Raw genomic sequence first — 67,783 nt, forward strand, 5'->3', positions numbered from 1 at the left:
TTCTTCAAAGATTTAAAGTTCTTGTCATACAAGTCTTCCACTTGTTTGGTTAGAGTTATTCCAAAATATTTTATGGTATTTGTGGCTATTGTGTAGGGTGTTTTTTCTCTAATTTCTTCCCCAGCCTTTTTATCATCTGTGTACAGGAGGACCACTGATTTTTTTTTAGTTAATCTTGTATCCTGCTACATTACTGGAAGTGTTTATGAGTTGTAGAAGTTCCTTGATAGAATTTTTGGGATCGCTTATGTAAACTATCATATCATTAGCAAACAGTGAGAATTTGACTTCTTCTTTTTCAATTTGTATCCTCTTGATCTCCTTTTGGTGTCTTATTGTTCTAGCTAGGACCTCAAGAACTATATAACCTTGTCTTGTTCCTTATTTCAGTGGAATCACTGGGAGTTTCTCTCCATTTAGTTTGATGTTGGCTGTTGGCTTGCTGTATATTGCCTTAATTATGTTTAGGTATGTTCCCTAAATATATCCCTGCTCTCTCCAAAACCTTTATCATGAAGGGATGTTGTATTTTGTCAAAAGCATTTTTGGCATCTAATGAGATGATCATGTGGTTTTTATTTTTCAGCTTGTTTATGTGGTGGATTACGTTGACAGATTTTTATATGTTGAACCATCCCTGAATCTCTGGGATGAAGCCCACTTGATCATGGTGGTTGATGGTTCTGATGTGTTCTTAGATTCGATTTGCCAGTATTTTATTTAGTATTTTTGCACCAATGTCCATGAGTGAGATTGGTCTGTTATTCTCTTTCTTAGTAATGTCTTTCTGTGGTTTGGGTATCAGGGTAATTGTAGCTTCATAAAAAGAGTTTGGCAATGTTCCTTCTGTTTCTATTGTGTGGAATAATTTGAGGAGTATTAGTATTAGTTCTTCTTTGAAAGTCTTGTAGAATTCTGAGCTGAAACCTGGGCTTTTTTTGGTTGGGAGACTTTTGATGACTGTTTCTATTTCTTCAGTAGTTATAGGTCTGCTTAATTTGCTTATCTGGTTTTAATTTAATTTTGGTAGATGATATTTATCCACTAAGTTGTCCATTTCCTTTAAGTTTTCCAATTTTGTGAAGTACAGGTTTTTGAAATATGACCTGATGATTCTCTGTATTTCCTCCGTGTCTGTTGTTATGTCCCCCTTTTCATTTCTGATTTTGTTAATTTGGATATTCTCTCTCTGCCTTTTGGTTAGTTTCGATAAAGGTTTGTCTATTTTTTTGATTTTCTCGAAGAACCAACTCTTTGTCTCATAGATTCTTTGTATTTTTTCTATTTGTTTCTATTTAGTTAATTTCAGCTCTCACTTTGATTATTTCCTGCCTTCTAGTTCTCTTAGGTGAGTTTGCTTCTTTTTGTTGTAAAGTTTTCAAATGTACTGTTAATTCACTAGTGTGGGATTTTTCCATCTTTTTATGTAGGCATTCAGTGCTATGAACTTTCCTCTTAATACTGCTTTCATTGTGTCCCATAAATTTGGGTATGTTGTGTGGTCATTTTCATTGAATTTTAGGAAGTCTTTAATTTCTCCTTTTATTTCTTTCTTGACCCATTGATGATTCAGGTGATCATTGTTTAATTTCCATGTATTTGTGGGTTTTCTGGAATTAGTATTGCTGTTGACTTCTAGTTTTAAACCACATTGATCTGATAAGGTACATTGGGTTATTCCAATTTTTTTTGCATTTGTTGAATTTTGTTTTGTTACTGAGTATGTGGCCAATTTTTGAGAAGGTTCTATGAGGTTCTGAGAAGAAGGTATATTTTTTTCTGTTTGGATGGAATATTCTATAGATGTCTGATAAGTCCATTTGAATCATAACCTCTGTTAGTTCTCTTATTTATCTGTTCATTTTTTGTTTGATTGACCTGTCCAGTGGTGAGAGGGGAGTGTTGAAGTCTCCCACTATTAGTGTGTGGGCTTTAATGTATGATTTAAGCTTTAGAAGTGTTTCTTTGACATATGAGGGTTCCCTTGTATTTAGGACATAGATGTTCAGTATTGAAATTTCCTCTTGATGGATTTTTCCTGTGACTAATATGAAATGACCTTCTTTGTCTCTTTTGATTGATTTTAGCTTGAAGTCTATTTTGTTAGATATTAGGATAGCTACACCCGCTTGTTTCTTAGGTCCATTTGATTGATATATTTTTTTCCCAACCCTTTACTCTGAGACAATATCTGTCTTTGAAGTTGAGATGTGTTTCTTGTAGGCAGAAGAAGGATGGATTTTGTTTTTGTACCCAATCTGTTAGCCTGTGCTTTTTTTTAGGTGAATTGATTCCATTTACATTAAGGGATATTAATTACCAGTGATTGCTATCTCCTGTTAATTTAGTTTTCATTGTTGGTGATGTTAATTTGTGTGTTTTTTCCTTCTTTGGGATTTGCTGTTATGAGACCATTAAATATCTGTGTTTTTGTTGGTATAGCCACTTCCTTGGGTTAGAGTTTTCCTTCTAGTATTTTGTGTAGGGCTGGGTTTGTGGTTAGATATTGGTGAAATCTAGATTTGTTATGTAATGTCTTGTTTTGTCCTTCTATGGTGATTGAGAGTTTTATTGGTCATAGTAGTTTGGGCTGGCATCCATGGTCTCTTAATGTCTGCATAATGCTTGACCACGACCTTCTGGCTTTCATTGTCTCCAATGAGAAGTCAGGTGTAATTCTGATAGGTCTACCTTTATATGTTACCTGGCCTTTTTCCTTTTCAGCTCTTAATATTTTTTCTTTACTCTGTATGTTTAGTATTTTGATTATTATGTGACAAGAGGGTTTTTTTTCTTTTGTATCCTGTCTATTTGGTGTTATGTAAGCTTCTTGTATCTTCATAGGCATATCTTTCTTTAGGTAGGGCAAGTTTTCTTCTATGATTTTGTTAAATATATTTTCTGTGCCTTTGAGTTGAACTTCTCCTTCTTCTGTACCTATTATTCTTAGGTTTGGCCTTTTCATGGTGTCACATATTTCCTGAATATTTTGGGTTAAGCTTTTGTTAGATTTAATGTTTTCTTTAACTGATGAGTCTATTTCCTCTATTGTATCTTCAGCGCTTGAGATTCTCTCCTCCATCTCTTGTATTCTGCTGTTCATGCTTTTGTTTGTGGTTCCTGATCATTTTCTCATGATTTCTGTTTCTATAATTCCCTCATCTTGTGTTTTCTTTATTGTCTCTATTTCAGTTTTCAAGTCCTGAATAGTTTCTTTCATATGTTTCATTTCTTTTTCTTGGTTTTCTTTAAGTGATTTGCTGATGTCTTCCAATTTTTTGTTTGTCTTTTCCTCCATTTCTTTAAGGGAATTTCTCATTTCCTCTTTAAGAGTTTCAAATATTCTCTCTAAGTTATTTTTTAGGTCGAGGGTGCCTTTTCTTAAAGTGACAGCCTGAGTCAGTTTCCAGAAGCCAAGTATGTCACTGAGATGGTGCAGCCAGCCCGGGGCCCCTAGGGAGCAGAGTTCTTACTGAACTACTTGTGCCGGTTGCCACTGTCCCTTGAAGACATCTCTTCTGCTTTCTCCATCAGACTAAGCGCTGCCTGGGCGTCTTGGGAGCACCTCAGATCCCCATCCAGGCTTGGACCCTTGCTCAGCCCTCTCCAGGTAGCCAGTGCAGTCGTGGTGGATGGGCTGGGGACCGGGAGATGTCATGAGTTTCCGGTCCTCACTTTCAGCCTCCCCAGGCCTGCTTGTCACCCTGCCGAGTCAGCAGGCAGCTGGGAGGATTGCAACGTTGCAACACATGTGTGTGATAGAGTATACATAAAATTCACTCCTCTGTCTTTAGGCGTACACTTACATTGTTACGTAGCCATCACCCCCCTCTATTTCCAGAACTTTCTCATCCTCCACCACAGTTTCTGTACCCATTAGATAATAATTCCATGTTCTCTCCTCTCCCGGCCCCTGGCAACTTCATTCCCATCTTCTGTCTCTAGAACATTCACTAACTTGAGCAATGCAGTATTTGTCTGTTATGTTATAGAGCAAGTGTGCCAGCACTGTATCTGTCTCATTAATGTCCACTCCTCTGTTGATAGGCGCAGGGCTCTGTCCTCTGGTGACTGAATGCTACTGCTATGGATGTGATTTAGAAGTGTCTGTTTGGAGCCTTTTGGCCTCCATCCCTCTAGGTTATAAACCAGGAGAGGGACTACTGCCCTATTTCCTAGCCCTGCCCTGGCTTCTTGAGGAATCCTCTGTCTCCTGCATGGCTCCATTTTATATCCCACTAATGATGCACGGGGCTCACATTTCACAGGGCTTGCATGTCATGGGGCTCCCGTTTCTGCACACCCTCCTCAACAGTTTTTAGCCCTGTTTTTTTCATTAGTAGCCATCATAAAGGTGGGAGCTCAGTAATTGTTCCGTGTGTATGCAGTATAGTCACGTGTTTGTCGACACATGTCCAGGAGCAGGACATGGGGACGCTGTGTAGTCTCCCCCTTTCGCTTCCCACTTTATTCCCCTGAGACAGGATCCCTTGCAGCTAAACTGGCTGGCCAGCAAATGCCGTCAGTCCTCTGTCTCTCCTCCAGCCAGTGCTGGGATTGGATGCATGCCCACACCTGGTTCAAGTGCTGTAGTTCTCACCATCTGAGCCATCTCCCCAGCCCTCGCTGGTTTTGACTTACGTTTTACTAATGGCTTAGCAGAGTTGTTTGTTTGTTTGTTTTTCATTTGTTTATTGGCCACCAGCATGTCTTCACTGAAATGTTTCTATCCAAGTCCTTTGCCCATTTTCCTAATTGATTGTTTTATTTTGGAGGAGACTATGCCATTGTCAGAATTCTCTACATGTTCTGGATATTAATCCTTTATAAGTGAGTCTCAAATATTTTTCTCGCATTCCCTGGTGGTCTTTTTTTCATTTCTTTGCACAGCATTTTTTGGTGCTCACAAAATCAAGTCCATCTGTCTCAGTTAGGGTTTCTATTGCTGCATAAAAACACCATGACCAGCCGGGCAATGGTGGCGCACGACTTTAATCCCAGCACTCGGGAGGCAGAGGCAGGTGGATCTCTATGAGTTCAAGACCAGCCTGGTCTACGGAGCTAGTTCCAGGACAGGCTCCAAAGCCACAGAGAAACCCTGTCTCGAAAAACCAAAAAAAAAAAAAAAAAAAAAAACACCATGACCAAAAAGCAAGTTGGGGAGAAAGGGATTTATTTGGCTTACACTTTCATGTTGCTGTTCATCACCAAAGGAAGTTAGGATCAAAACTCAAACAGTGCCGGAACCTGGAGGCAGGAGCTGATGCAGAGGCCATGGAGGGGTGCTGCTTACTGGCTTGTTCCCCTTGGCTTGCCCAGGACCACCAGCTCAGGGATGGACCACCCACCATGGCTTGGGCCCTCCCCCGTTGATCACTAATTGAGAAAACACCTTATGCCTTGATCTCATGGAGGCATTTCCTCAGCTGAGGCTCCTTCCTCTCTGATGACTCTAGCTTGTGTCAAGTTGTCCAGTACAGCGTCTTCCCTATTTCCCCCATTTTCTTTTCTAAGACAGGGTCTTACTATCTTGCCCATGCTGGCCTCAAACTCGCCATCCAACAAAGTGCACCACTGTGCCTAGCTTCTAATTCAGGAAAGCACTGCCTGAGCCACAGACATTGTCACCTAGGTCTTCTTCTAGGCCTGTGGAGTTCCTTCCCACTGTGGCACTCTTTGGCACAGGACTTCTTGTACATGGTATACAATAGGCACTTAATTCATATTTGCGGGTGTGAACACCCTTAGGGGTGCAGGACCCTTGTGCCACCTAACACGGAAAGTTTCCTTGCCACCTCTCTAGCCAGACTCTGAGCTCCAAGGACTACACATTCCTGTCTCAGTCACTGAGAAGATACCTTGGGTCTGGGGCTCTACACTGCTGTGGACACATGTCCTCAGGTCTAGATCTGAAGAAACGGGTGAAGCCAAGAAGAAGGAAAACATAGAGGCTTCTCTGCTGTGGCCTCAGGACTCGCTCCAGAGGGAAAGATGGAGATTTGCGCAGCGTCCTGAAGGCTGCGTAAGATTTCGGCAGGCAAAGATCATTTATGATGGGGGTTGAGTTGGGCAGCTAGGGTGCCAGTGAGGAGGCGAGCCTGGGCCCAGAGTGAGTCTGTGACGTGCAGGGAAAGGGGACGGCATGTGTGGTAAGGAATGGAGGTCTTTCAACTCTCATGAGTGATGAGGAGCCACAGAGGTCTTTGAGAGGAATAACTTTTCTTTCTTTTCTTTTCTTTTCTTTTCTTTTCTTTTCTTTTCTTTTCTTTTCTTTTCTTTCCTTTCCTTTCCTTTCCTCTTTCTTTCTTTCTTTCTTTCTTTCTTTCTTTCTTTCTTTCTTTCTTTCTTTCTTTCTTTCGGTTTTTTGAGACAGGGTTTCTCTGTAGCTTTGAAGCCTGTCCTGGAACTAGCTCTTGTAGACCAGGCTGGCCTTGAACTCACAGAAATCCACCTGCCTCTGCCTCCCGAGTGCTGGGATTAAAGGTATGCGCCACCACCACCCGGCTTGAGAGGAATGAATTTTTCAAAGCCAGTTATCAGGAGGCCAAAGAAGCATTCTATGAGTCTGAGAGCATCCTGAGCTATGGGGTTGAGAACTTTATCTACAAACAAGCAAGCAGCCTCAGCATTTTGGGAAGTTCAGTAAGATACATTCTGACCTGTAGCTGGTAAGACGGGAGGTAGGAGACAAATCCTCAAGTAAGTCCACTGTGCTTTCTGGGTTCACTGGAATGCGTCACTGGGTCTGTGAACTCTTGGTTTGGGTAATAGGGAGGGGCCAGGGAGAAGTAAAAAAAGAGAGGCAACTGTTCTCCTGCCTTGAGGCTGAGTCCTCAGGGGGTGGAGTCAAGGAACACAGAAGACTTTCTGGGACACTGCCACCAAGTGAGGGCATTTCTAGTCACTCCCTGCACCAGGAACTCAGGCTTCTGGCTCCCTGCTGGTGGCTGCCCCAGGAGTCCATAGGAACCCTGCCTTCCTTGTTGGGTTGGCCCACATAGCAGGTGAGATAAAACCTGCAGCCTCTGGGACCAAAGTGTCCCCAGGGTGTTCCTAAGAGGCTTCTGGGTGCCCGCCCAGCTGGTCACACTGCTCTCTTAGGTACCCGAGTTCAGCTGAGGACTGGTGATGTGTGTCCTCTTCCCACTGCTCCTACTGGCCTCTGTCTTCTCAGCAGGTAAGTTGCACAGATCTAGTGACAAGGTCTGGCTTCTGGGGACCCGGCACAGCAGCCAGATATGGCTGAGCACATCCCATTCCTGGGGGACTGAGAGGTCCTTGCTGGGGGTGCACTGTCTGGAGCACCCCTTCTTGGGCAGGTGACAGGGCTCTGAAGTACATTCAGGCCCTCTCTTCTGTTCTTCTCCTACCTGCCTCCAGGCCAGACCACTTGGGGTGTCTCCAGTCCCAAGGATGTGCAGGGCTTGAAGGGGTCTTGCCTGCTCATCCCCTGCATCTTCAGCTTCCCGGCCAGTGTAGAGGTGCCCGATGGCATCACAGCCATCTGGTACTACGACTACTCAGGCAAGCGACAGGTGGTGAGCCACTCGAGGGACCCCACCCAGGTGGATGAGCGCTTCAGGGGCCGCACTGAGCTGATGGGGAACATGGATCACAAGGTGTGCGACCTGTTACTCAAAGACCTGAAGCTTGAGGACTCCGGCAACTACAACTTCCGCTTTGAGATCAGTGATGTCAACCGCTGGTCAGATGTCAGAGGCACCAAGGTCACCGTGACAAGTGAGGAGGCTGAGGACTGACCACTCTCGGGGACTCCCAGGCTACTGTGCCACCCTGGCCTTTGGCTTGGACCTTACCGAGGTCTTCAGCCTCAGCTCCTGCTCTGGTCTTGGCTTAACACTGTTTCTCTCTGTAACATTGTGGGGCTGGTGATCACCAAAAATTCTCCTTCCCTTGAGGCCCCCCTGACCAAGCTCACCCTTTTTTTGGGGTTCTGGGTGATGTAGCCTAGCCCTGAGAATTCCTGTCTTTGTTCTCAGAGGACCCCAGCGCTCCCACTATTAAGGCCCCAAAGGAGCTACGTGAGGGCATGGAGGCGAACTTCAACTGTTCTACGCCCTACCTGTGCCTACAGAAGAAGGCCAGCCTGTGGTGGGAAGGCCAGGACCCTTCTCATTCTGTGACCTTCAGTCACCAGAGTCTTGAGCCCACTGGCGTCAGTCACCAGGAGACCCTGCATATACCCCTATCCTGGCAGGACCACGGCCGAGCCCTACGCTGTCGGTTCTCACTGGCCAAGCTCAGCAGTCAGAAAGAGATCTACCTCCAAGTGCAGCGTGAGTGTGTCCCAGCCCTGTCATGGAACACTATTTCTGTGGCTCCCTCTGGGTCCTAACAGCCCATGCCTATCATCCCCGTACCAGGGAGGCAGAGACGCATGGATCTCTGGGGTGTGCTGGCCAGACAGCTAGCCTACCTGGCAAGTTCTAGGTCAATGAAAGACTCTGCATGAAGAAGTAAGGTAGACAGCACCAGGAGGGCAGCATTCAAGGCTGACCTCTGGCCTCCATATGTGTGCATATGCGTGCACCCCATATCTGTGACCACCACACGCACATGCATGCACACATGATGGGGGTGGCAGGATTCTTAGCCCCTTGCTTATAAATTTTTCTGAGAACCAATGTTGGCTGTCTTTGACCCCCTGAAATGAAGTGGCTATTCCCTTTCTGATAGCTACTACAAGTCACCAAGGCAAGTAGAGCGCTCATGACCTGATCTATGTCAATCATCCCCACACAGAATGTGGAGAAAGTTAGAACACATAGGCCACTGATAGCCACACAGTGGCAGCCACTGATGGCCTCACATAGGCCAAGTCCACTTTCTCAGAGTCTCATTGGAAAAGGAGGGAGGCTGGAGTGTGTTAGAGGTGGGGGGAACAGATGGCCCTGGGCTTCCGGTCTCCCTTAGAGCAGAAGTATGCCGAACACCCCGCCGTTCTCACGTGCCGCACCTGACATCCCATCATGCTTTGCAGATGCCCCCAAAGGTGTGGAGATCCTCCTCAGCTCCTCAGGAAAGAATATCCTTCCAGGGGATCTAGTTACACTGACCTGTCAAGTGAACAGCAGCTATCCTGACGTCAGTTCTGTGCTGTGGACCAAGGATGGAGTGAGCCTCCCAGCCGGTGGCCGTGTGCTGCGGCTCTCCTCGGCAGCCTGGAATGATTCTGGGGTCTACACCTGCCAAGCAACAAATGATGTGGGCTCTATGGTTTCACCCCCAGTCAGCCTTCATGTTTTTAGTAAGTTCTGGCTGAGGCTGGATCTAGCTAGAGAGCTGAGGGGACCTGGTGATAGATAGGACAGTACCAGAGGCTTGCATACCCATGACAATGCCTTCTCACAGGGGACAAGTCAGGAGGGCCCTGGGAATGAGTGACTGGAGGAGGCTCTTCCTGTATGGGGTGGGGGTGGGTGTCAGTATAACATGTAGAGGTTGAAGCTGACCAATAGCCAGAACTCTAAGGGTGCGTTCCATGCCGTTTGCAGTGATAGAGATCAAGAGGAGCCCAGCGGGGCCCGTCTTGGAAAACGAGACAGTGACACTGGACTGTACCAGCCCCAAAGAGGCACCCCAGGAGCTCCACTACAGCTGGTACAAAAACAACATTCTCCTGGAAGATGCCCACTCTCCCACCTTGCACCTGCCTGCCGTCACCAGGGCCAATACCGGCTTCTATTTCTGTGAGGTGCAGAACACCCAGGGCCGTGAGCGCTCTGGCCCCGTGAGTGTGGTGGTCAGATGTACGTGGCCAAGCTGTGGGGCAGCAGACATCATCGGAGGAGGTCCAAAGGGTGGATGGAGTTCCTGCAAGAAACCTGGGGTCCCTGACATAGTATCATCACCCTTGACCCAGATGTGGACTAGGCAGCCAAATGGGGATAAGCCTGTGCCTAGCTCTGCATCCCTACACACGTCTCCTCCTATGTTTACAAGCGTTTTATTTAGAAAAGAGTTCAACCTCATGAAAAGTTGTAGGAAACATTCAACATATACCTTTAGTCTAGAGTCTCTGCCTGTTGACCTCATGTTGCAGGCACTGTACCCTGTCTCTGCATGTGCACCTGGCTTGTACTGTTTATCCCATACACATACATGTGCACATATGTGCATATACATACATATATCATTATCCCTCTGTACACATGTACACATGTTACTTACATACCTTCCTACAGGTGCACCTAGAATTAGGATAGGGCTATACCACAAAGAACTTTCCTCGCACCTTTAACCCCAGAACTCAGAATGCAGAGGCGAGTGGATATCTATGAGTTCTGAGCTAGCCAGGTTTGCAGAGTGAGATCCTGTCACAAAAAGAAAAAAAAATCAAAGTTGAAGAGGCATCCGCTACATCCAGGTTCCAAAGGCCTGAGTTTAGTTCAGTCAGCTGGAAACATGTGTGCATCAGCCTCATGCTAGCCTCGCTTGGGTCAAGCCAGTTAACACACGCCTAGCTCACAATTAAGTGCCAACTAGCCCGTGAAGTCACCGAATGCCAGCATCCGAAGCCTGCTGATAGCACAATACACCAGAATGCCAGTGGCTCTCTTAGGCTGGGCACAGTATATGGCTGACCATCCAGTAGCATGAGAGAGGGTCACGCTGTAATCCACTAGCCTAGGCAAAGGACAACGCTCAAAGCACAGTTTATACTGACTTTCACAGCACCATAAAGGTGAAAAATCCTGAGTGGAGCAATAGTAAGTGGACAATCGTCTGTATGTATGTGCCTGCAGTTTTGCGTGTGTAAGGTCTGTTTACGCCACACCTAGTCAGGGCGCATTTCCCAAGATTCCCCTGAACATGACCCTTATGCCAGAACCACACCAGAAACTGGGCTGCTGGTTCTAGACTTTATGGGCAGTCCTTGACCCTTCCCCATCCTTCTTGGAGGCTACCCCTCAGTTTTTAATTGCCTGAGATGTGTTTGACTGGGAAGGCCACAGGTGTCTCACTCACTGGGAGACACTAAGGGCCAGTTTGTACATGTTGCATTAATGGTCCCTTTGATCGCTTGGCGAAGGCTACCCTCTGCCTGGACTGTTCCAGCTTTCTCATCTTTAAAATGAGACACTGGCCAGGCATGACAGTACACCACTGTAATTTAGCCTGGGGAGGCTGCTGAGGCAGAGGGATCACCAGTTTGGGACCAGCCTGGTTACAAAGTGAGAACCTAATTTGGAGCCCTGACCTCCATTTGCAGTGTGGGCATGAGGGCTAACCAGGCTAACAGATTTGCCCATCCAGAAGGTAAAGTATATTCAGAAGTGCTCAAGAGGGTCTGAGACCATTCTGTTCCAGGGCTCTGTGGGGGCAGAGGGAACGCATAGGCTACCACAGGGGATTCAGGAAGTGATCTGTCTGAGAATGACAAGCCACCTCTGGTTCCCACACAGATCCACCCCTTGCTCCAGTCTTGACTACTTTCCTGGAGACACAGGCCGGGCTCGTGGGCATCTTCCACTGCTCTGTGGTCAGTGAGCCCCTGGCCACACTGGTGCTCTCACACGGAGGCCTCACGCTGGCCTCCAGCTCTGGAGAAAATGACCTCAGTCCTCGCTTCAGCATGTCCTCCGCCCCCAACTCCCTGCGCCTAGAGATCCGAGACCTGCAGCCGGCTGACAGTGGGGACTACGCATGTGCAGCCACCAACTCCCTTGGAAGTGCAACTTCCAGCCTGCACTTCCATGCTAACGGTAATGTGGGCACGCACTGCAGGGAGGACCAGTGGAGGGTGTTCAAGGAGAGACCAAACTCTCGAGCTAGGTCCCACGGAAGATCTGGTCTCGTATAGTCACTCCAGCCTTAGAGATTTCTGGAAGAGAAGGCAAAAAAGGGAAACGTAGTTGATCAAATTATTTCTCTCCCATATCTCTGACTCTGTACTTGGAGGATCTTTTATAGACATCCATTTATTTTTTATTTCTTTAGCTTTGGGGTCAGGATCTTTGTTAGGCATTAGATGTGGGAGATAGAGAAGTAGAATTCACCAGTTGTTGGAGCACACATTGTTCGTTCTTCCTTCCAAGGCCCTGGGAGGCATAGCTGATCCTTCAAGCCAGATTTTTGCTGTTTTTTCTCCCCACCACATCTGGTTATGCAGTACTGGGGACTGAGCCCTGGCCTTCAGCCACGCTAGGCAAGTGCTTTGTCAACTGAGCTACGTTCCTAGCCCTCAGTCCAGGTGCCATAAGCCTGTCTTGAGGTAACCCTGGCTTCAGTACATTTGAACTGATATCTGAGGCCACAAAGCCCACCTCGGCGTGTGAAGAGAGATGTCCAGAGGGCTTCCTGCAGAGCTGCACCAAGGGCCAGGGCTCTCACAGCTTACCCAAGCCTATTCTCTGTCCCCCTCCTCCAGTGGCTCGGCTCCTCATCAGTCCTTCAGCACAGGTGGTGGAAGGGCAGGCCGTGACTCTGAGCTGCAGGAGCGGCCTGAGCCCAGCATCTGACGCTCGCTTCTCCTGGTACCTGAACGGAGCGCTACTTCTCCAGGGATCCAGCAGCGACCTTCTGCTTCCTGCAGCCTCCAGCACAGATGCTGGCTCCTACTACTGTGTGGCACAGACTGGCCCCAGCACCAGCGGCCCCTCCCAGCCCGCCGTCCTCACTGTGCTTTGTGAGTTGTCTGGCCACCACCCACGATGTGAGATTATCCCACTGGAACCCCAACAGCCACACCCTTTCATAGTCTCCTGACCCTAGGTCCACATCAGAGAATGTTCATAGGCCTCTCCACAATGGACCCTATCAACCTGGGCTGGAAGTTGGGGGGGACGAGGCAGATCTTAGATCCCTAAGTTCTGACGTCCAGACCCAGCCTTTGCTCCTAAAATATACCATGGCTCTAGGTCCCAGCTTGTCCCACCCTCAGGAATCAGATATCACCTTTTCCAAAAAGATGTGCATGTGTCCCACAGACTGACCAGCTCCTCTGTGACCCCCAAGATTGATGCTCCATATGAACCCCAGGGTCACACTTTAGGGCCTCCCCCAGCGGGTGCATGAGATTATGTGGGAGACTGGTCTGCTAGCTGTCTTTTGGCCACGTGTTTTGAGAAATCTCTAGAACGGAACCATTTTTTAGCACTCGCTTAGCATGTACAAGGCCCTGAGTTCAACTCTAGAATCACTTAGTGACTCCTCTGGCTGCTGCACAAGACAACACAAAGAAGGGGAGGGCTTTTTCTGACTTCCAGCTTGAGCGTGGAGGCAGCCGTTCTGCAGTCAGGAAGCAGAGGAAGGCAGAGGTTGATGCTCAGTTCTCTCTCTCTCTCTCTCTCTCTCTCTCTCTCTCTCTCTCTCTCTCTCTCTCTCTGGTTTTTCGAGACAGGGTTTCTCTGTGGCTTTGGAGCCTGTCCNTCTCTCTCTCTCTCTCTCTCTCTCTCTCTCTCTCTCTCTCTCTCTCTCTCTGGTTTTTCGAGACAGGGTTTCTCTGTGGCTTTGGAGCCTGTCCTGGAACCAGCTCTTGCAGACCAGGCTGGCCTCAGACTCACAGAGATCCGCCTGCCTCTGCCTCCCGAGTGCCGGGATTCAAGGCGTGTGCCACCACTGCCCGGCACTTTCTCCTTTTTATTCAGGCTGGGACCCTGGCTGATGGAAGGATGCCACCCGCCTTTAAGGTGGATCATAACACCTCAATTAATTTAACCTAGAAACCCCACACCGTGCCCATGGGTTCATCTTCTCGATGGTTCTAGAGCCATCAAGTCAACACCCTTCAACATCAAAACTGCCGAAACAGCAGCGAAGCTAGGGAGGCCGTCTTAGGTGTTATCCAGTATGTCGGGGTCTAGGCTGGGGAAGGAATGGAGGTGAGATGAACTCTGAGGTATTGTCTAGCGACAGGAGTGGGTGTAGACAGCAGTGTCGTGGGGACTTATCTGAGGGTATTCTGCTTCAGAGGTAGATGGGACATGTGGGGTGGCTGATAACACAACACCTTGATCCCAGCTGGAAAATGGCTCCCCTTCTGGGAAGACTCAGTTCAGCGGTAGATGAGGAGCACAGATGAATGCCAATGCCGTCTGGGAACCCTTGAGCTGTGCCCACTCTACATAGCTATGTGTGATTGCTTGGTGTGCTTCTTGGGGCCTAGCCAGGCTAAAGTAGACCTGGGGCCCTCACCTAGCCATGAAGTGAGTGCCGATTGCTCTTCCACTCCACAGACCCCCCAAGAAAGCCCACATTCACTGCCAGGCTGGATTTGGATACCTCTGGTGTTGGGGCTAGCCGGCGTGGCCTCCTCGTGTGCCACGTAGACAGCGACCCCCCAGCTCATCTGCAGCTTCTCCACAAGGGCCACGTTGTGGCCACTTCTCTTCCATCGGGGTGTGGGAGCTGCTCCTCACGCACAAAGGTCCGTAGAGCCTCCAACTCACTACGTGTGGAGATCCAGAACCCAGTATTCGAGGACGAGGGCATGTACCTGTGCGAGGCCAGCAACACCCTGGGCAACTCCTCTGCCTCAGCCACCTTCAATGCTAAGGGTAAGGAGCAGAGGAGGACTGAGGGAGCCATAACCTGAGCTCACACTACCCCCGCATTGAGCAAACTGACCGGGCAAAACGACCTCTGTCTACAATGGCCGGAAGCAGAGGGAGCTTCAGTGTCCTTCTACATCCTGGAACTTCGAGGCTCACCCCTTTTCCATGACCCTCTACGCCCCCACATCTTATTGGCTTTCCTCTCCACCCTTCCCTATTTAAGGTTGGAAAGCGAGCCTGGGTCAGGGTGGGCTTTAAGTGAGGCTAACCAGAGAGAGGCCTGTCCCCAGCAAGTCTCTCTGCCTATCCTCCAGCCACTGTCCTGGTCATCTCGCCGGCGGACACACTGCGTGAGGGCACAGAGGCCAACCTAACTTGCAATGTGAGCCAGGAAGTTTCTGTCAGCCCTGCCAACTTCTCCTGGTTCCGGAATGGGGTGCTGTGGACCGAGGGACCACTGGAGACTATAAGGCTGCAGCCCGTGGCCAGAACCGATGCTGCCATCTACGCCTGCCGCCTCCTCACTGAGGACGGGGCTCTGCTCTCAGCTCCTGTGGTCCTAAGTGTGCTGTGTGGGTGATAACGGAGGGCATCACAGCTTGGAGGGCAGAAGGGTCGGGCTGTGTGCTAAAGGGCAAAGACTGTGAAGGGGCCTGAAGAATGGAGGAGCCTAGAGGGCAAAGGGACCTGGGGGGTGGAGGGACCTGGGGGGTGGAGGGACCTGGAGGGTGGAGGGATGGGGGGGCGGTTAGGGTTGGGCTTGGGACCTGAGGAGATAAAGGCCAGCTTGGAATGACCAGATGGGCTATGGAGTATGTCCAAGAGGACAGAGCACAGAGTGATAGCTAGAATGTAGTGAGGTTGGCTAGAATTGCCTGAGTAGCTACCCCGATTCCTGTTCATGCAGATGCCCCGGACCCTCCAAAGCTGTCAGCTCTCCTGGATGTGAGTCAGGGCCACATGGCTGTGTTTATCTGCACTGTGGACAGCCGTCCCCTGGCTCACCTGTCTCTATTCCGTGAGGAGCATCTCCTGGCCACCACCTTGGAACCCCAGCGTCCCTCCCATGGCAGAATCCAGGCCAAGGCCACAGCCAACTCCCTGCAGCTAGAGATTCAAGAACTAGGTCTTGAGGACTCTGGAAACTACCACTGCAAGGCCACCAATGCTCTCGGATCAGCCAACAGTTCACTCTTCTTCCAGGTCAGAGGTGAGTGTCAGCCCTCTGACCTCGGGTGAACCCTGAGATCCAGAACTGCTCCAGCCAGACACCATACTGTGAGTTCCATGCAGACGTGTGCAGGCTGGAGGCTTCACAAGGTCTCCCTTGGTGTTCACTATTCCCACCTGCACTAACTGCAGTGCCTGTAAGGTAACCGCACAGGTGGCTTGTTTCGGCTGGAGCCTACCCGCCCGCCCTCCCTCCCTCCCTCCCTCCCTCCCTCCCTCCCTCCCTCCCTTACTNTCCCTTTGGTTTTTCTTCCAGTTTCCCTCCTTTTTCACTTTTCCTTCCTTCCTCAGCTTCCTCAGGGCTAAGATTACAGATGTGAGCTACCATGCCCAGCTGGCTAGAGAGTTTTCTAATGCAGCTTATTTTGTAATGTAATTTTGCTTCACTTAAACATTTTCATATAAAATCCAGTAATGCATGTTATACATATGACTATATATATATTATACAAATAATATATTTATCTTCTTTATTCACATATGTATAAACACATATGCATATACTATATATGCACATGTGTGTGATATATGCATTTATGTTGCATATATGTATGCACATATGCATATATACTCTCCATAGAAAGTCTCCTGTATATTCATATATATTACACATATATATTCTTCATAGAAAGTCTCCTGTATATTCATATATATTACATATATGTATACATATATACACATATATATTCTTTATAGAAAGTCTCCTAGAACAGGTATCCAAAGTAGCAAGCCCCTGTAAGTCAGATATTTCAGGAGGCAGAGGCAAGGAGAGAGCAAATTTAAAGTCAGCCTGGGGTGCATATGTCTCAAGAAAACAATATAAAAAGTCCATAAAATATAACAGGAAAAAGGAAAGGTGATACCCATAAGGCCCGGGCCAAGGAGACACACGTCCTTCTCTCAGAATGTGAAGTGGTGATAGTTGGGACGTTTGTTTTGATTCTACCTCTTTTTTTTTTTAAGGTGCATGTCACCACTGCACAGCTTTTTTAAAAAATATTTTATTTGCTATGTACAGTGTTCTGCCTGCATGTATGCCTGCATATTAGAAGAGGGCACCAGATCTCATCATAGATGGTTGTGAGCCACTATGTGATTGCTGGGAATTGAACGCAGGACCTCTGGAAGGGCAGCCAGTGCTCTTGATCTCTGAGCCACCTCTCCAGCCCCCTAACTTATTCATCCATATGTTAGGCAGAGACTGAGGATCATGGGAGATCCTGAAGTAGCTGCCCTGCTGACCGTGGGCTAGTTTAACCCTGGCCTTGGCTTCCGTCACGGCTCTAGTGTCTCTCCTCCTCACCGTCTGACCCCTGATTCCTCTGTGCCCACTCCCCACTCTCTGGGCTGTCAGGACCTACATCGTGGGTGAAGGACTTGGCCAGAGAAGGGTGGGAAAAACCAGCTGTTGTCAACCTTCCCTTCAAGCCCTGGGCTACTCCTGGGGAATGCAGCTGACAAACAGTTCAGTGGCCCCGCATGAGCCACCCCTCCTCAGGCAGCGCTTTGTGGTCAAACCATCCTTTCTTAGGGCCAACACATGTAGGTGCTGTGCCAGGTCCTGGCTGTAGAGCATATCAACTCCATTCTGCCGCGGCTCACCTGCCACAGGTGAGAATGATCGACAGAACAAAACCCAAAATTCAAATGCAGCTTATGGTTAATCTCCACCCTCAGGAGGCTGAAGCAAAGGTCATCATAAATCCAAGGCCAGCCTGGGCTACACAGTGAGTTCTAAGTTAGCCCGGTGCTACAGAGTAAGACTCCGTCTCAAAAAAATCAAACCAAAAGACCAACCAACTCATACCAAAGGAAAAAAAAAAAAAACCAGAAACCTGTACTCCAGGTGGTAAGAAGTAAGGGCCAGGACAAGGCACATTTCAGGCAAGGGGCAGGGAAGACGAGGATCCGGACCTGAGGGAGCCTTCAGCAGCTGTAGACACAGGCCTGGGGTGCTTCACTCTTCTGGAGACACAAACAGAACCAAACAACGGGAGGGACTGTGGCAAGCGCTCATCTACCCCATTTTCTCCTGCAGGAGCCTGGGTCCAGGTTTCACCGTCACCTGAGCTCCAGGAGGGCCAGGCTGTGGTCCTGAGCTGCCAGGTGCCCACAGGGATCCCCGAGGGGACCTCCTTCCAGTGGTATCAGGATGGCCAACCTCTCCTAAGTTCAACCTCATCTACACTCCGCATTGCGGCCATAAGTCTGAAGCAAGCTGGTGCCTACCACTGCCAAGCTCAGGCTCCAGACACAGCTACTGCCAGCCTGGCTGCCCCTGTCAGCCTCCATGTATCCTGTAAGGCTGTTTTCCACTCACGTGGGGGAAGGGAGGTGTTCCACAACAGACCTTGCATGAGGGACAACCTAGACACATCCTGACCCTCCTTATCTGATGTAGACACCCCACGCCAGGCCACACTCAGTGCCCTGCTAGGCGCAGGCCCTACACGACTCGGCCTCCTGGTCTGCAATGTCCGCAGCGACCCTCCAGCTCAGCTGCGGCTCCTTCGCCGGAACCGCCTCGTGGCCTCCACCCAACGAGGCTCAGAGGAACTGGCGAGCAGTGATTCCCGGCTGCGTGTGACTGTGAGCACCAATGAACTGCGTCTGGAGATCAACTTTACGGGGCTGGAGGATGATGGCCCCTACACCTGTGAGGCCACCAACACGCTGGGTCAGGCCTCTGCTACAGCCGACTTCGATGCCCAGGGTCAGTGTGGAGAGACGAGGGGATGCAGGAGGTTCTAGCCTAGGAGCATAAGCCCGAGCCCCAACCCTCTGCTAATTAGGGGTATAGTTTCTGGACTTGGGGTACATGAAAGGCCTTGTTTAAAAACTGGTGCCCGGTGCATAAAACTAACCAGAAAAGACATCTCAAGAGAGACCACAGCTGTCCAGGGAGCCCTTTTCACCCATTCACCCATAGCCAGAGACAGGGAGGGGCTTGGGACCGTCTGGACTTTGAAGAACTCTACTCAGGACCCCCAGGTTCAACCTATGGACCCCTTTAGCAGCAGTTCCTGGGCAGCCTGAAGTGTCTCTCAGTAACAGCTGCCTGGGCCATGTGGAGATAATGGCTTGTTTCACACAGCTCTAAGACACTCACTTGTGACTTCCTCCTTTCCCCAGCTGTGCGCGTGCAGGCGTGGCCCAATGCCACTGTGCAGGAAGGTCAGCAGGTCAACCTGACCTGCTTGGTGTGGACTGCCAAGCAGGCCCCGCTCAGCTACACATGGTACAAGGGTGGGCAACAACTCCCTGGTGCCCGTTCCATCTCCCTGCCCAATGTCACAGTCATAGATGCCACCTCCTACCGCTGCGGTGTGGGACTCCCTGGCCAGGCACCTCACCTCTCCAGACCTGTCACCCTGGATGTCCTCTGTGAGTCTGGCTGGGTGTGGGCAATGGTGGAAAGACAGAAACTCACGGGGATCAGGGCACGGGAGAGCCCCCTAGTGTGAAGCCTAAGAACTCCACTACTAGCCCGCTGTAGAGCAAGGGACGAGGGACTTGATTGGGGGAGGGGGAGGGAAAGGGGAGGCGGCGGTGGGGAAGAGACAGAAATCTTTAATAAATAAATTAATTAATTAAAAAAAGAAGAGTTGGGAGAGATGGGGATGGGTCTTCTCCCTAGAAAGGCAGACAGTAGGGAACTCTCCTGCTCCTTCTAACTGGCCTTTTCAAGTCTGCTTCTGAACTCTGTACGCCTCCTGGATCTCTACAGATGCCCCCCGAAGCCTGCGACTGACCTACCTCCTAGAGACGCAGGCCAGGCGGCTGGCCGTGGTGCTATGTACTGTGGATAGTCGCCCACCCGCCCAGCTAGCTCTCAGCCATGGCGGGCGCCTGCTAACCTCTTCATCTGAAGCCTCTGTCCCCAACACCCTGCGCCTAGAACTTCGGGACCCGAGGCCTAGTGATGAGGGTCTCTATAGCTGCTCTGCCCACAGCCCATTGGGCAAGGTCAACACCTCCCTGGAGCTTCGCCTAGAAGGTGAAACCGGGACCAAGGCTGCAGGGGAGGGAGCTACCTGTACCATCTACCTGGGCCAAACTGACTCTGGACCCCTTGGTTCGTTCAGGTGTCCGAGTGAAGATGGCTCCTTCTGCTACTGTGTCCGAGGGGGAGCCTGTCACAGTGACCTGCGAGGACCCTGCTGCCCTCCCACCCACCCTCTATGCCTGGTTTCACAATGGCCGCTGGCTTCAGGAGGGGCCAGCTCCCTCACTCCAGTTTCTGGCGACTACGCGGGCTCACGCCGGTGCCTACTCTTGCCAGGTGCATGACACTCAGGGCACACGCGGCTCCCGACCTGCCACCCTGCGAGTTCTCTGTAAGCAGGGTTCCTTGGCTGCGGCTTTCAAGGGTGAGGGTGGCAGAGGGTGCTCCCAGCACTGGCTTAGGGTGGGCATGACACTACAGACGGTCTAGAAATGGGCACTTGGGGGAAAAGAGGGCATTGGCAATGAAGACTGAGATATCACGGCCCTAGGAACCCTGCAAGAAGGACTCTGCCCACAGGCATTTGATAAGGCATAATTTTTAGGAGGGGGACATTTGTCTGGAAACGAGATTCACCAACATTGGGCAAATGGGCAGTGAGCCATGCACGTCTCTGCAGGGCCCCCCTCTGTGTTCTGCCCTACCTCTAGATGCCCCTCGGGATGCTGTCCTGTCTTCCTTTCGGGACTCGAGGGCCAGGCTCACGGTCATGATACAGTGCACTGTGGACAGCGAACCACCTGCTGAGCTGGTCCTATCCCACAACGGCAAGGTGCTAGCTGCCAGCCATGAGCTTCCCAGCTCCGCATCAGGGACAGGCCACATCCAGGTGTCCCGAAATGCTCTTCGACTGCAGGTGCAAGGCGTGACCGGAGGCGATGACAGTGTCTATGTCTGTACAGCCCGAAATGCCCTGGGCTCCATCAGTACCACGCAGAAGCTCCCGGGGGAGACTGGTGAGTGGGACAGGGGTGAGGAGGGGGCTAGGGTTTGGAGTTCTGGTGTTGTGGGGCTGGATCCCATGTGAGGGCCTGCCACCCTGAAGGCGTATGAATGAACTACTTCCTCCCTGAGAAGTCTGATCTGCTGGAGGAGGCATGGCCCTCGGGGAAGGGGTAGACCAGGCCGAGGGGATGATGCAGCCCTATCGTTGAAGTAAGGAAGGGTATTAATGTCTTCTGGAAGGAGTGGGAGGAGACATAGCCTGACCTCTCATGCCCTTCACTGGGGAAGCCTGCGGTGGGAACAAGACAGACGCCCGCCTTTGAGAATCCCAGGCTGAGGGCAAGACACAGCCTCACACTTCAGATGGCCTTTTCTGATGCTGGAGGTTCAGCCCTGTCATGGGAACCTCAGAATGCGGTGCCATCATATTGTTTTTATGCCAGAGACACAGCCCCACTGTGGAGGGCCTTGAGCCCAAGATAGATTGAGATCACCCCACAATGTACAGGTCCTTGATCATTTCACCTGTCCTTCTACCACAGACATACATGTGGCAGCTGAGCCAGGCTTGGACGTGCCAGAGGGCATAGCCCTAAACCTAAGCTGCCATCTCCCTGGTGGCGCCAAGCCCACGGACAACTCTACCATCACATGGTTCTGGAATCGCCATCCGCTACATACACAGCCTGTGCCCACACTCTCCTTCACCCATGTGTCCCGGGCTCAGGCTGGGCTGTACCACTGCAAGGCTGAACTGCCCACCGGGGTCACTACCTCTGCTCCTGTCATGCTCCGTGTCCTCTGTGAGTATGAACCCACCTGCCTCGTCTCTCCACGTCTCATCTGTCTCTATCAGGTCTTTTCCCCTGCATAGAGTAAGAGTTTTGAAGATAGGTGTGGGATCTTAGACCACTAGCATTCCCGCTGGCTGGTTGTATGTGGCTGTGTATCTATGCTTTCGCTCCCCACCTTTGAAATAGAGGGCACATTCATCCTATCCTCTTGGGGTAAATACAGAAGATAAAGCAGGTTGAATGCCTGGTGCACAGGAGACCATCATTAGCCTTGGTTTTCTCAGGCCATTCTTCATCTGAGCCCAAGCTGTATCAATTCTGTGAGTTAAAAATCTGGACAGGGCTCAGCTTGGCAGTTCTGGTCTCCTGGCTGCAGTTAACTAGTGGCTCCGCTGAGATGGAACAGTCTAAGATGGCTTCACCTGTGACCTCAGGGTGGCCATACATGGTCAGCAGGCTGGCTTGAGCTTTCCAAAACAAGGTTGTTTCAGGAGGCAGAAGAGAAGTTGCAAGACATCTTGAGATCCAGTTCCAAAGTCCCACAATGCCATTTAAAAATGTGTGTGTGTGTGTATGTGTGTGTACCCGTTTGTGCACATGTACATGGCGTGTAGAGGCCACTATCTTTATTACACTTCACCCCATCTTTTGAGACAAGGTCCCCCATGGAATCAGTTCAGCAAGTTTGGATATCCACAGCGCTCCACTGTGATTCCACAGTGCTAGGATTCTAGATATTTACTGAGTGCTAGGGATTGAACTCAGATCACGTTCATGTTTATGTGGCAAGTACTTTACTGACTGAGGCACCCTTCCCCTTCCCTTTCAAGTCACCTTTGCCTCGGGAGTGAGGAAATGATCTTCACTGTTTCCTGGAAGGACAGCAAGGCCACAGCTGAGGGAGGAATTTTGGTCGGTGTCGACAGTCACTATCCTCTTCTTCCCCACAGATCCTCCCAAGACGCCCACTCTGACGGTGTTTGAGGAGACTCAGGGTGGCCTCCAGGGCATCCTCGACTGTCGAGTGGACAGTGAGCCCCCGGCCAGCCTCACCCTCCACCTGGGCAGTCAACTCGTAGCCTCCAACCAACCTCAGGGTGTTCCCACCAAAGCCCACGTTCATTTTGCCTCCCCGAATGCCTTGAGACTGGACATAGAGGAACTCGGAGCCAGCACTCAGGGGGAGTACGTGTGCACTGCCTCCAACAGCCTGGGCTCTGCCTCAGCCTCAGCCTCCTTTGGGACCAGAGGTGAGGAGAATGGCACTACCAACCGCTGGGATCACTCTGCACAAGATTCGCACTCCCTGCTCAGCCTTCTGCCACTAGGCAACTTGTCTGTCTAGTCTAAACAGATTGCGTGGGGGCTCTCTTGCACGGGACTTGGAGGTGAAGTGCAAGTTAAAGTCAGTTCTACTATGGTTGGGTCGCCTCAGGAGGGAGGGATGGGGGCCTGGAGCCCGGAGAGCTCCTCAGCTTCCTCCTTATATTACAGCTCTGCACCGGCTGCAGCTGTTCCAGCGGCTGCTCTGGGTCCTGGGATTCCTGGCAGGCTTCCTGTGCCTGCTGCTGGGCCTGGGAGCCTGGCACACCTGGAGGTGGGTCCAGAGCTGGAGGGGGGGCTGGGATACTTCATTCTGCTCACCCCATTCCCTCCATTGTCCCCCAAATCTTTGGAGGGAAATTCTCCCCTACAGAATTCACAGCCCTCAAATTCCCCTTTTCCTGCCCTCTCCAAATTTGGGGAATCACCTCTCCAGTTTATCTTGCAGTAGCTTTCCTTTGCTTGTTTCTCCCCAGAAGGAGCTGGGGAGGAGGCAAACAAGGTGTCCCACACTGCGCAGGGCTATTGCCCCCTGCAGTGGGGGAGGCGGGGGAAGCTGTGGGGAGGGACTCTGACTGAGTCTGCCCTTGCCCATGCAGAAGGAGGCATTCTCATAAGATGAACGTGAACGAGAACTCAGCCGAGATGACCACCCATAAAGACACTCTGCAGGTATATCCATATGTGGGCATGCGTAGGTGTGCAGTGCCATCTGGCATCTGGACAGCGTTCCCATTCCTAGGACAGCACTGGGACCAGGGGCGGCTGAGAGAGGCACACAGGAGCCTGGGTCTCTTTCGGGGAGCTGGGAGAGCTTTTCTGACTGAGGCTCAGAGCAGCTATGTGTTTGCTGGGTGCATGATTCGTTGGCACGGGTGGCCTTACCAAGGCATTTCCTGTGCCTCCCCCTCTGTTTTGAAGTCTTTCTTCCTCACGTCTGATAGGTGATAGGCAGGAGAGAAAGGCCATCTTCTCTCCCCTAGCGTATTCCTCTTCTGCAGATGACCTCTTCCTAGGACCACAGGTCAGTGTGGGACCTCCTGTGACTCAGGTTTTCTTTATGGGAAGCTCCTAGGACTGGATACATCCACACATGAAACATCATCTTGTGTCACATCCCTGAGCTGATGGGTGACTTACCTGCCCTCAGGAGGAGGTGGTTGACGCTGTCTGACAACTCAGGTGTTGTGATCAAAGTCCTGCCTATGTCTGCACCAGCAGCACGGTAACATCTGACTTCCCAAGACCTGCTTCCAAGCCTCTCGTTCCTAAGAAAAGCGATGGAGAGGTGGAATGGAGGCCAAGTGGCTGCCTCCAGGGCTCTGAGACTGAGTCAGCCATGTTGCCCACGTCTCTCTGTGAAGTTTCCCTCTGTGTCCCTTTGCCTCTTTCTTTTCAAAGGCCACCATGGACTTTCTTGATTGGTTAGAATGACATCCGGGTCCTCACAGATTTGCTAAGATACTCTGTACCAGAGAGAATATAAGTCAGGCTGTTTTAACAATACAGTAACTTCCGAGTGACAGAATTTTATTTTTCTCTCCTGTACTGGTTATGCTATGGAAGAATAAGATATTGGGGCTTAGAATCCTTCTCTCTTGCTTTTTCTCCATCACCCAAATGTTGTCTTTGATTATGAGGCTCAGGTGACTGCAGTGAGCTTGGCCCTACAGTGAGAAGGAAGAGAGGAGTGAAGGGCACGCCTGTCCCCACGGTCTGTAGAACTGGAAAGTATGGTTGTCAGTTCTACCCACTCCTCAGCAGCTAGAACTTGGTCACATAGACACACCGTGCTGGGAGGGAGACTGGGAAATGTCCTCTTTATTCTGAGTCTTGACTGCATTTGGAACCTGTATTTCTGAAAGATCCCAACTGTGGACTCAGCCCTAGGACTTTTGATATTGAAGAGACTGCCTTCCTCACGCTTGGCTCTGACTCAGTGTCCCTGGCCACTCTGGTTCTGAGTTTCCTGGAAGGCTTTCCCTCCTGTATGATAAAACAAGAAACCTAGGCCTGGTGGTCCCAAGTGTCTTAGTTACTGTTCTTTTGCTGTAAAGAGACACCATGACCAAGATAACTCTTAGAAAAGAATGTATTCAGCTGGGGCCTTGCTTACAGTTTTAGAGGGTTAGCCCATGACCATCATGGTGGGAAGCAGACAGTTGTGGCACCAGAGTAAGAGCTGAGAGCTTTATAGTCCAGGCAGCAGGAGAGAGAGAGAGAGAGAGAGAGAGAGAGAGAGAGAGAGAGAGAGAGAGAGAGAGAGAAACCCCTGGCTGGCGTGGACCTTTGAAATCTCAGAGCCTACCCCCAGAGACACACCTACCCCAACAAGGCCACACCTCCTAATCCTTCCCAAACAGTTCATCAACCAGGGACAAAGCATTCAAACACCTGGGCTTATGGGGGCCATTCTCATTCAAACCATCACACTCAGTAGGGCAAGGGCATGCCAGGCAGACATCTCTGTACAGGGTGTGGTCCCTCCCAACCCTACAGCTGTACCAGCTCTTCCAAGAGCAAGGAGCAGACAGGGGTGTTACCTGTTCAAATATGAACAAGGATTTCTCTCCATGGCAAAGTGAACAGTTGTTCATTTCCTGGATGCCCATGCTCCAGAGTCTGTTGAAACAAATGATTATCACCAGGAAGGAATGAAGTGTCCTGGGAGGTCAGTGATGGGAGGAACCGGGCCTCCAGTGGGCTGGCGACTCCTGCCACAGCCTGGTAGTAGATGGTGTCAGGAACAAAGGGCCTGGAGCTGAGAACCTGGAGAGTGGTGGGGCCAGAATAGGGCTAGAAAGTTGGGAATGGATCAGGAAAGGAGTAACTGTGTAGCCAAGGTGGTGCTATGGCTTGTTCTAGGACCACTTTTTTCTTCTCTCTTTCCTTCCTCCCCTGCCTCCAACAAGGTCTCACATAGCTCAAACTGACTTCAATCTCATTAAATGACTGGGAATGGATAACCTTGAACGTCCTGATCCTCCTCAGTCCCTTTTGGTTTTGTGCCTGAATACCATCTTTTCTCCAGGAACCTTTCTAGTGTGTTCCTCCAATAAACTTCCATTCCAGGATTCAACTGGAGTCAGTTTTGTTCTTGCAACCAAAGTGCCTAGGCGAGAATCCACAGAATTCAATGAATAGTCCAGTGTCTCAGACGCCGTCTGTGGGCAGGAGGCCAGGGAGTGTAAATCAAGGATGCTCACTTCACACCGTCTGCTGAAGTCATTGTGTCCCTTCCTACTCCTCGTAGCTCCTATAATGGGCTTCTCACTCCTAAGGACCAGCACAGGTTCAGCATATGTCTTGTGACATTGTTTCTTCTACAATTTTGTTGAGTAGGACAAAAAAGCCAGCTTTAACCAAGAGGCAGGACAAGGAGAGCACAAACCTAGGGCAGGAAGATGTTCCAGGCTAGCAGGGATGACCAAAGGGTGATGGGCACCGCGGGTTTGGGAACATGTGTCTTGGGTCTTTGTTGGCTCGCACATCCTCCCAAGGGGGTGTGTTGAAGAATGCTCAGAGAGGCTAGTTGGCTCAATCCTTAGTGGTCTGAAGCCCTTAGACTTCTGAAATAAACCTGAAATTCAAACATCATCACATGGTAAGTGTGTCAGCTCAATAGCGTTTTCAAATGGAACACATCCATGTAATCCACATCAGATCAAGAAATAGAAACACCAGCACCCCAGAATACCCCACACCCAACCCCCCAAAGTGTAGCTACTAGCTTGACTTCTAATGCCATGGATTTGATTTTTCCTGTGATCTTTATAAAGTGGCATCATAATTTATTTTTTAATTTTTATTTTTAGCATCATACTTTAAACATGACAACTTTGTGAAATGATTTGCCAATGTCCATTAAGGGTAAAATATTCTTTCCTTGACCCTGACATTCTATTCTTGGGCATTTATTTACTCAGGAAAAGTAAGGGCTTATGTCACCCTGAGATCTGTACTAGAATGTTCATAACAACATTATCCATCATAGCCAGAACCTGAAATACTAAATACACAACATCAGTGAGAAGGCTCAGCAGATTGTACCATGTCCACAGATATGAGGCACTGTACCTGCAGGTGGCAGACTGTACCGTGTCCACACAGACATGAGAAGCAGGTGGCAGACTGTACCGTGTCCACACAGATATGAGAAGCAGGTGACAGACTGTACCGTGTCCACACAGATATGAGAAACAGGTGGCAGACTGTACCGTGTCCACACAGATATGAGAAGCTGTATCTGCAGGTGACAGATTGTACCATGTCCACACAGACATGAGACACTGTACCTGCAAGTGACAGACTGTACCGTGTCCACACAGACATAGAAGCTGTGCCTGCAGGTGACAGACTGTACCGCGTCCACACAGATATGAGAGGCTGTACTTGAAGGTGACCACATGAGTACGAGCTTCAAATGTTCCGTGGGAGGGGCTGGCAGCTAGGGCCAGGCTGTGTAGAGTAGCTCCTTTTCTCACTGTTGCATCCAAGCATCAGACAAATGCAACCTAGGAAGGAAAAATTTTCTTTCTTGGCTCACAGTTAGGAGGTACAGTCTCGCCTTTGTGGGGAAGGTGACAGTAGAAGTGGCTATACCTGTTGAAATAGGGACGGCGGGGCTGCGTCCCCAGCACCCCGCCGCCCGCATGGCTAGTTTATACCCAGAAATAATTACATGGAAATTGTATTCTTTCAAACACTGCCTGGCCCGGCTAGGTCCAGTTTCTTATTGGCTAGCTCTTACATATTGTTCTAACCCATTTCTAATATTCTGTGTAGCCCATGAGCTGGCTTACCAGAGAGGATCTTAACCTGCATCTGTCTGGAGTGGGAGCATCATGGCGACTCCTCCTCTAACCTTCTTTCTCCCAGAATTCTCTTCTGTATACTCCGCCTACCTAATTTTCTATCCAATAAAATGGGCCAAGGCAGTTTCTTTATTAGTAAGAAATCATTCCCACATCATTTCCCCTTTTTCCGTTTAAACAAAAAAGAAAGGCTTTAACTTTAGCATAGTAAAATTACATATAACAAAACAGTTATCAAGTAAGAATTACAGTTACAATATTTATATCTATTTTATCTCTTATCATAACTAAGGAAAACTATAACTATTTATTCTTCAACTCCATCAAAGACTCCAGAAGGATATAATATTATCTAAGTAAACAAGAAATAAGAAAACTCTAGAAATGACAGAGACATCTCGCTGCCTGGACAGTCACCCAAAGTTCCTCTGTACCGTTGGGGCATCCATCTTCGGCCTACAGGCCCATGGTATCCAGATACATTTCCATGAAGCAGGAAATTTTAAAGACAGTTCAGTCACTTTCTGCTGTGTTCTGTAGAATGTCTTGTAGACTCTTTCATGAATCAGGAACCCCGAAAGACCATCTCACCTTTAGGCAAGTTCAGCAGTCCTCTCTCTGAGGGTTCTCTGTGTCCAGTTTATGCAACAGTCCAGGCAAGAGCAGTTTCTTGCCCAAATGACTATCCAACTCCATAAGGATCCTCTTCGATGCCCATCTTCCTCTTGAAGTAGCTGGTGCTGCCAGGAGCAGACGTGTCTCCTTGTCATGAAAAGTCCTAAGTTATTAAAATATTTTAAATGCCATATTCTGCAGTCTTTGAAAGATATGAAGAATGCCTATCTAATTGAAATATATCTCTATATATCTAGAAAATCTAACTAACATGACTACAAGCTTAACTATTAGCAATGATTATCCATTAACAACCTATATTTCCTAATTATACATTACATTTTAAGTGAACTACATAATCACAATACCTTAATCAAGTTCAAAAATACATATACATATAACAAAATTGACCTTAAAATCCATACCAATGCAAATTATTCATATCTATATCATATCCCCCTTTAAATGTAAAAGAACATTTATAAACAATATTTGGGAACATGGGCGTAGTTTTTTCTCTCCAAACTGCTTCCTGCTGAATGGGGGCACTGTTAATCAGATCATTTAGGGTGTAACCTGTGTGTCAGGTTCATCTCGGTTGGCAGTTGAGTGAAGTAATTTTTTGAGGGTGTTCACAGCAACCTTTCAGGAGGGCGTGGTCTATCATACCATACCGGGATAGATGCAATCCATAGGGTCACATCCTCTGTGGAAACAAAAGAAGACCCTCTCCAAAGCATCATATCCTTAGATCCAAATTTTGAAGTCAAGATACCTTTAGAACATATGTGCAGGTTCAGCTTAGCAGCCCATATAATAAAATGTCTCTTTGTACTTAGCTCCTTCACAGTCAAAAATTTTAAAGAAAACACAATGTACATAATCCAGACTCTCTGTGAATTTTTCATTTTTACGTGGCTTATTTTTCTTTATTTCTCTTAATCTATAACTATCTGTACTTCTGTACTCTGTCTCTTTAAAGACTTTACCCTTTTTCTTTTTAAGACATTAACTTTATTCTTTATATTCTCTTTTTTTCCCCAAGCCTACGTACATTCATCCAACGGTGTCTGAATCTGTTTTACTGTGAATCTGTATTTTTTTTTTTATTATCCAGGAGCATTTCTTAAAATGTTAAGCATTTCTTAAAAACTTAAGTTGCACCATGTATAGGTAATACGGTACTGCCTGTGTCCTGCCCAGTCTAAACCTTAACTGCACGGTTTTAAGGTAATTACGGTAGTTCCTGCCTGAGATCAGCACAGTTCAGCAAGGAGCAGCCGCTCCTGCCTCAGAGTCATTTGGTGCTTTTGAGCTGAGCACAGTTACAGGCAAACAGCAGTTTACATTGGAGCCGCAATCAGCAATTTAATTTTGAGACTGAGTGTGCAGCACAGAAACTCTTTTTATCCAAGTTACAGCCAAATCTGACACGCAGAGCACTGCGCAGTCTGAAAACGCGTCTCTGTATGGCAGCAGGAATCCGCCATGCTCTTCCGCCTGCCTAAGCCTGATTCCGCCATCTGCCCAGGTGTAGGCAGGGAACGCTGAGCCATCGGCAGGTCTCAGAGCAATCTCCTCCGATCCCAAGTGGGAACAGAAACATCCAGTCCCATAAAAGCCTTGAAATGCTTTAAAGCCAGAGTTCACGCTGGCAGCATAGCACCAGGAAGCCGCGCTTTAAAATGACGCAGCTTTTTTTCTCTGCTGCTGTTGCTGAATCAGGAATCTCTCTACAGCATGTCACCAACAAAACAGCAAAAATCTGTGTTAAACTCTGTTTCCCTTATTTTTAAGCCTTCTCAGGTTTTTAAGTGGATTTAGCCCCACGTTGGGCGCCATCTGTTGAAATAGGAGCGGCAGGGCTGCGTCCCCGGCACCCGGCCGCCCGCATGGCTAGCTTATGCCCCGAAATAATTACACGGAAACTGTATTCTTTCAAACAGTGCCTGGCCCGGCTAGTTCCAGCTTCTTATTGGTTAGCTCTTACATATTGTTCTAACCCATTTCTAATATTCTATGTAGCCCACGAGCTGGCTTACCAGGGAGGATCTTAACCTGCATCTGTCTGGCGTGGGAGAATCATGGCGACTCTTACTCAGCTTCTTTTTCCCAGAATTCTCTTCTGTATACTCCGCCTACCTAATTTTCTGTCCTATGAGGGCCGAGGCAGTTTCTTTATTATTACAAGACCCACCTCCATCATATACCTGGTGGGGGGGAGGTGGAGCAGGAGGCAGCTGGTCACACTGTGTCAGTAAGGAAGCAGAGCAAGACCAGTGACAGTCCCATTGGCTCCCTACCCTGTCTAGGACACCAGCCCATCAGTGGCTGCTGCCCACATTCGGGGTGGGTCTTCCGGTCCGGAAACATTCTGACTGACGTGCCCTGAGGTGTGTCTCCTAGGTGACTCTAAACCTAATCAAGGAGACCAAGAACAGGCAGAGCTAAGCAATATAGAAGCCAATACAGTGGCTACTGATGGGCGAAAGGGGCTTCTGGAGCAGGTTAAATGAGTGCATTCATTTTGTGAAGATTTGCTGAGCCGCTCATTTTCTGAATATATATTTGGGCAAGAAAGTTTATTTAAAAATAATCTGCCACTATTCCTGGGTGTTGTGTTGTGAACCTGCAGCCCCAGCCTCTCTGGGCTGAGGTGGGAGAATCCCTTGAACCCATGAGACTGAGATCAGGTGGGCAACACAGCAAAACCTCATCTCTTAAAAGCAGAACAGATCAGGTGTGGAGGTGCACGCCTTTAATACCAGCACTCAGGAGGCAGAGGCAGGCCAGACTGGTCTACATAATGAGACCTGTCTCAACACCACCACCACAAAATAATAAATAAGAAATAGGAAGGAAGGAAAGAGAACAAAATATCCCTCCTTTTATATTGGATATCCAGATCCCTGAGTTGCTTGTCCAAATTCTGACTAATTTCTTGGGTTTCTAAGCACTCGGTTCACCCTGCCAAAGAACAAATTCTTTTTGGGTGTTCTGGGCTTTCAGGGATGGAGACTCGACTGTGACTTTGGGGAGTTCTATGCATACCCATCACTGTTTCTGAAACATCTGAGCACCAGCCTGGCATCTCCAGGCACCACCCTGGACCTTGTCTGTAAGCTGGGATTCAGACACCAGGCTCTGGGCTATCGCAGGCTAAGACTCATTTGGAGGTGGTGAGAGGTGCCCATTCTGAGCACTGGCACAGTTTTCAGGACGACACCAACAAATATTTGATAAATCATTTGTTCCATGATGTTCTGGGCTCCACCTCCCTCGGCTTTGATCCACTGTTCCCCTTCCAAATGCAACCGCAGAGTGTAAGTTTGTGGTTGTTTAGAGAGTTTGGCACAAACGACCCTGACATGTCTGGAAACTTCTCTGGGTTTAGGAGACAGAGCTTTGAAAGAATAAATGATCTCCGCATGGCTCAGAGGCTACAGCCCTCTTGTTTATTTTTGAGATAGGGCCTCACTATGTAGCCCTAGCAGGTCTGGAACTCTCTGTAGACCAAACTGACTTAAATTCATAGAGACCCATCTGCCTCTACCTCACAAGGGCTGCGATTAAAGGTGTGCACCATCACATATGGTCAGTTTTACTTCATATTTTTATTTTACTTTGAGTGTCTTTGACAATTTTACATGCACACCGTATCTTGATCATACTCATTCCTAAGTGTCCCCTCCCAGTCCCCCGACCAGATACCCTCCAATATATCCCCCTCCCAACTTCACGTCCGCTCATTTATTTATTATATATTTTTATAACCCAGAGTCCAATTAGTGCTGCCTGTTGGAACGGTGACTGCTCTTGCTGGCTTGGTCTTGTGCAGCCAGCCACCGCTGCTATGCGTCCTTGATTGCAATGGTCATATCATGTGCAGGACACAGCAGCTTATAGTAATCCTCCTCGTCCTCCAGCACCTATATATTCTCCCTGTCCCCCTTCCCTGATGTCCCCTGAGCCTTTGGAGAATTGATACAGACGTCCTACTTAGGGCCAAGCACTCAACAGTCTGTTATTTTCAGCTGTTTTGACTCTGCAGTAATTGTCGCCCACTGCAGCTCTCTGGTCAAGGAGAGAGCAGCATTAACCTACGGGTATAAACAAATGTTTAGGAAGCTGTTCGACACGTCCCATGTAGCAGAACAACAGTAACAGGCTCCCTCCAGGGTCTATGACCTCCGGAGCCATGGGCTTTTGACCTGATTTATAGTACCAGGCATAGATTCTCCCCTGTGGAGCAGGCTCAGAGCTAATCAGAAAGCGGTTGGTTGTTCCCATAACCTTCATGTCACTATTGCACCTTTGGGCACATCTTACCTGGCAGCTCATTCTTGTAGCATTCACCTGCATAGCACCTTCTGGCACTGTGAAGGTCAGCCATGAGGTCAGTTCCAGCTTGATTCATGAATGTGCTGCAACCAGTGTATATTCAGCGAGAGTCTCACCGTCTAGCTGTGAGGCAGCCAAGAGCAATGTCAATGGCCTTCCTCGTCTTGTTCATTTCGGCTGGGCCAGGTCCCGTACCAGGATGTACAGCAAATGAATTCCCAGCCATCATGGTGCTTTCGGTCTGGTGGAAGAGGAAACCGGCAACTAGGAAGCCGTGTGAAACGTGCCACAGTAAGAGGTACCACGCAGGGATAATAACCTGGCTTTGGTAATCAGGGAGAGCTTCCGAACTTGACGGCAAAGGCACACACTGCAGCTGCAGTGGCTTTCCCCTTGACTGTAGGAGCCATGGTGCCCTTTGAAGGGCCTGCCCTCTTCTCGGCCCCTCTGTGTTTGCTTACTTCAGGCTATGTGTAGAGGATTCCCCACACAGCCTGAAGGTCTACACGGGGGCTTTGCTCCACTTCCCTACCCTCAGCTTGTTTTAGGCTGAAGCTGCCTAGAGTCATCAACCAAGTCTGTCAGATGGCACCTGCCTAGGGAATGGTATCACCCACAGTGGACGGGTATTCTCACTTCAATCAAACAATCAAGATAATTCTCCCCAGGCTTGGCCAGAAACCTCTCTCTCTCTCTCTCTCTCTCTCTCTCTCTCTCTCTCTCTCTCTCTCTCTCTCTCTCTCTCAGGTGATCCTAGATTCTGTCATCAACAACTAATACTAACTTTCTCAAATCCTTCCAGCATGAGGGAAGAGGCATCCGAGCGAATCTGGATATGACAGATGCCTCCATCGTATCCCTCCGCTCCCCAGGCTCAACCTGCAGAAGGAACAGGGAATTCGGTGGAAGAATAGCCTCTGCCACCATCAGTATTTCTGGTGACCCCTCTTACTCATTCACGGGGAAAGGACATGCAGCCTCCCCACCTGTTGCACTGGAGCCCCCAACATGACCAAAGCCATATTGTTACCCAAGGCGAGGATTCACAGACAAATGACTTCCTAAGGATGTGTTCCCAGGCAGACAGATAAAGAAGGGGAACAGGCCAGGGAGGACGCCAAGGACACATGCACACAAACGCCCCTGTAATCTCTTTGTTACAGTCTCAAATTCAGACCTACGGACTGTCTGGTGGCAGCAGAATTTATGAAAAATGTGATTATAATGATACAGTTGAAAGCCGCGCATCTACAAGAACAAATGAACTAAAGGCACAGGCAATCGGCTGGGCAAAACTCATGGGCTGGGAAAACGCAATCCACACTCCAGGCAAAGGCGAATCTCCTTCATGCACAGAGGTCCCTCAGATTGTTAAAAGGAGGACTAACCATTCGCTAGAAAAACAGGCTACGAATGTGAATGACTATGCTATCTCTCTGTCTGTCTGTCTATAACAACTCTGTATCTAAAACAACTTACGTAAGAAACCAGTAGCAGTGGCTTCCCGTGGGAAACGAGAATCGAAAGGATGGAGACCGAAGAGATAGGAATTCTTTCCTAAGCATTTTATGCTTTGGGGTTTGGTTTCTGAGGCAGGGTCTTGCTGTGTAGCTCGAGCTGCCCCTGGAGTGTTGGAATTACAGGCGTGAATCATGGCTCGCTTATCTTTCAGTCTCCCCTCACCTTTATATGTTTGTGCATGTATCTGTGTAGGGGGTACATTAACCTGTGTGTGCATGTGTGGATGCTCACCTTTGTATGTATGCATATGTATCTCTGTAGGGGGTACAATCATCCTATACATGTATGTGTGGGTGACTTTGGGTATCTCCCTATGTTACTCTCCATCATAATTTTGAGATAGGGTCTCTTACTGAACCTGGAGCTCAACAATTTGCCTGTCTCTGTAATGTCCAGCACTTGTCTTAAAGGCGTGTGCCCCATTCTGCAGCTGCTGGAGACCTGAGCTCAAATAGCACAGCAGGGCCCTTTGCTCACTAAGCCATCTCCCTGGTGACAGAGCCCACCCTCTCCAGTTCAGGCCGATCTCACTCAGTTTTCTGTAGCAGAGGGTGATTTTGAACTTGTCCTCTGCCTCCACCTGTTGGGATTACAGGTGTGTGCTGCCATACCCAGTTTATGTGATGCTGGAGCCTCTCTCTGTCTCTGTCTCTCTGTCTCTCTCTCTGTCTCTCTCTCTGTCTCTCTCTGTCTCTCTCTGTCTCTCTCTGTCTCTCTCTGTCTCTCTCTCTCTGTCTCTCTCTCTGTCTCTCTCTCTCTCTCTCTCTCTCTCTCTCTCTCTCTCTCTCTCTCTCTCTCTCCCCTTTCCCTTCCAGGAGATCTCTATTGCCCAGGCTGGCAGTCTTGAGTGTCCTGTCTTGATCCAAGAGGGCCCCATTGCCTGATACTGTTTGATGTTTGAATTCTGTATACGTAGTTTTCTCTGTCATCAGAACTTTTACATTCCAAATTCTCACAGCCAAACTATTAACCAGTTTATTTCAAAGATAAATCTTTTGCTATCCAAATGCATCACGAAGTGTACTTTACAACACGAAAGCAATGTCCCCTAAAATTTGGAGGATTCCTCACGCCTGGGGAATCTGCGGCACTGTACAATTCTACCCTGGCCATCGCTGCCGGTCCCCTGCACCCACCACCATCGCCTTTTCCAGAAACCACAATCTCCAGCACCGCGGCCTCCACAAGGCCCCTAGGTACTCACGAGCTCCTGGGCGGCAGGGGACAGCTACCTCCGAAGGATTCACTGCAGGCGTCACTAAGCCCGGGTAGACAGATCCTTGGAGGAGTCCTCGCGCAGGGCAGGTAAAAAGGCAGGTCCAGAGGTCACTCGGGAGACCAGGACCGGAGACGCGCCCTGGGCAGACCTGACAGCTGCTGCGGGGGGGGGGGGGGGGGGGGGGTTCCGCAGCCAGTGCCTCTGCTCAACACAGGAAGAGGTTCTCTAAGAACTTTCCGCGACCATTCCCTCCCTCGCTCCTCTCCCTCTGCAAGCCTAGGTAGGATTATTACCGCTGCCGCCAGTGAGGGTCGCCCGAGCTCCCGCAGCTCGAGCTCAGGTCCCGCGGACCAGGGTATGGACAGACAGGGTCCTGCGAAGTGGCGCGAGGCAGGCTGAGAAAGGGAGGAGGCGGGCCCCCTGCAGCCGGGGTGGAGCCAATAGCCGAGCCTGAGAGGGAGGCAAAGGCACTCCCAGCCATGGGTCCGGAGTGCGGGAGATCCGGGGGGTCTCCCGTGCTGCTGTTGCTGCAGCTGTTACTTTCCGCGTGTCCCCTGAGGAGCGCCTTGATGTTTCCAGGTGAGGGTGCGAGCCGGGAGCGCCTCTAGGGCAGGTGAAGTGGTGGTGGTCATGGGTTCCAGAGCAACTAGTGGAACAGAGAGTTTGAGACCCTGTACTACCTGTCCAGGAAAGGACATGGGAAGGGGATTCTGGGCTGACTCTATCCCCCCTTCAGTGCTGCCCAGCTCCTAGCTCTGCTCCGAGGCTTCTGCATCTCCAGACTATTTTAGGTCAGAGAGTCTTCCTCTTCCAGGAAGGACTGATCCTCGGGGTCCTCGGCGTTGTGCCCTGCCCATGGACTTAGCTGTTCCATCAGGCTCCATTCTCCCCTTGTCTTGGGTCTAGGCAACGTATATGGTGTTTATACCGGTGCCTTATGTGGCTGTTCTTCAAACGGGGTGTGTGCCTAGCAGTGCCTGGGGACTGCCGCTCTCTCTTCCTACTGTAACCTCCCCTCACTCTGATATGGACAGGGCCCTTAGTCTCCAAAATCCATACAGCAAGCACACGGCTGTCCCGAAGGCAGAGGAGGCACCAGGAAGGAGATGGGAAGGACTGTGAACTGGTTGATGGGCAGCCTGGAGGCGACCCGATACCTAGGGACTCAGCTCCGTTACAGTTCTGAAAGGGATGAACGAGAGCTATACTGCCTTTAGCCAGGGGATAGGTAATGATGGACCTCATAAGAGAAACCGCCTCTGTGTTCCCCAACCCAGACTGGCATCCTCAGATTCCACTTTAATCCACTCAGACTCCTAGCTCCGTCCTTGCCTCCTTCCTGAAGGTGTCCCTGCAGGACTGCACAGAGAACGCCTATATCCTGCACCCTTGGTGACCTGAGCCACCAAGACGTGGTTCTCCATACCCAATCGAGCCTTCTCTTGACTAAGAGCTCTTTTACCTCCAGGAAGGTGTCTCTGTCCCTTCCCTCTCCTCCCCTCCTTTCTTCTTCAGCCTCCATTCCAAAGCCACACCCTCTTAATTAATGATGGTTCATTAATTAAGAAGCACCTGGGCTTCACGGAGGGGCTTCCTGGAGCTGCTGCTATCCCAGATTTTTAAAATGTGTGCATGTATTTTGCCTGCATGTGCATCTGTGTACCATGGAGGTACCAGGTCTACCTGGGGGCTGGTAGAGAAGGACAGAGTGCTGGACCTGGAGTTACAGGTGCGGAGAACTGAAGCCTGTTCTCTGGAAGAGCAGCCTTAACCACTCAACCACCTATCCAGCTTCTGTTCCAGACTTTTGAGGGGAGATGGGAGAGGAAAATGATTGGGATGATTCAGAAAGAGTAGAGTCAACCTCAGAGATAGCTCTCAGCCTGGGCAGGGCAGAGGTCAGAGCTGGTGGTGGGTGGGGTTCTTTTGGGCTTTGTTTTTCTATGAGCTGGGCTTGCTGGAGGACTGAGAAGGCTCCCTGCTGGTTCTGGCAGCCAGAGCCTGGCTCTGCAGGATAGGCCCTGTGAGGGTGGCTGGGACCAGATAGGAGAGGGGTGGTAGGAACATTCCTGAAGAACATTCCAGCACCCTCTGAGTAATGCTTGGCTCTGGAATCCTCCTGGAGCCCCCTTGGAAAGGCCTGGCCTAGGAGCACCGAGGCTCTGAACCCCTTTCCCCTCATAAAAACAGGGGGATTCTGGGCCAGGTCCCTCAGAGTCCCGCCATCAGCATCAACCCCAACAGGAGCTCTGAGCAAGACATCTGGTGGTTTCTTACTCAGATGGCAGAGGAGACAGACAGCCTCTGGCTACACATCCTTCACCCTGAAGGCATCTGCTGTCCATTCTAAAAATACCAGAGGAGGCTGCCTCCTCCTTCCCACCCCTTCTGCGCTGGGGTCTGGGCTTCTTCTCATGCTCTCTGACTCTGAGCCAGCTCCCCAAGGTCTGGCCACTCTCAGATCCCTCAATGGGAATGTTCTTGGTGCCTTAGTTTCTCTTTTGCCACCTCCTTGGCCGCTGCTCCATTCTAGGGATGCCCTATGAACACCAAGCCCGGGAATGCTGCATATGGAGCCTGGGTTTCCGGGCTTCACCTTCCCTGCTGGCTTCCTGCTCCTACCTGCTCTGATTCTATTCTCTGTCTTGACACCAGAAAATGTCCCTGGAGAGCCCGTTACTCCCCACTGGATCCTAGATGGAGGACTCTGGCTCAAAGTCACCCTGGAGGAGCCGGTCAGTATCTATAACCCTGGGCCTCAGTCCCTTTGTCTTTCTCCAAAATGCAGTGTGATGGTTTTTCTGGGCTTCTCAGAACCAAATCACTATACCCTTAAGCCACTCCCTGTCAGGCAGGGTGGGACAGGGAGACATCTAGATGGCGTGAGCCCGCACACATGGAGGTCATTTTGAGCTTCCTCCCTCCTATCCCTTCTATTCCTGGCCCTAACCCTCTCCTCCACTGGGGAACATCCAAGCTCTCCCCACTCAACTAGGCAGACATGAGTTCAGAGTCTGGGGCTGGAAGCCTTTCAGGAGATGCTTTGTGTGTGTGTGTTCTGTTCTGTTCTGTTGTGCTTGGTTTGAGACAGGGTCTCACTACGTAGCTCTGGTGGGCTTCAAGTTGTGAGCCATCACGCCAACTTCAGAAGCTTTTAAAGGAAGAACACAGAACATCCTCCTCTGGCCACGTTTGTGGGGAACATGTGGCTCTGCGAACACATTGCTGTCCTGTAATCTCAGCTTCCGTGGCTGGAATTCACCTGTGGCAAGGAAGCAGTGGTCCATTTCCCTGCTATCTCCAGATGAAAGCCCACTCCGTTTTGCTTCTCCAGGACACTGCCCAGCCTCCTCTCTACTCCTGCCCATCACATTCTCCCCAGTATAGTCACGCCCCAGCTGTGTGCGCCATTATAGCTACGCTGCAAACTGAGAGGCCACACTGAGCTCCAGATGGCTTGTGAAATTGCTCATGCTCTCATAGCTCATTGGTTCCAGAAGTCTGAGGCCTCCTATGATCTAAACGACTTCAGACAATTGGCTACCTTCCTCATTCCTCCCTACTACTCAAGCTAGAGAGTTTGATTCTGTATTTCCAGGCAAGAGAGGGCAGCGCCACTGTCCAAACCCAAGAAAGCATTTCCACAATGTCTATGGGTTCCCAGAAGTTCAAACCTTCCAACTTAGGGCCTTCCCTGGGATCCCCCAGACCTCTGGGATTTCTCTCAAGTAGCCAAACAAAGCTGACTTGTGGAAGGGAGGACTGGACGCACACCAGGGTCGCCCTGACTGTGGCCTCTCTCCTTGCCTGGCTTGGCCTGTGGCTGAGTGGAGAATCCCAGAGGGCTCTGCTTTGCATTAGGAATCCTGTGAGGGCAGGGGGAACGCCAGCAGTGTGTCTGTTTCACAAACAGGATCATACTGCAGGGTGGGACTGAGGCGCAGAAGAGGGGGGGATGAACACTGGAACAGAAGTGAAGGCAGCAAGGGCTGCGGAGGGACAGGGACCTCCCATCGGGGCTACTCCCTTTCTCCCAGAGCAAATGTTTGCTTATAAATCAAGAAGCATTCCAACCATATAAGCTTATGTTTGGACCCTTGAGGGGCCTATGACCGGGGAAGTGAGAGCCATGCACTCTACACCTGCTGGGGAAGGGCTCCCCTGCATGACTCTTGGCCAGGGTCCCAGCCCGGTGCATTTTGGGATAAAAAGGGAGAGCCAACAAGGGTGGGGAAAGCATTTTTAAAAAGTACAGCAGCCTCTTCCCTGGAATCTCCTGGGCTGGTTCCAGTTCTGGCTTCTAGCCAGGCCGAGTGGACAGCAGGAAAGAAGGCAAAGTCAGGGAGAGAGGAGAGGTGGCCTAGAGGGCCAAGGCCAGCTCTCCTGACATCTAGCTGAGAGAGTCGACACTCTTGGGGGTGCCTAAGTTGGGACCTCGTGTTTATTTTCTGAGCTCAGTTGTGAGACCAGCCTGGAGTCCACATGGAATTTTAGAGGACCAGGCACTGTGCCGGAATTGGAGGTGGAGGGAAAAAGTCTGGGTTCCATCAGGAAGGCGGGGAAGGCAGCAAGATGAATAACAAGGAGCTGGGAACAAAGCTCAGTGCTTGGCTTGTGTAGCATACGCAAGAGCCTGGGTTTGAACTGCAGCACCCAAAACAAACCGGCAAGCAAACAGAGCAAGCTCTCAGGCAGGCAGTACCTGCATGGCTGAAGCCGCAGCCCATCCAGTCATGATACCTTTAGTGCCCACTGTTTTTCTTTTTTTTTTTTTTAAAGAATATCTATTTATTTATTATGTATACAATATTCTGTCTGTGTGTATGCCTGCAGGCCAGAAGAGGGCACCAGACCCCATCACAGATGGTTGTGAGCCACCATGTGGTTGCTGGGAATTGAACTCAGGACCTTTGGAAGAGCAGGCAATGAATGCTCTTAACCTCTGAGCCATCTCTCCGGCCCCGCCCACTGTTTTTCAAACCCTTTCTAGGAGCAAAAGAAGAGGGCCGACCAAGAAAAAGGCCCAGGAGCTCCTGGCAGGCTGTTCATGCATCTGTAAGGGGCCATTGTTGTAATCACAAGCGCTGGGAACGTCTTTGAGTTACCACCCCCACACTGGCTCACTCTTTGCAAAGCAGGGACCTGTCGTTCCTATGAGCTTCTCTCTAGCCAGCTCTAGAACATCCTTCCTGTCCCCTGGCAGGCAGGTGGCCCAGAGCCTAGTGTGTCACTGCATTCCTTCTTGGTCAGATTGTGAAGCCGGATGTGGTGTTGGTGGCTTTAGAAGCTGAAGGCCAGGATCTCCTGCTTGAGCTGGAGAAGAACCAGTGAGTATCAGCCTGGGGTTTGGCTGAAGCCCAGAACAGACCCTCTGGGGGAGAGGATCAGTGCTTTCTGAGGGAGGCTTGGTGGGCAGAGGCATTAGCCACAGGGAGAGTGGCTAATGAGGTTAAAGTGGGCTGAACTTATACACCATCTCAAGTCCTGGAGCAGCTTGGTGGCTCCCTGCTGCAGATCAGCGAGTACCATCTAGTGGACATTTCTATGTACCAGTTCATTCTAAAGGGACAATCCTAGACAGGCTTCCACAGATGCCATGGCAGGGACAGAAACACTGTAGCTCCAAAGGTCAGTATCCAGTCATAACAGTTCCTCTGGCTGGCTTGGAATGTTTCCATTTGGAAGAGAGAAGGGAGGGAAGAACTTGGGGAGTCCCAAGTCCCAGTAGGACCAGACTGCAGAAGGCATTTTGGTGCTAAACATCCTGGATTGAAGAGTCAAAGGTTTTGAAGTAGTAAATGAGAAATGTGTCTCTCAGGCTGGTGCCCCGGGTGTGTGGGTGAACAAGATGGAAATGGAGATTATAGACGCTGTCACCAGCAGTATCGCTTGCTCTGTGTCTCTTTTCCTGTTGGCACTGCCGAAAGTGTACGCCATTCGCTTTCTCCTTCTCCATGGAGTCAGACAAACTGGGAACAAACTGTAACCCCATTCCAAACCATAGCTCCAGGGAGTGCCACACCCTTACCCACTAAACTGTCTTGTGTGTTTGTGCACACATTGAGTGTTTTCACATACGAGAACAGTCAGCTAAGAAGCAAAGTTGAAGTGGGCGTAAGAACGACTGGATTACAACAGCACAGGACTGTGGTGGGTAATCTGGAGGACAAGGTGAAGTTGCAGTCAGGGTTTTCTGTAAGAAGAACAACTGAAGTCAGGCCTGTGATTTCTGCTCTGTAGGAAGGAAGCTGGGCAGGAGGAGCGCAGGGTCAAATTAGAGCCTGCCTGGGCTATAGAGTAAGTTCAAGACTGGCCTGGGGGGGGGGGGGAAGCCAGGCAGTGGTGGAGCACCCGGGAGGCAGAGGCAGGCAGATCTCTGTGAGTTTGAGGCCAGCCTGGACTACAAGAGCTAGTTCCAGGACAGGAACCAAAAGCTACGGAGAAACCCTGTCTCGAAAAAAAAAAAAAAAAAAAGACTGGCCTAGGCAATTTAGCAAAACCCTGTCTCAAAATATAAAGAAGAGAGGGAGGAGGGAGAGGGGGAAGAGAAAGAGGAGGAAAAGAAGGAGGAGGAGAAGAAGGAAGAGGAGGAGGTGGAGAGGAAGAGGAAGAAGAAGAAGAAGAAGAAGAAGAAGAAGAAGAAGAAGAAGAAGAAGAAGAAGAAGAAGAAGAAGAAGAAGAAGAAGAAGAAGAAGAAAGTTGTTATTTGGTAGGGTCAGGGGAGGGAAGGAGCCTGAAGATGGAGTCTTTATTAAGTAGAGTCGAGCTCCAAGTAAAGGGATCCTTGCCCAGGTGGACGCAATAGGAGAAGATGCCGGCAGGTGGGACTTTGTTTTTCTGGAAGTTGGGGATAAGTACCAGTGAGGGTCAGATGAACACAGGGATCCAGCAGTCTGAGAAGAACTGCAGGGCCTGGGATCTCCCCAACAGATGCCCAGCAGGGCAGGAGTATGCAGAGCTCATGGCCCTGGCCCCACGGGGCATCTCTGCTATAGTGTCTTCTGACTCCTTCCTCATCTACCTGCTGCAGGCTCCACAGCACCAAAGGCCCCTGCCTGCTCCTTCCAGGGGTTCCCCATATTCCCATCCCCATGTCTAAGCCGCCCAGGGCTCACCCCAGGCCTTTGTCTTCTTTTATTCTGAGGCTTCCCTTCTAGAACAGTGTGCAGCCTTCCCAGTCCTTTCTCTCTGACACACTGCAGGCATCATTCAGGGCAGCTCAGGTAGCACTCCAGAAGGAATGCCCGAAGGCAAGCTGCAGGAGACGATTTAAATTCAGTGATTCCTAAAACATACCTGTTTCCCAGCAGGCTCCTGGCCCCAGGATACACAGAAACCCACTACAGCCCAGATGGGCAGCCCGTGGTCCTGTTCCCCAACCACACGGTGAGATTCTTTCATGGACTCTGAGGACAGCGTGAGGGATACTGGGAATGCACCCCCCCAAATGCTTACCCTATCCCTTTCTGCATTCCTAAGGAGACTGCAGCCAACCTGCAAGCCTGCCTTCCTCCTTACCCCTCCATCTTGAGACCCCACTGAGATTGGGGTTTGAGTTCCTTTCTCTCTAGGATCATTGCCACTACCGTGGGCGTGTGAGGGGCTTCCTGGAATCCTGGGTAGTTCTCAGCACCTGCTCTGGGATGAGGTAAGGAGTTAGGGGAAAGGGCCTGGAGCTGGTGCAGAGGTGAGAGCTCGTTCTCACACACGCCTGCATTTTTCTGCACTCTAGTGGCCTGATTGTTCTCAGCCGCAATATCAGCTACTATCTGCACCCCTGGGTTTCTGGGGACAACAGGGACTTCTCAACCCACAAGATCTTCCGAATGGAGCAATTGTTCACCTGGAGAGAGAACTCCAAATACAAAGCAGGAATGGCCAGGCTTCCTCATGTCCTCCAGAGCAGGGTAAGAGGCACAGACTAGAGTGGGCATGATCCTTCAGACAAGAAGAGACAGGAATGCAGATCCTGGTTGGGGTGTCCCAGGTTTAATCCGGAGGCTGAAGAATAAAGTTTGAATGAAAGTTTTAACTGTTCTTTCTAAGAAATGTGGCTGGTGGCCAGGACTCAAGGCAAGCAGCCTGACCCTCACCATTTGCCCTTCCCAGGTGAGGCGAGAGGTCCGCAGGAGCCCCAGGTACCTGGAACTGTACATAGTGGCTGACCACACCCTGGTGAGATGAGACCTAAGAGGTCTGACTGGGCTGAGTCAGAGCCTGCTCAACCCCTTATGACCCAGGGATTTCTGCCTTCGCAGTTCTTAGTACAGCATCAGAACCTGAATCACACAAGACAGCGCCTCCTGGAAGTTGCCAATTGCGTGGACCAGGTTGGGTGGTTAGGGTGCTGACGGGGTGAGAATGTGTTATTTGAGAAGCTCTGGCTAGGCACAGTGGGTGGCTAATTCTGGCCTCAAATGGTCCCTTCCTCAGATTCTCAGGTCTCTGGATATTCAGGTGGTACTGACCGGCCTGGAAGTGTGGACGGAACAGGATCGCAGCCGCATCACGCAGGACGCCAACGCAACCCTCTGGGCTTTCCTGCAGTGGCGTCGTGGGCTGTGGTCTAGGCGTCCACACGACTCCACGCAACTGCTCACGTGGGTGTCCTTTTGACACACGCGGGTTGCGGGGTGGCCCTTACTCCCAGTTCCACCCAGTCATGCCCTGCTCTGCCACCCCAGGGGCCGCACCTTCCAGGGCACCACGGTGGGCCTGGCGCCCGTGGAGGGCATGTGCAGCGCAGAGAGCTCCGGAGGTGTGAGCACAGTAAGCTCCACGGGGGACCTCGGAGGGGAGGGGCTTAGGCAGGGCTTGTGGTCATCAGCGAAGCCCGGCTCTCCAGGACCACTCGGAACTCCCCATCGGCACAGCAGCCACCATGGCCCACGAGATAGGCCACAGCCTGGGCCTCCGCCATGACCCCGACGGTTGCTGCATGGAAGCAGATGCAGAGCAGGGAGGCTGCGTCATGGAGGCAGCCACAGGGTACGCACAGAAGGTCGTGCCCCCGGACCTGGATGCGGCACCTGCGTTTCTTTGGTTACCCCTCAGTTCCCTCTTCTGTAAAGTGAGGGTGATAACAGCCTATTTATGGGGCCTTAGTGGGAGAAATGCTAAGAAGTCTCAGCATGACATTCGGACTAGGACTAGGGTACTCCACTCCTGATCTTTGGTCCCCTTAGGGCTTGGGCGGCCAGATCTTGACACACAGCCTCCTGAGTGTCAGCCTCCCGTGTCACAGGTTTCTTGTGTGATTACGCGAGTCCTTTCCTTTCTCTAAACCTCTCCTCTCTGGACCTCTCCTCTCTAGACTACTTGCTTAGCTCAGGAGGTAACCGCACATCTTGTCCGCTGTGTGGCTAAGCCCAGGGCCCAGAGTGCAATAGCAGCTAGAGCTTAGGAGGTGCTTCCCACAGGCCAGATGGTCCACACACCATCGATGTCCGCTTCCCCCGACAGGCACCCATTCCCGCGCGTCTTCAGCGCCTGCAGCCGCCGCCAGCTGCGCATCTTCTTCCGCAAAGGAGGTGGTGCGTGCCTCTCCAACACCCCGGGCCCGGGGCTCCTGGTGCTGCCCACCCGCTGCGGCAATGGCTTCGTGGAAGCAGGAGAGGAGTGTGACTGCGGTTCTGACCAGGTTAGATTAGCATCTGGGTCCCTGGGGTCCAAGGTTGACCCCTGCTCCCAGCCTCTCCCAGGTCTGGCTTGCTGCGTCATCACCACGTGTTCTGTTTCTGACTCCAGAAGTGCTCAGACTCCTGCTGCGTTGCCCACAACTGCTCCCTGCGTGCGGGGGCGCAATGCGCCCACGGCGATTGCTGTGCTCAGTGCCTGGTGAGAGATAGGGACACTGGGGAGCGACCTGTTGGTACCTAAGCTGGTACCTTCTAGTCCTTCTGAGCTTGACCAGGTGGGTGGGTCCACTTGACGCTCCCTCAGGCTCTGGCAAAGATGTCAGTCTCTCTATTGTCTCTTTGCCCTTCTCGATGGGTCACTGGTGTAGCTAAAGCCGGCAGGCACGCCTTGTCGTCCCGCTGCCAGTGACTGCGACCTCCCTGAGTTCTGCACGGGTGCCTCCCCGCATTGTCCCGCAGACATTTACCTCCTGGATGGCTCACCCTGCGCCAAGGGCCGCGGCTATTGCCTAGACGGTTGGTGTCCTACGCTGGAGCGGCAGTGCCAGCAGCTCTGGGGGCCTGGTGAGACCGCAGGCTTGCTCTGATGCCCTGATCGCTTCTGGGAGCAGCAGTTTCCTACTGTATGCAAGCTCCACCCGGGGAACCGAGGCCCGAACTGCTCAGCTTCTTCTATCTCCATTCTTCCCCAGGATCCCAGCCTGCCCCTGAGTTCTGTTTCCAGGAGATGAACTCCATGGGGAATTCGCAGGGGAACTGTGGCCGGGACAGCAAGGGCAGCTTCCTTCCTTGTGCACAGAGGTGAGGTGTGCAGCTGCAGGGCTACCCTTACAGAATAGGGCAGGGCACGTGAGACACGTTACCACCTTCCATTTCCTCCCCAGGGATGCTCAGTGTGGGAAGCTGCTGTGCCATGGCGGGGAGCAAACCCCGTTTGTGCTGCAGCATGTAGTGACTATGAATCCCACAATTCTCCTCGGGGGTCATGGGGTGGCTTGCCAGGGAGTGTTTATCCTCCCTGATACTCAACTGGACCAGCTTGACTTGGGCCTGGTGGAGCCAGGTACCCGCTGTGGACCTAAAATGGTGAGCCCTGCCTCCTCAACCCCTCCTGGCCATTGAATCTGCCATGCCAGAGTATCCTCCTCATTGCCCAGTGGGCACCAATGCCCATAGGTATGCCAGGATAGGCACTGCCAGAATGTTACCTCCCAGGAGTTGGACCGTTGTTTGACTGCCTGCAACAACCATGGGGTGAGTGGCTGAAGGGGTCGGGTTAACCCTGGAGGTCCTTGATCCGGTGTGACTTTTCTATCCTCTTTTTAGGTTTGCAATAGCAATCGTCACTGCCACTGTGCTCCAGGCTGGGATCCACCCTTCTGTGACAAGCCAGGCTTCGGCGGTAGCTTGGATAGTGGCCCTGCACAGCCTGCAAGTATGCCAGTGGTGTGGGAGCAGGCAGACACCACCTAGAAGCCTGCTCGGGGACTCAGCAGCCCTGTCCTCCACAGACCGAGATGCCTTCCCACTGCCCATGCTCCTCAGCTTCCTGTTGCCTCTGCTCCCTGGGGCTGGCCTAGCCTGGTGCTACTATCGGCTGCCAACACTCTGTCAGAGACCCTGGTGGTGTTGCAGGAGGGACCCCGTATGCAACAGGTAGGCTCAGCGCCAACCTCTGAGGGCTTGGGTCTCTCTTTCTGAGCCTGCCCCCTGTGGCTCCTGCTTTTCAGAACTCACCAGGGCTTTGGGGAGTGGGAGCTACAGGGAGCTGGGGCTGTGGGAAGTGGCTGGAGTTTGGTTTCAGCTGTCGGTATAGTGAGAGCCCTTAGGCAGTGGGAAGAAGTCCTCGTGTGTCACGGCCCTGACCAGCACTCACTGGTGCTGCTCTTTGCTTCTGCCCACATGGCAGCTCCTCTGGCTTTCTTCTGCATCTCCCAAGGGGCTATGGCCTCACCTTCATTTCACTCCTTTTGTTTGTTTGTTTTCGTTTTAAACAAATTCTAAATGGTCTGTGCTCTGCTGTGTCTCCGAAGACTTCTCTAGCTTCCAGTTTTTAGCCATCTGCCTCATCCTTTGCCCAAATCACTCTGCGGCCCCCTCTAAGCTCTTCAGCGTTAATCCCAGCACACCTTTGCACTCCCTTCCACTGGCCAGCTATGGTGCTGACTGCTCTTGAGCCAGGACTCAGTGCCCCTGCCCTCCGCAGACCATGGTGTTGCAAACCCAGTTCTCTGATAGGCAGGCATGCTACATGATAACACGTATGGCCCGCCCAGGGCCGCCTCTTCACTGGACCCACACACTATGTCCACGTTTGGCAGTCCGAATCTGGGAGTGTTCCAGGCCCACCAGGGAAAAGGGGAGAATTTGGGCTGGAGATGTGCACAGAGCATTGCAGGCAGGGAATGGCACCAACAGGCCCCAGGAGCAGGGAGGAGGCCTCGGAAGGGCCAGGTGATGATTGGGGGTCTGCAGGCAGAGAAACAAGGTGGCGTGGCAGCTGGCAAGGGCACCACAGGGGTGGCAGCTGTGCACCACCTTTAGGACGGGGTCTCGAGGGCAGCGGGGAGTGTCTGAATGAAACGACAAAACAGCAAGGCCTTGTGGGAAAGGCACCAGCAGCCAAAGATGGCTCCGGAGTCAAGCGTGGCAGAGCACCTAACTAGGAGGAGCACCTGACAGCACAGCTCCCGCCCCCAGGGGTGCAGCTCCACACCTCAGCTCTTGATGGGACCTAAGCGAGCCCTAAACCTAGAGTGAGTGGGGGCTGGAATGGAGTCAGCCTGGGAGGAACAGTAGGTTCGGAGAGAGAAGATGGCCACAGCCTTGGAGGTCCTAGGTCTTGAGTCGGGTCTGGACACTTCAAGAATGGAGCAGGAAGGTGGAATCTGAAGCCTGAGCATGGACAAATCAGACATTACAGAGCTGGGACTGTGTGCCACGCTTCGGGGACGCGAGTTCCTTCGCCTTGCTCAGGTCACTCTCTGACCTCCTGATCTTATCTGCTGCACAGGACCATCGAAGGCCCCTGCAGGGATCACCCGCTGGGCAATGTTCACTCCACGGAGTTTGGCTTCAGTACCACTGGAGAGTCCTCACCCCTAGGTGAGTGTGGCACTTAGGACAGAAAAAGAAGTGAGGGGTGGAACTTGCCGTCTGCCTTGTTCCTTCCCACCCACCCCCCCTTAAGTCAGGGTTTCTCTGTATAACAGCCCTAACTGTCCTGGAGACCAGGCTGACCTCGAACTCACAAAGATCTGCCTGCCTCTGCCTCCCGAGTGCTAATATTAAAGGCCTGTGCCACCAGAATCCCCCTTTTCAGCACCCACTACTCCTGGGCTCAGCCCCAGGCACCTCTTGCCAACAGTGTTTGTACCCTTCAATGTTGCATTGTTTTCAGAGCCAGAGAACTCTGTACTTACATAAGGACTACCCTAAGAAGCTTGTGCCACGCATACCTGCCTGATCCCCAGGTAGGTGAGGGATCCAGATACCTCCCTCTGCCCCTACTGCCCAGTCACCAACCTCTTTCTCAGCTTGTTGCTTACTACTCAGATTTATGGGTTTATATCAATAAGGAAATGAGATGCAACCCTCTAGGGAAGCTTTGTCAAGGAGACCAGGATGCTGGAAGCCCTAGGGGCGGGGAAGGGAGAGCCATGTTTTTTTCCTCAGGCCCCAGCCCTTAGTGAATGACCCCTCTTTCTGCTGTTTCATTCTTCCCACAAGTCCAGAAGCTAAGATCCTGTCTCTGGAGAAGGGGACTTCCTGAGGTGAGGAGACAGACAGGTGACCACTGCCACTCCAGGAACCGGGGCCCCAAGGGCATCGCCGGCCGGCATCTGAATTCTTGTACTACTGATGGGCTGATGTGAAGGTCTTCCCGGGACCCCCAGAGCTACCCAGGCCTGAGAGCTGTGCTGTCTGAAATGTCAGGATGTTTCTAAGCAATAAATTCACGAGCTCTATCAGTGCTGTTGGCTGCCTCCGCTGAAAGAGTTTGAGGGATTTTCTAAAGAGACACAGAGGTATCCACTGAGAAATAAAAGCGTAAGTAACAACCTCTGGGTGTGGTGGCGCACACCTTTATCTCAGCCCTCGGGAGGCAGAGGCAGACAGATCTCTGAGTTCAAGTCAGCTTGGTGTACAAATCGAGTTCAAGAATCAAGCCAAGGATACAAAGGGAAATTCTGACTTGAAAAAACAAATAAACAAAACCAAAGCAAAATTAGTAACACCATGTTATAGACAGGAAGGACAACAAGGTGGGGGCTCCTAGGAGAGTTCGGGGCCCAGCACCAGAGACAGTATGGCAGAGCCTCAAAACCAATGTGGCAGAAGTGGGGCTATTACTCTTTCCTGACGATAGGGAGGTTTCATGGCATAAACCTGAGGCGGTGTGGGACAGGCAGGGGAACCCCTCAATCTGATGAGGGATCTTAGCTCCGGGATGTCTGTTAGCTGGGGACTCAGTAGGTGTCTGTCAGCATCTGCAAGTGAGAGAAGGCTGCTATAGACAGCATGGCCTGAGCAGCATCTGGATTCAAACTCATTTTAGGGCCAGGCTCTCTCCCCTGCGTAGGGGACTTGCTGTTGCCTTTCCAGAAGCTATGAGACTGCTGCAAATGAGTATGGTCTAAACAGCCCACTGCCCAAAATACAGCATCAGGCCATCTTGATGTCTCCTGATATCTAGCTATTGGCAAATACAGGTGCTTTTATTACAATTTTAACTATTAATATTAGCTAATAATGTGTATATAATGTACATCATATATATGTATGTGTGTATGTATGCATGTATGTGGGTTACAGAATGGCTACAAAAGGGTTAAAGACATCGAAGCATGAGGAAATGGAGAGATGGCTGTTAAGAGCACATATTCCTCTTCCAGAGGACCAGGGTTCAACTCTTGGCAAACATATCAGATGGTTCACAATCACTCGTAACTCCAGCTTCAGGAGATCCAATACCTCTGGCTTCCATAGGCATCCCCACACACACATGTGGGGTGCACAGTTAAAAAGAAAATAAACCTGAAATAGAAAAAGTTGAAGCATGAGCTGAACTGGGAATGTGCTTGCCTAGTGTACACAAAGTCCTGGGTTTGATCCCTAGCCTGTTAGAAATATTCTCAGTATCACACAAAGGACACCCAGACAAGTGCCTCAATGAGATAAACTGCGCCCCTGGGTCAAGAGGGTGCACCCCGAAAGGCAAGCGCACCAGTGGGAAGTGAGTGTGCACTTGAATCTTTTCTAATGAAGGTGGTAACTGTTCTTTTCAACAATGGTGGTCTGACCTCACACTCATTAAAAGACTCAGTGCAGCCAGGTGGTGGTGGCACATGCCTTTGATCCCAGCACTCTGGAGGCAGAGGCAGGAGGATCTCTGTGAGTTGAGGATAGCCTGGTCTACAAAGCAAGTTCCAGGGTGGCCAGGATTGTGTACACCCTGTCTTGAAAAACAAAAACAAACAAAGATGACTTGGTGTGAAGAAAATGAAGGAACGCAAGCAGGTGCAGGACAGCAGGTTAGGTCCTAAGTGGTCTCATGGTATATTGGCTTGCTGTGAGGTCCAGCAAAGCTCAGTCTCTCTTGAACGAAGGAGATGTTTTTATAAAATTCCATCATGGCACACAACAGCTAAAGGCCTGCTTGGGAAAGAACCAACCGTGGTGAGCGGGCTAAGCCCAGCCTACTCGCTTCCTTTGCCCAGGAAAGAGCCAGCTGGGTTGGAGAGACCAAGTCCAGGCCACTTGCTTTTTCTAGGCCTCTTCTTTAAGAATTGTATTTAGATTTTAAATAGCTTTAAAAACAGAAAACCACGAATGTGAAAATTGGCGTAAACTTTAGTGTTCTTAAATAGAATTTTGCTGGAACACAGTCGTGCTATTTCTTGTGTTGATTGTGGGTGGGTGGTCTGTGCTACAGGGACTAGCTTGGGAAGCTGCAAACACAAACTTCTAGCCCCTTCTGTAAACAGTGTGTCCCACAGTGCACTGCAGCATCTCTGGGGCAGGTTTTTTGTTTGTTTGTTTGTTTTTTTGTTTTGCTGCTCAGCAAGCTCATATGGAACACTGTCACCCTGTCTTTCTTGGGTCATAATGATGTCACTGTGAAAGAAAAATCACCTTTAGGCTCAATGCTGTATAGCAATGCAAACGGCTATCTTAGGTTTTATTAAATGGAATAAAATACATGGTGAACATTTTTTTCTAACCACAATCCTCTGCCTGGCAGGACGCCAACATATCTTGACTCCAGACTGGGCTGGCTGGCTGCTGCTCAGCATGCAGCCCTCCTTGACTGGGTGCACTGCCAGCCCGAAGCCTGGTCCCAGGTCAGTGCACGGAGGCAATTCTACCCTGGGCTTTCCAGAAGCTGGCAAGCTCTGCTCTGCCCTGCCCTGCCCTGGCCCCTCCGCACCTGCAGAGTTCTTCCAGAGGCCCAGAGTTTGGATCCCAGCAACCAAGTCAGTTGCCTGGAGTTCAGATCCCAGCAGCCAAATCGGCTGTCCACAACCCCCATCTCTAGGGGATCTGGTGCCCTCTTCTGGCCTCAGGTAGCATACACACAACACAAAATAAAAATAAAATCTTTTTTTTTTTTTTTTAAACACTGCTGTGTCTCAATCTGACCAGAAGAAAAGATAAGAGTCACTCAGTAGGAAGGGTCCAGAAGCCATCTAGCCAGAACTCTTAGCAAGGTTGGATAGGCAAAGGAGAGTGAAAATATACAGGGAAACTGGGCCGGGCTTCCTACAATGGCTGCTTCCTTTCTTGTGGGAATGGTGGGAGGGAGGACCTGGTGAGAAGGCGAGGGAAATAGGACTGGGAACCTTACAAGATGCTCCACGCCGAACCCCAGGCAGACTCCCCACTCTCAGCTTCTTCCCATCCTGAGGCTAGCTCCATAAACTTTTGCCATCTCCACACCGTCTGTTTTCCCTGGACCTTCAATTCTTTACCAGTCCCACACAATAAACCAAGAGTCCTGTTACAGAGGGCCCGGTGAGATGATTCAATTGGTCAAGCCGCACACAAATGTGAGAACCCAAGTTAAGCCCACAGCAATTCTGTAACAAGTTGAGTGCATCAATCTCATGGGCGGATGAAGACAGGAGGACTCCCGGGGCTTGCTGGCCATTCTAGCTGAGACAGCTCCTGACAATGACGTTGGGCTCACATGCATGCATGCATGCATACACACACACACACACACACACACACACAATTGTTTAAAGAAAGAATAGAGATTTAAAAATATTGAAAGACTGCCTCATTTGGGAGGAGACTTGGCAAATACAGTGTGGGATCCTGACATAATTCTCCCCCAATTTTACTGATTGTATGTGTGTGGCGGGGGAGCATTCCTCGTCAGAGGACTCTAGGGAGTTGGTTCACTTCTGCCATATGGGTCCAGACTGAACTCAGGGGATCAGATTTGGGGGCAGGAGTCTGCTCGATGAGCCATCTTGCCACCTTTGATTTTTGAGAACAAGATCTCAGTGTAGCCCAGGCTGGCCTCAAGCTCCTGATCCTTCTGCCTCTACCTCCCCAAGTGCTGCTTCCAAGTGCTAGGTTTACAGGTGTATCTCACCTTGCCCCGGTCGTGGAACAGGAAAGGGCCATGCGTGGGAATCTGGAGAATATGAATGGTCTGTAGTTTAATTCACAGCGTTGCACCGGTATTAATTCTCCAGTGCTGCTCCCGGGACATGACCACACCAGAGAGCTGGGTTTAGAATCTGGGCGGGGTGGGGGGGGGAATCAACATCTTTACAACATTTCCGTATGTGTAAAACCAGTGAGTGAAAGAAAAAGAACAACTGATTTCCTAAAGTTACTGGATCAGCATGGAGAAACAGGTCTCCTGGAGTTGCTGAGTGTTGCCAAGTGTGTCTAGGGGTGTGAGGGGGTGTATAGGGGTATATGGGGGTGTGGGGGTGTGAGGCTTCTTGGGGAGGTGCAACTCAAGTGCCCACTCCTCCCAGACAGGGATCTGACCATGGGTCAAAGAATGACTCTACAAAAGTCCAGCTTGGCAAATACATGAGTTTATCGGGATTACTTAAAATCCTATGGCGATGGACTGCTTACAGGGGCACCGGTGCCACCAAAACACCCACCGGTACATGGGTGGTGACTTTTAGAGCTCTCAGCATGGCCGGCAGATAGCCCTGCCTGTCAGGGGTGTCTCCCTTCCACAGGTGCTTCTACAACCTCCAGAAGGGGTGCAGGTACCAAGGCTAGACTTGGGAGGGGCGGCCCCGCTGAACCTAAAGCAGGGGTTCCAGGCATCGCACAGCAGGGGCAGAGTGTTAGGGGTCCCTGGCCACAGAGCACACGCCGTTTTTGAACGTCCCTTCCCACGTTCCCATTAGTCACACACCGTCTTGTCACACATTCCAGCTTTCCGGGACCTGTGAGGTTTAAATCTTGTTTAACTTTTGAGTTTCACGAAGACTCCCCTCTCCCAGTAGTAGGGTCTGCTCCTATTAGGAGCCAACTGCTTGTGTACAACAGGCAATCCAGTGCTCTGGGACCATTTCGATCCGCCTGAAGGTAGGGCCTGGGGGTGGGGACAACGTGAGAAGAGCAGGTGTGGTTTCCTCTCAAAAGCCCAGGGCACTCCTGTGGATCCAGACGCCAGGGTGCCCGCTGCCCTCTAGGATTAGGAGGTTCTAGAAAGGCGGCACCACCTGTCCAGCGGGGGCTCTGCCAATCATTATGGCCTGCTGCTTGGAGTCTGCCCTGCTGCTACTGCTGCTGCAGCTGCTGGGTGAGAGGCTGTCTCCTCCTTGGTCTTGGCCCCTGCCATCTCTGGCACCGATCCTCAGGGACAAGGTGGGATTGCATGAGGGTGACTAATGGGAGAGCTGGAACGCTGGAAGGGACGTTCAAAAATGGCTTGTGCTCTGTGGCCAGGGGCCCCTAATACTCTGCCCCTGCTGTGCAATGCCTGGAACCCCAGCTTTCGGTTCCGCTGAGCCACCAGTCCCAAGTCTGGCCTTGATACCTGTGCCCCAGGAACTTTCCTTTTCCTTTCCTCCCCGCCTTATATGGTCGTCAGAGCTCTCGCTCCGGGGGGTTCCACAATGACTTTGAGTCCATGTGGAGCGGAGCACCTTTAAGGATGATGGGTGAGAGGCCAGGCTGGACAGTTTTAGAGCCTGGGGTGCCAAGCCTGAGTTTGGAGACTCGGTTCTTAGTGTTTGCAGACCTCCTGGTTTGTCCGGATTTAGATGTGTTCAGTGGAAAGTCTGGACACAGCTGCCAGGTCTACTAGCTTCTGACATGAAGGATTAAGTGTTCTCTTTTCCCCGAGTGGGTTGGCATCTGTCACTTACCTGTAACTTCACTGAAACTACTGACGAATGTCCAGGTCTGTTCTTAGGAAGAAGGACTACGGCCTGCCATCTGTCTGAATCCACATCTGGATGCCAGGGCCTGAATGTGCTCAACCTGCAGTACCCTTCCAGTGAATCCGATGCCCAGAACCCCCTTTGCTGGTCTAGAACCAGGGTTCAGTGGAGCAGGATAGGTTAGACTCAGACCCACGAAGAAGCACCTGGTACAGGGGCAGGAAGTAAAGGTCAGGATAGGAGGAACAGAAATCTATAGATCCACCCAAGGGGTTTCCATGTGTCAGAGAAGAGAACGTTAGTGTGTCTAAAGGAGGATGAGGGGTGCCATTTCCAGTATCCAGTAGCTGAATCAGTTGGCCTCAGTGTCCTGCCCGGTGGAGCTGGGGAGGATGGAAGGAGCCCAATAGAACTTCTGTGGAAGCGTGCAGCGGTTCTGGAGATGGTGGAGGATGCTGGACCTCAGATTCTGGGGAAAGGTCAGGCCCAGCCTCCTAGTGTTGCATCCACAACATGGATAGATATCCCTAGGACCCGCTCATACCTCTTCCTCAGGATGAAGCCCAGTCACACCTATGGTGCCCTTGGGTTTGGGCACCCCCAAATTCCGTAGTGCGGAATGGGGAGCAGCCTGCCTGTCCCTCACCAGGGTCTGCGAGCTCCACCGGCGGGAATCGCTGCGTGGCCGCGGCCGAGGCGTGCACAGCAGACGCGCAGTGCCAGCAGCTGCGCTCGGAGTATGTGGCACGATGCCTGGGCCAGGCGGCGCCCGAGGACTGGAGCGGACCCGGGGGCTGCGTGCGCTCCCGCTGCCGCCGCGCTCTGCGCCGCTTCTTCGCCCGCGGGCCTCCGGCGCTCACGCATGCGCTGCTCTTTTGCCAGTGCGAGAGCCCGGCGTGCGCCGAGCGTCGCCGCCAAACTTTCGCTCCGTCCTGCGCGTTCTCGGGCCCCGGGCCGGCGCCGCCCTCGTGCCTGCAGGTCCGGGATCGCTGCGAGCGTAGCCGCCTGTGCAGGTGCGTGCGGGACGGGCTGGGCCGCTCATGGCCGTCCGGGCGCGCGCAGGCCTCGTCTCCTTGTCTTCCAGGCCTCGTGCGCTCCTGTGCCCGGCTCCCGCGACAGCTGCCCGAAGGAGCGGGGTCCGCGTTGTCGCCTCGCCTATGCGGGCCTCATAGGTAGGGCCTGGTGGGCCCCGGCGGGGGGGCGGCGGACTCGGGGAGCCCATCACCGCGCCCTGGGGTCCCTACAGGCACGGCGATCACCCCCAACTACCTGGACAACGTGAGCGCGCGCATCGCGCCCTGGTGCGGCTGTGGGGACAGCGGAAACCGGCTGGAAGAGTGCGAAGCCTTCCGCAAGCTCTTTACAAGGAACCCTTGCTTGGGTGAGGGGCTGGAGAGCCGGGAGCCACGGACGTCGACGGCCCAGTCCAAGCCGCCTGGCCCGTGGGGAACCCCTAAAATGTTTACGTTGTTTTATTTATTTGAGTTGGGCTGGGGGCCCTGTGCACATTCTATTATGGACGGAAGTCCAAGTGACAACTTGTGAGAATCTATCCATCCACTGTGTGGGTCCCCCGGGGTAGAACTAGGGTCGTCAGTTTTGGTGGCAAGTGCCCTTCTTTACCTGCTGAGCCATCTTGCTGGCTAATGTGAGCCCATTTCTGATGGAAGGAAACTGACATTTTTTGGGGCAGCTGCTGTTTCCAGATCGTAGATCACAAGAGAATTTTAGGTGTCAAGGGGTCGCTAGGGGCCGGAAGGGATGAGTTAAAATGTGCCCAATGGCCTAGAGTTGGCTGAGCCTCCCACTCTGGTACCAATGAGGAGGTTCTTTCCTCAATCTTCTTCACTTACACTGCTGTTCACACCTCGGGGTTAATTCCAGAGTTCTGGGAGCCTGTTTGAAGTTGCTCTCTGTCGCTTAGTAGCTGAGTTAAATTCTTACTAATCGTGATTGTGTTCACCTGTGAAGAGGGGTGACCTCTCCTGTGAGGATGAAGGCTAGCATTTTGTGGGGCACAGCCATCCTGTAGCATGCGCCTCCCATCCTCTGACCATGCCTCACAGATCCCAGAGAGTGTCTCAGTTTGTCCCAAAGGAGGGGGGCCCTTTTCTACTGCTTCCTGACCAAGTCTTCTCTGGATGCCTCTGCTCCATAGATGGTGCCATGCAAGCCTTTAACCCTTTGTGGCCCTCAATTCTGCAGGACTGGATGAAGCCCTACCAGAATACTGGGCATTGTTTCCCACAGGTAGGTATGGGGAGAGGATGGGAATTTGGCGTTTCTGTACTGTCCTTACCCGGCAGACCAAGGTGGGGGCATGAGTGGCTTGAGAGGTGATGGAGGGAGCGGCAGCCCCATTTTGTCCTCACCCCCTAGGTGTCCTCCCTGTCCGTACTCACTGCTCTGGCTCTCCAGGCCCTGCTCTGATTAGGAGGTGGCCCGAGGACAGCACAGCCCACTGCTCGCAGAAGTGAAACTTCCTTGCCCTCAGGCCTCATACACCTGTGTGCCTGTCCCCTGGATTGCAGGCAGGAGGCTAGGGTCCGACTGAGAAGCCTCTGGTTCCCCATCAGTAGGTGTCTTGGCTGTTTTCTTCCCCATCCTTGAGATGGTCACCTCACCGGGCCCCCATGGTTTATAGAGCAGGGCAGAGGCTACCCCGACTCCTAGAATTTGGAGCTGCCTCTTCCAAGCAGATGAAGCACTAAGGAGATCATGTGGAGTTAGCACTGCAGCCTGAATACCCCCCCAGTCAGCCATTGCTCACCATTAAGCCTTGCCCGTGCCCCAGGACGACCAGCGGCATTGCTTGCCACCTATGACAAGCTGCTGTGTAGGCATTGAAGACTCAGGTCCCCCGCCCCCCTGCTCAGCATCCTACTGGCTGCACAGCCTCTTCCCTTACGGTTTCCCTAGAATAGCAGTTCAATAAACCCTTGTGCACTGAGACCAACCTTGTGTTTCTGTTCTGTTGCGGCGGAAACATGGAGACCTGTGTGGTCTTGGATGCCCTCAGAACTCCTCTTGAGCCTGAATACCCGAGGGTGCGTATACCTGTCTCTGGAAGAGCAGCTATCCACTAGACTGAGGGCAGGTGTTGCAGCTCCATTGCACACTCACAGCTGGTGTTAGCAGCCAGCTCCTTCCCGTAAACTGCACACAGGTCAGACTGGGGTGAGCGCGTCACATCTGTCTCCAGAGTTCAAAAAGTCTTGAGATTGCTCGTCTTCACACAGCTGCTCAGTAGCTAGGAGAGGCCCCACTGAGGGGTAGGGTCAGATGCCTCCGTGCCTGAGCTTTAGGCTCTCTTAGCATCTCGGCAGAGAAAAAGCATCGGTCCCTGATGGCCCAGGGTGGTCATGGGCCTTTTCCTGAAGGGAATCACAGCCAGCTGGTCACCAAGTGTAAGAGGGATGGTTTCCCAAAGAAGGAGTTGGCAGGGTGAAGCTGGGTCCAGACTCTACTCACGTCACGAAAAGGAGAGAATACCCTTGCCCACCTGCACGGAAGTGGACACCTACAATGCGGGTGGGGAGAGGCTGTGCCAGGGCCAGGGAGGCAGGGAAGCACCACTTGGCCCAGCCTCCTACAGCCACCAGGTGGCTTCGACAAAGAACGGATGTCTGTTAAAGGACTTCCTTATCTGAGTGTGCTCAACTCCACTGCTGGTTTGACTTGAGTATCTAGAATAAAATGTAGACACCAAAATTTTATTTCCTGTGTGTGCCTGCGTGTACATATGTGCACCACGTGCATGCAGTACCTACGGAGTCCAGGAGAGGGCACTAGAGGGCCTGAAACTGCAGTTCCGGGAGGCTGTGAGGTACTTGATGTGGGTGCTAGGAATTGAACCCAGAGCCTCTGCAATGCTCTTAACCACTGAGACATCTGTAGGCATTTTTAAAAAGTGGAAATGAGGCTGGCTAGCATACACCTTTAATCCCAGCACTGGGGAGGCAGAGGTTGGCAGATGTCTGGGTTTGAGGCCAGCCTGATTTACAGAGGACAGCCAGAGCTACACAGAGAAACCCTGTCTCTACCCTCCCCCCCAAAGTGGGAATGATTCTACATAAAACAGTATCTACAGTTCTGGGTAGAAAGTGTAGACATAAGTCTTCCAAACTAACAGGAACATGAAGTGAAAATACTGGACTTTCACAGCAGCCAGTGTCCCTATCCTAAGGCCAAGCACCTGCGTAGTATCACACAGTGGGGCTAAAGAGTCCACTTCATATAGTACAGGTGTGATTGCCTTCTAGATCTTGAGGAGGACTGGGCTACCCAAGCAGGCCCAACATACATCTTATGTCTCCTTTATAAATCAGTGCAGAGGGAGGTAGTTCAAGGACAGGCAGAGCCCAGCGATCACTCTATCAACAGTCTTAGGGAAGGGAGGTGATATCCAGAGCCACTGGACTTAAAGGACATAGAGCCCGGATCCCCAGAGGCCCCAGAGGGGTACAGCTCTGCCAGAATGGTGAGAACAAACTACTTCTCTAAACTACCAAGACTGGAAAATGTTACACAAGTCCCAGGAAACTAGGAGAATTGCCTGTTTGCTTGTTGGGTTTCATTTACTTTTACGTCAAGGTCCTAGTTTATGTAGGGTGCCATTTGGCCAGGTGCCGTAGGGCTGAGTCCAGCCTCCTCCTTCCTATCTCCCCTCCATCACAGCGGTTAGCCTCCGTGCTCTGCCAGGAAGTGGTCCTGTGTACACATTCTAGGGCCGTGGTCCTGGCCCCATGCCTGGGTCTCTGTTACCTGCTCTCAGCATTGATTTGGCAGCTGGCAGGTGGCATAGGTGAGGCTGAGGTAGGAAGACAGGTGCTAGAAGCATCCATGGATTTATTGGTGGAAACTTCACGGCTCATGTATGCTCCTCTGGCGTGGGTCCCAGCAACCAGGTGCAAAGTTGGTGTGGAAATCACTGCTCACCCTTCCCCCACACTCCCTAAATGAGTCAGGGATAGATAGCTAGGTCACTAAACCAGCTCAATTTTGCAGGAAAATGTGGGCTCTGGCTGATGAAACTGATAGGGGACAGAGACCATACGCAGAAGTGGGAGGGGGGAGCAAGAGGGATGGTAGAGAAAAATTAAGATGATAAAATACAAAACTTTAAGGGCAGGACTTGAGCAACCTAGAAAGCTTAACTCATGGGTGCTGGAATGTTTTGTAGCCGCTTCCTCTGAGGTGAAAATCTCCTGGCTTGGAGGCAAACTTCTGAAGGCATAAGATATCAGAGAGAAGTCAAACAGCAGGATATTTTAGGACAGGATGTTTACAAGGAGGTGAGACTTTCCATCCTGCAGGAAAACTTGTAAAGTAAACTCAAACAGCTTCAGAAAGTCCCTGAAACTGACCAAATTCACTAGCGCCCCCTCCCCCTTTCCTAAGACTACAGAGCTGCTGTAAAGGCTGTTGAGTCGCTGTCAGGCAAGCCCAGCTGCAAAGACAGCCAGCCTCCTCCTCCCCCCAGCCTCTACTTCTTGGAACAGGCTCAGTCTGAGCAACCTTCAAGCACAGAGAGCAGCTAAGCAGCCTGGAAGAAACAAAAACTGACCCAGCAGCTCAGACCAGCTTAGCCTCAACTGCACAGCCCTTCAGCCCACTTCACACCAGCCACGGTGAGCCCCACCCTCAACTGCACAGCTCTTCAGCCCACTTCACACCAGCCACAGTGAGCCCCACCCTCAACTGCACAGCCCTTCAGCCCACTTCACACCAGCCACGGTGAGCCCCACCCTCAACTGCACAGCTCTTCAGCCCACTTCACACCAGCCACAGTGAGCCCCACCTGCTGTTCCTTTGGCAGGCTCAACTCCAGGATACCCACATGCCTCTTCCCTGCAGGAAGCTGTATCCCCAGTTGTCACACGACCAGAATGGTCTTTCCCATCCTCACTAGCAATGTCCCCTTCCGTTCCCTTCCCTCCCTCTCCCCTCCCAGGGTCTTGCGTAAGCTGGACAAGTGCGCAGCCACTGATCTACACCTACAGCGCAAACCACCTTTCTATATTTGTTTCTAAGCAGAGAGTGTGCATAGCTATTTCCTGACAGTCTTCATGCATGCTTCGTTCTTTGCTTCCTTCTCTACAGTTTTTTTCAAGGTGGTGGCTGAGGGTACCAGTTTCAAGCGGGAACTCATGCTTTCCGTGATTTTTACCATGAGGTGCAGTCACAGGTGTCTTTGCTGCTTCTAGCACTTCCTGTTTGGAGACTAGAAGCAGGGGTTTTCCTACACAGTAAGCCCCTGGATTTCAGGACTCCCCTCCCATCTTTACTTTCTGTTTACAAACTCACCGATTTTAGAATTCAATGTCTCCTTTAAAAGATATTCTCTTTTTTTAAAAAAGATTTATTTATTAATTATGTATACAGTTTTCCCTGCATGTATGTTGCAGGCCAGAAGAGGGCACCAGATCTCATTATAGATGGTTGTGAGCTACCATATGGTTGCTGGGAATTGAACTCAGGACCTCTGGAAGAACAGTCAGCGCTCTTAACCTCTGAGCCATCTCTCCAGCCCCCTGAAACCAAAAAGATATTCTCTTTTAAGATTATGTGTGAATTTGTATATCTGTGTACATGTGTGCAGGCACCCTTGGATGCCAGAAGGAGGCTTAGAATCCTCCTGGAGCTGGAATAAAGGCAGTATGAGCTGCCCAGCAAGGGTGCCGTGAACTGGCCTTTGTCCTCTGCAAGAACAGCACGTGCTCATCACTGCTGAGCCAGCTCTCCACTTCCTTTTCTAGACAGGGTCCCACTCTGTAGCTGACACTGGCCTTGAACTCATTACGTAACACAAGATGACCTCAAACTTGGCATCATCTCCCTGTCTCAGTCTCCAAAATGCTGGGATTGGGGATAGAGAGATGGCTCAGCAGTCAAACACCTACTACTCTTGCAGAGAAACTGGGTTCGGTTCCCAAAACTTGCATGGTGCCTCATAACTGTAATTCCCATCCCAGGGTATCACCATCCCAGGGTATCATGTGCTCTCTTTTGGATTCTGTAGGCACTGCACACACATGGTGCTCCTACATACATGCAAACACACACACATGAATAAAAGCAAACCTGTATAAAGACGAAGTCCTAGGGTTCTAGGCATGAGCTACTGTACCTGGCATAGAACTCAATGCCTGGCTTACTCAAGGCAGCACAGCAGGGACAGAAGGTTCAAAGTTCAAGGCTATTTCTTGGCTACAAAGCAAAATTGAGGCCAACCTGGACTACATGAGGTCCTGTCAGGGCTGGAGAGATTGGTTCAGTGGTTAGGCATGCTGGCTGCTCTTCCAGAGGACCTGGGTTCAGTTTCCAGCACCTAAACAGTGAGTAACAACCATCTGTAATTAGTTCCAGGGGATCAGACTACTCCCTCTGGTCTCTGTGGGCACTGCACACATGTGCACAGACATACATGCGGGCAAAATACCCATACACACATGTGCACAGACATACATGTGGGCAAGATACTCATACACACATGTGCACAGACATACATGTGGGCAAAATACCCATACACACATGTGCACAGACATACATGTGGGCAAGATACTCATACACACATGTGCACAGACATACATGCAAGCAAAATACTCATTCACACAAAATAAAAATTGGTATTTTAAAAAAACATCAATCAAGTATAGTTATCTTCAACTTTTCTCCCCCTAGCTCAGTGAGTCTCAACCTTCCTAATGCTGTGACCCTATAATATAGTTCCTCATGTTATGACCCCAACCATAAAATTATTTCAGCAATACTATGTAACTGTAATTTTGCTACTGTTATGAATTGTAATGTTAATATCTGATATGCAAGATATCTGATATGTGACCCCCACAGGTTGAGAATTACTTCTCTAGCTAAAATTTGTTGGTTTGCTTTCCAAGTTGTTAACCTAACAACCTCCCACCTGCCAGGGCCTCGCAGCTGTCTGCCTGTTGCCATTTCCTTTCCCCACTGCCGGAATCTGCATGGTTCTCCAAGGTACAGATCTGGAAAATGGAGTCCCTCATTTCAGTCAGAGTTTGCCTTTCATTGATACAAAGCTGTAGTCAGTGTCCTCTGAGCCAACCACCCTACTGGGGCATTCAGCTGTGTCCCCTTACAAAAGATTATCACTTTTGGGTTTGTTGACAACTTATATCCCAGCATAGACAGGTGGAATAGGGCCTGAGATTCTCATCTGAGTTTCCCTCCCGTGGTGGTTTGAAAAAAAAAAAAAAGTCCCCAAAGGGTGTGGCACTACTAGGGGGTGTGGCCTTGCTGGAGTAGGTGTGGCCTTAATGGAGGAAGTGTGTCACTGTGGAAGCGGCCTTTGAACTGTCATATATGCTCAAGCCACACCCAGTGTCTTCGATCACTTCCTGTGGCCTGCTTGTCTAGATGTAAGAATTCTCAGCACCCTTTCCAGCACCCTGTCTGCTTGCACACCACTCCACTCCCAGCCGCCATGCTCCCCACCATGATAATGGACTAAACTTCTGAAACTGTAAGCTGCTACCTCAGTTAAATGGTTTGCTTCATAAGAGTTGCTATGGCCATGGTGTTTCTTCACAGCAACAGAAATCCAGAGACACCTACCACCTGTTGTATGCAACTCTGCCTTAACTGCATGCGGCCTGGTGGAAGGGGCTATCACACACACTACATCAATCCGTCTGTCTGTCTGTCTGTCTGGGAAAACTAGAGTGGAAGCTCCATCTATGTGGCTATGGGGAAGCCCTCACCCCTGCTGGCTAAGGCTTTTTCAGGTATGGGTTGTTAAGGGGAGGACCCCCACACTGCTGCAAGTACCCCTCATCTATGTTTTGCAAGAAAGCCCGATAAACTCATTGGTTTCCTAGTGAACTTCGGTGGAATCATTCCTCATTTGTTTGTTGGGACCTTTGAAGGGACAGGCGCTGTTTACATTTCTCCCTGGGAAGAAATATTTAGCAACAAAACCCAAAATAGCTCTTGCTGACCAGGTGGTTTGCATGTAAACAAGTGGTGGCTCAAGAACCCTGTTCCTTCCAACTCTTTAACCCGCGAATTCCAGGAAAGGTCCCAAATGAAAACATTCAATGTGTATAAGTTAGGTGTCAGCACTTTCCCAGCGTCTCATCAGCCACAGCTCAGTGTGGCCCCAACCTAGTTTTCAGAGCCTGGGTACTGTAGAACAATAGTCTACGGGCAAAACTGGGTAAACCAACAGCAGTGTCTCTGCTAGGTTTTGTTCTTTCGTGACAGGGTCTCACCATGTAGCCCAGGCTGGCCTTGAGCCACCAACACTCCTCTGCCTCAGTCTGCCAAGTAGCTGGTCCACTAGGGGATTATCCTGCTGGTGGTTCCCAACTTTCAAAGTCCTTCTTTCTCAAGCCGGTTGCTGCCACATGCCCACTCCAGGTGCCCACCACTTCTCAAGCACCCTGGCTTTTGAAGACTGGTTTTATCCTCCCTGTGAGTGCCCACCCACTTGTGACCTCCCATTTTCAATGACCTCATGCTGCAACTCCTAGCACTGGCAGTGTGTACTGTGTGCTAGGGCACTAACATATACGACGTTTACCCGAATACAGTGAAGCTGGGCACCCAGGAGGCCTTCAGACAAGGATGTGTGAATGGAAGTAGCCTCACAAAAAAATAATAAAATAAATAAGACTAAACATAAGACAGTAGCCAGAGGATGGCATCCATGCACTAGGGCTGAAGCCTGGAGGAAGTCTACCCACCAGACCTTTGGGTGGCTATAACCAGGCTGAGAATGAGGCAAAACAGAGACAGGAGTTATGGGGAAATAGCAGGGAAGGGACCCTGGAGTCTGACTAACCCTCATCCGCTGAAAAACCAGAATTCAAGGACAGTTATAAATACTTGCTATAAAACATACTGACAGAGTCAATATTCTTCTCCCATACATATTTTTATGTTAAAATAACAAAAGCTTAAGGTCTGAATGGATAAGATTTTGGGTCTGTTGTAGAATATTCCTTTACACTGTGTGAAGGTGTCACTATGATTGGTTTAATAAAAAGCTAAGTGGCCAATAGCGAGGCAGGAGGGCTAGCAGGGACCTCTGGGAAGAGAGGCAGGGTTGTGAGCCAGGTGCAGAGGAAGGATGGGCAGTACAGAATAAAGGTAACCGAGCCATGTAAAAGAACAGGGATGAAGAGATATGGGTTGATTTAAGTTATAAAAGCTAGTTGACAAGCCTAAGCTATAGACAGAGCTTTCATAACTAATAAAAAGACTCTGTGTCATTTTTTATGAGCTGGTGGCCCAAAGACAACTCCACCTACATGGGTCCCTGCATCCTGAGGACCTTATCAACTGCAGTGCCTGTCAGGCAGGTCTCAGGACCTACCTGGTGACCTCATCTGTGTTTCCTCACCCTTAGAAAGTTGTAACACTTCAAACCTCATCAAAATTCTGCATGAGTATTGTAAAAGCCAGAGGAGCCCACCACCACCACCACCACCAAAACCAACCAACAAAACCCAGTGTGCTACGCCTGTCTTTACAAGTCTGCACCCATATGTCGTCTTCCTAGAGCTTTTCTTTGAGAAGCCTACACGGAGTCTCTCCAGCCTGCCTTACTCCCTTCTAAGCATCCCTCTCTTAATCCCTGTACTTATTTGGGGGTGGGGTAGGGACAGGGAGCCATGATCTCATCTACATAACGTTAACTGTCCTGGAACTTGCTATGTTGACCAGGCTGGTTTGGATCTCACAGAGATCTGACTGCGTCTGCCTCACAAGTGCTGGGATTAAAGGCGTGCGCCATGCCCAGCACCCCTGTGCTTAATTTGGCCTATTATTAAAATATCCTCATCAGATCAATGAGATGGCTCAGTGGCTTAAGGTCTGAATGGATAAGAGAGTCACTGCTAAGTCTGACCTCAGGCTTATTTCTAGGTCCTACGAGGTAGGAGAACTGATTCCTAAGAGTTGTCCTCTGACTGCCCCTGTGTGCTGTGGCACACACGTCCCTTCCCCCCACTAAGAATACCCTGGGCTGGTGAGATGCCTCATCAGGCAAAGGTGCCTGCCACCAAGGCTGAAGACATCAGTTTGCTTGTCAGGCCCCAGAGGGAGGACAATTTCCATAACTGCTGTCTTTGCATGCTGTGGCATATGTGTCCTCACCCACACACATAGACACAAATGTTACATTCCTTACTAAATGTTGCTTCATAGCTTCATAGACTGTCCAGTCCTGGAATTCTCTGCAGGACCGAAGCCAATAATCTTGAGCTGCATTCCCTAATCTAGGGGACCCCTCAGGCTGCTGAGGGTGGTAGCTGTAGTTGTCTCTGTCCCCTCACTGCTAATACAATGAATGAGATGTAAATATAGAATAAAATCAGCATTATCATGAAATATTCAGGGAAGCCCACATTTTTACCAGATCTACTTTTATTTCAGAAGGAATTTTGTATTACATATTTACTTTTGTTTATATACAAGTGCTTCACATTTGCATTTAAAATGCAGACCCCCCCTAAATCTCGTTCCTGATTAAATTAGCTGTTATTTTACAATACAAAAAATACCAAAAATTGCAGTCTTAAATGTAGGTATAACACCAACAATCCCAGCAATTAAATAGTTTACAATACTTACTCCATATTTACACAAGTGCAACAGATGCTAATTACACATATGAACAGACTAAGCTGGATGAAGACAAACAGCGAACTGTAAATAACCGTGAAACGTTTCGAGAGGCCGAACTGGCCCAGCAGGCTTTGCTAGTGTTTTGTGCAGAGTCCGGGTCCTTCAGCAGAGAAGGTGCCAGTTTCTCTGCACTTGGGAGGGCACCCCGAGGGCTCCCTGCAGACAGGCGCCTGCTCCAGAGGCTCTGCTCAGTCAGAGGCCATGCTGACATCTCGGTCCAGAGCTGTGCTGGGGGCTGTGTGACCAGGGTCAACACTTCAGACTCGTCAGGGAGCCATGGCTCACCCCAGGAGCTCCCCTAGGGTGAGGGCTGTGTCCAAAGAGCTGGATCTCTACCCCAGTCACTGCTCTTATGTTAGCTTAGCTTACAAGTGCTTAGTAAATATTTGTTCAATTAAAGGACACCAAGGATCAAAGTGTTCATAAAAACAGCACCATCCCCCAAGGAAGCCAGCCACTCCTCACCCTGCGCACCCCACTGTGCTGAAGGAGGATGGGTACTGGCAGGCTGTGGCATCGCCTACTCAGGGTGTTCTGTTCTTGTTCCTCCAATTCCCTAACGAGATCCCATCTTACACTTCAAGCCTTCCAGATATGCTGGTACTTTCCTTTTGCTGACAGTCTTCTTACAGGCTAGCTCGGGAGCCAATGGGGTGCTTTCTTGCCACATCTCCTTTGACCTTTCAGACCCTTCTCCAGACTGTGTAGGGAAGACCAGGAGGGGGACAGGAGGCTGAGGTGTAGGGAAACGGCGCTATTTATTAACAAATGAGCCCCCATCCCCAGTTTTTAGTATAAAAAGAACACGGTTCTCAGAAACGTCATTAAAATTTTAGACAAAGCTACAACAGAATGTGGCCTAGAGAGCCCCTTTGCAAAGTCTAATGTTCACAGGTAACAGTCTTTGACTTCAAAGAGTAACAGAATACCTCAGGACTAGACTGGTCACCCCACAGAGATGCCAGAAGTCACAAGGAGCATTAAATGCACAACAGTATGGATACTCTTGCTTCCTGAGTTCTCTTGTGTACTGCCATGTAAACAGACTCACTGCCTGGCTCTTCATAGGTTTGTTTGTTTGTTTGTTTTGAGACAGGCTCTTGCTATGTAGCCCAGGCTCTTCTTGAATTCTTTATTTTCATTATGTTTTATGTGTATTGGGTGTTTTGCCTGCATATTTGCTGTGCACCACATGCATGCAATACCCGAGGAGGCCAGTGGAGGGCAACAGATCATCTGGAATTGGAGTTTCGGAGGGTTGTGAGCTACTGTGTAGGTGCTGGGAACTGAACCAGTGTCCTCTGCAAGAGCAGCCAGTGTTCTTAACCACTGAGCCACCTCTCCAGTCCTCATTTTTGAATTCTTGCTCTTCCTGCCTCTATCTTCTAAATGCTAGGATCACAGCGGTGTGTCACCATGCTTGCTCTTCTTAGGTATTCTGAGAGCTGAATCACTACTTAGTTACCTAATGGGCACAAGGCTACTGAACATACCAGCATGGTGGTACAATGAGTGGCCTTATCAAAGGGTCAGGGCCTGGTAAGTTGACGTCTCAGAGCTTGGATACCCAGTATATGGCACAGAAACAGATTAGGTGAAACTCAGATGTTAATAAAAATACATTATGATACTTTTCTGTTTTATGTACACCCTGAATGTCTGAACATTCTGGACACTACTGTATAGTTATGTACAAGTGCAAGGTCAGTGTCTTCATGACTATTTTATATACATGCTCTCCCATGCCACACAGTTCTGGGTCACAACCCCACGTCCTCTTGGT

General features: G+C 50.6%; 4 protein-coding genes and 1 long non-coding RNA gene across 24 annotated transcripts in view; 3 read left to right on the forward strand and 2 right to left on the reverse strand.

The window, feature by feature from the left end:
* Positions 1-6,528: 6,528 nt before the first annotated feature.
* On the forward strand, positions 6,529-26,371 carry Siglec1 (sialic acid binding Ig like lectin 1). Of its 3 annotated transcripts, none has more exons than XM_050134203.1 (23): positions 6,529-7,004; positions 7,102-7,177; positions 7,381-7,740; positions 8,001-8,297; positions 9,002-9,268; positions 9,516-9,770; positions 11,427-11,726; positions 12,392-12,649; positions 14,199-14,519; positions 14,831-15,088; positions 15,424-15,726; positions 17,785-18,045; positions 18,148-18,459; positions 18,879-19,130; positions 19,474-19,743; positions 19,832-20,083; positions 20,403-20,708; positions 21,240-21,500; positions 22,442-22,741; positions 22,986-23,088; positions 23,414-23,486; positions 23,759-23,838; positions 23,965-24,754. In XM_050134203.1, exons 2-22 carry the CDS (start codon positions 7,129-7,131, stop codon positions 23,795-23,797), a joined length of 5,097 nt encoding a protein of 1,698 aa, XP_049990160.1. In that variant the 5' UTR covers positions 6,529-7,004; positions 7,102-7,128; the 3' UTR covers positions 23,798-23,838; positions 23,965-24,754. The 3 variants fall into 3 exon arrangements, with proteins under 3 accessions (XP_049990160.1, XP_049990161.1, XP_049990159.1); XM_050134204.1 differs by having other exon boundaries at positions 6,530-7,004; positions 23,816-23,838; XM_050134202.1 differs by lacking the exon at positions 23,759-23,838 and having other exon boundaries at positions 6,531-7,004; positions 23,883-26,371.
* Positions 24,891-35,680, reverse strand: LOC126496681 (uncharacterized). Of its 8 annotated transcripts, none has more exons than XR_007590398.1 (7): positions 35,618-35,680; positions 35,310-35,396; positions 33,369-33,463; positions 32,573-32,825; positions 30,454-30,661; positions 26,892-27,328; positions 24,891-26,394 (listed from the first exon to the last, which is right to left on the reverse strand). It is a non-coding gene; the product is annotated as an uncharacterized lncRNA (long non-coding RNA). The 8 variants fall into 8 exon arrangements; XR_007590403.1 differs by lacking the exon at positions 35,618-35,680 and having other exon boundaries at positions 24,891-26,090; positions 26,206-26,394; positions 35,310-35,464; XR_007590402.1 differs by lacking the exon at positions 33,369-33,463 and having other exon boundaries at positions 35,618-35,679.
* Positions 35,667-51,524, forward strand: Adam33 (ADAM metallopeptidase domain 33). Of its 8 annotated transcripts, none has more exons than XM_050134205.1 (23): positions 35,667-35,903; positions 37,980-38,059; positions 40,575-40,651; positions 42,632-42,710; positions 42,896-42,972; positions 43,057-43,231; positions 43,434-43,499; positions 43,583-43,654; positions 43,758-43,924; positions 44,009-44,093; positions 44,170-44,312; positions 44,787-44,964; positions 45,072-45,161; positions 45,331-45,526; positions 45,655-45,763; positions 45,847-46,048; positions 46,139-46,216; positions 46,289-46,397; positions 46,474-46,618; positions 47,976-48,067; positions 48,363-48,435; positions 48,692-49,012; positions 51,207-51,516. In XM_050134205.1, exons 1-21 carry the CDS (start codon positions 35,804-35,806, stop codon positions 48,386-48,388), a joined length of 2,346 nt encoding a protein of 781 aa, XP_049990162.1. In that variant the 5' UTR covers positions 35,667-35,803; the 3' UTR covers positions 48,389-48,435; positions 48,692-49,012; positions 51,207-51,516. The 8 variants fall into 8 exon arrangements, with proteins under 8 accessions (XP_049990162.1, XP_049990164.1, XP_049990165.1 ...); XM_050134207.1 differs by having other exon boundaries at positions 48,697-49,012; XM_050134208.1 differs by having other exon boundaries at positions 42,635-42,710.
* Positions 51,525-53,488: 1,964 nt separating this feature from the next.
* Gfra4 (GDNF family receptor alpha 4) lies at positions 53,489-57,275 on the forward strand. Of its 4 annotated transcripts, XM_050134217.1 has the most exons (6): positions 53,489-53,747; positions 54,980-55,343; positions 55,393-55,502; positions 55,577-55,711; positions 56,489-56,580; positions 56,710-57,275. In XM_050134217.1, exons 1-6 carry the CDS (start codon positions 53,696-53,698, stop codon positions 56,758-56,760), a joined length of 804 nt encoding a protein of 267 aa, XP_049990174.1. In that variant the 5' UTR covers positions 53,489-53,695; the 3' UTR covers positions 56,761-57,275. The 4 variants fall into 4 exon arrangements, with proteins under 4 accessions (XP_049990174.1, XP_049990173.1, XP_049990172.1 ...); XM_050134215.1 differs by lacking the exon at positions 53,489-53,747 and having other exon boundaries at positions 54,695-55,502; positions 56,749-57,275; XM_050134214.1 differs by lacking the exon at positions 53,489-53,747 and having other exon boundaries at positions 54,696-55,502.
* Positions 57,276-65,721: 8,446 nt separating this feature from the next.
* Atrn (attractin) overlaps positions 65,722-67,783 on the reverse strand; it is a 137,898-nt gene continuing 135,836 nt past the window's right edge. The window contains exon 28 of the mRNA XM_050132193.1: positions 65,722-67,783. This exon is cut by the window's right edge and continues 2,491 nt beyond it. The gene's annotated coding sequence lies outside the window, so the exon portion shown is untranslated.

This window comes from Alexandromys fortis, unplaced genomic scaffold (assembly GCF_014885135.2).
Source record: "Alexandromys fortis isolate MF-2015 unplaced genomic scaffold, M_Fortis_MF-2015_v1.1 scaffold_6, whole genome shotgun sequence".
In the NCBI taxonomy this organism is placed as follows: Eukaryota; Metazoa; Chordata; class Mammalia; order Rodentia; family Cricetidae; genus Alexandromys; species Alexandromys fortis.

What these genes read in the sequence shown, in the direction of transcription:
- Gfra4 (XM_050134214.1), top strand. Translation starts at nt 54,950, where the DNA reads ATGGGGAGCAGCCTGCCTGTCCCTCACCAGGGTCTGCGAGCTCCACCG. An exon ending in CGCCTATGCGGGCCTCATAG is followed by an intron (nt 55,503 to 55,576) that starts GTAGGGCCTGGT and finishes GGGTCCCTACAG; the next exon opens with GCACGGCGATCACCCCCAAC. An exon ending in CTGGGCATTGTTTCCCACAG is followed by an intron (nt 56,581 to 56,709) that starts GTAGGTATGGGG and finishes CTCACCCCCTAG; the next exon opens with GTGTCCTCCCTGTCCGTACT.
- Siglec1 (XM_050134202.1), top strand. Translation starts at nt 7,129, where the DNA reads ATGTGTGTCCTCTTCCCACTGCTCCTACTGGCCTCTGTCTTCTCAGCA. An exon ending in TGTGGTCCTAAGTGTGCTGT is followed by an intron (nt 15,089 to 15,423) that starts GTGGGTGATAAC and finishes CTGTTCATGCAG; the next exon opens with ATGCCCCGGACCCTCCAAAG. An exon ending in GGAGCCTGGCACACCTGGAG is followed by an intron (nt 23,089 to 23,413) that starts GTGGGTCCAGAG and finishes TTGCCCATGCAG; the next exon opens with AAGGAGGCATTCTCATAAGA.
- Adam33 (XM_050134206.1), top strand. Translation starts at nt 35,804, where the DNA reads ATGGGTCCGGAGTGCGGGAGATCCGGGGGGTCTCCCGTGCTGCTGTTG. An exon ending in TCCTGTTCCCCAACCACACG is followed by an intron (nt 42,711 to 42,895) that starts GTGAGATTCTTT and finishes CTTTCTCTCTAG; the next exon opens with GATCATTGCCACTACCGTGG. An exon ending in CTCATGTCCTCCAGAGCAGG is followed by an intron (nt 43,232 to 43,433) that starts GTAAGAGGCACA and finishes TGCCCTTCCCAG; the next exon opens with GTGAGGCGAGAGGTCCGCAG.